The 59192-nt window shown below is 47.6% G+C and overlaps 7 protein-coding genes across 7 annotated transcripts; 4 read left to right on the top strand and 3 right to left on the bottom strand.

The window, feature by feature from the left end:
• Positions 1–15407: 15407 nt before the first annotated feature.
• Positions 15408–17351, top strand: EI90DRAFT_3067848 (uncharacterized protein). Its single transcript, XM_039061056.1, has 6 exons — positions 15408–15901; positions 16017–16099; positions 16182–16272; positions 16331–16432; positions 16489–16536; positions 16584–17351. Exons 1-6 carry the CDS (start codon positions 15761–15763, stop codon positions 17127–17129), a joined length of 1011 nt encoding a protein of 336 aa, XP_038913560.1. The 5' UTR covers positions 15408–15760; the 3' UTR covers positions 17130–17351.
• A 6597-nt stretch (positions 17352–23948) lies between these two features.
• On the top strand, positions 23949–24375 carry EI90DRAFT_3127126 (uncharacterized protein; the record flags this gene model as incomplete). Its single annotated transcript, XM_039063985.1, has 3 exons — positions 23949–24026; positions 24081–24205; positions 24276–24375. The coding sequence occupies 3 exons, from the start codon at positions 23949–23951 to the stop codon at positions 24373–24375; spliced, it is 303 nt and encodes a 100-aa protein (XP_038913559.1).
• A 22947-nt stretch (positions 24376–47322) lies between these two features.
• Positions 47323–48179, top strand: EI90DRAFT_3067832 (uncharacterized protein). The gene is made up of 6 exons (XM_039061055.1): positions 47323–47627; positions 47712–47767; positions 47792–47863; positions 47884–48102; positions 48134–48137; positions 48159–48179. The coding sequence occupies exons 1-4, from the start codon at positions 47533–47535 to the stop codon at positions 48003–48005; spliced, it is 345 nt and encodes a 114-aa protein (XP_038913558.1). The 5' UTR covers positions 47323–47532; the 3' UTR covers positions 48006–48102; positions 48134–48137; positions 48159–48179.
• A 2115-nt stretch (positions 48180–50294) lies between these two features.
• Positions 50295–50674, bottom strand: EI90DRAFT_3067829 (uncharacterized protein). Its single transcript, XM_039061054.1, has one exon. The coding sequence runs from the start codon at positions 50638–50640 to the stop codon at positions 50341–50343; it is 300 nt and encodes a 99-aa protein (XP_038913557.1). The 5' UTR covers positions 50641–50674; the 3' UTR covers positions 50295–50340.
• Positions 50675–53758: 3084 nt separating this feature from the next.
• EI90DRAFT_3067826 (uncharacterized protein) lies at positions 53759–54188 on the bottom strand. Its single transcript, XM_039061053.1, has one exon. The coding sequence runs from the start codon at positions 53995–53997 to the stop codon at positions 53788–53790; it is 210 nt and encodes a 69-aa protein (XP_038913556.1). The 5' UTR covers positions 53998–54188; the 3' UTR covers positions 53759–53787.
• A 2764-nt stretch (positions 54189–56952) lies between these two features.
• On the top strand, positions 56953–57989 carry EI90DRAFT_3067823 (uncharacterized protein). The gene is made up of 3 exons (XM_039061052.1): positions 56953–57651; positions 57707–57839; positions 57921–57989. The coding sequence occupies exon 1, from the start codon at positions 56985–56987 to the stop codon at positions 57540–57542; it is 558 nt and encodes a 185-aa protein (XP_038913555.1). The 5' UTR covers positions 56953–56984; the 3' UTR covers positions 57543–57651; positions 57707–57839; positions 57921–57989.
• EI90DRAFT_1794069 (uncharacterized protein) lies at positions 57668–58698 on the bottom strand. Its single transcript, XM_039052206.1, has 3 exons — positions 58308–58698; positions 57921–58161; positions 57668–57839 (listed from the first exon to the last, which is right to left on the bottom strand). Exons 1-2 carry the CDS (start codon positions 58485–58487, stop codon positions 57937–57939), a joined length of 405 nt encoding a protein of 134 aa, XP_038913554.1. The 5' UTR covers positions 58488–58698; the 3' UTR covers positions 57668–57839; positions 57921–57936.
• Between the last annotated feature and the right edge of the window lie 494 nt (positions 58699–59192).

Genomic DNA, 59192 nt, shown 5'->3' with positions numbered 1-59192 from the left:
AGATATCACTTATTTCTTATATTTTCATATTTTTGCCATCATTTCAGATATTGATTGACATTCTTTTATTGTTACTGTTACCCTTTTTATTATTTCGCCTAATAAAGTATGCAGGTGCCATATGGCACCAATATTCCCCATCTATTATTTCTAAAAAATAATTATTTCTTATAATCCTGTACATACCAGATTTTTAAAAAGAAGTTCTCCCCTCCCCCAAATTCTCTAAGGTGCTAGGATGCGCTAGAGTTGGAGTGAATGTGTGGAATTCCAACAGTAGGAATAAGGGCAACAATCTAGCCTGCAACGAGTGGGTAGTGGATTTGTTGAGCCCGGACCTTGCAGAAATCCTGGAGAACTCACCATGAAGTTAAGGATTGAGAGTCAAGTAAAGTCTAGAGAGAAAGTAGGAGTTTTGGAGAGTTTGGCCCCACAAGCTTAGTCAGCATAGAGAGCCGCTAGCCCTCTTGCACCGCCTCTGGCAGTGGTCCCCATTTTGGGGTCTGCTGTTGGTTGCCCACCACTCTCCCTCTTCCCCTTGACATGGGTTTGCCCTTCTGAGGGCAGGCCCTTATGCAACCCAGACAGGGTTGCCTGCCCACAGGGTGGTGGGATAGTCAATGCCCCGGCACCATATCCCCTCCCCCTGACCTGGGAGGCCCCCATCATGGTGGGTTTGGCAGCAAGGTCTGCCAGTGCATGTGCCTCTTTGAGCTTGCATTTTAGTAATTCGATCTCCCTCTTTTGGAGATTGACTTCTCTCTCTGTGTCTCTCAGAGAGGTGAAGATGCCCTCAGCATCTCTTTGTGCTCTATTGTACTCGCACCTCCAATGGGTGCAATTATCACAGGCATCACCTGACACCCCTGAGTCACCAGACCATGCCCGTTTGGACGGCCTGGACGAGGAGCCACTTTTGCTCCCTTGTCTCCCTCCTACGAGGGACTTCATCTCTTTCAGCTCCTGATGGAGTTGACCTGTCTGAGCAGCTACCACTGATGCAATGGCTGATTCCCAGCCTGCATTTGGCTGGGGTGTTGTTGGACCTGGGCCAAATTGGCCGATCCAGGGGGTGATTTGGCCAGGGAAGTTCCCTGGGGAGTATGCCTGGGGCTGCAGCAGCAAATGCTGCCCCTGGAATGGCGCTTGTTGTGCCATCGGTGCAGTTTGCACTGCATATGGTTGGAAGCCCCTTTGAGGGGGCTGGGGGTATGCAGTGCCTGTTGGCATTGTGGATGGTTGTTGGTTTGTAGCACTCATTTGTGCCACATGCGTTGTATAGTCCATGGCACTTATCTGCACCTGGTGTTGTTGTTGTTCTGGGGAGCCTTGCTCCCTGGGTTGTCGTATCTTGATGTCTGGCAGCTTGTTCGGATGAAATCAAGGGTTGCCTCCCCCAGAGAATGACATTTTCATCATTTTGTTTCTTGTGGTGGTGGGAGGGGTTTAGGTTCTTGCATGTGTGGGATTTGCCACAAGTGTGTGGTTTTACATGTGAGCCTGTGGTTCACGTGATCTAGGTAGGTTACTCCTAGCCCATGTGATGTCTAGCACATGGTGTGGCTGTCTGGGTGAGTTGCTTGCCCAGAATCTTCCCACGCTCTTGGCTGTGGGCAATCGCCCTTCGGCTTCACTTCTTCTGCCTCTGTTTTTGGGGGCATAGTGATGCTGAGAGTTCCCTATCTTCTTTGATAGGGAGATTTTCTGGTTCCCTCACATTTTGTAATGTGAGGTATTTGTCCAGGTGGACGAGGTCGTTGCAATTTCCTAGGGGTTCCCATGTGGTGTCCCCTAGCCCCCATTTGACCTTAAACCAGAGTTCGTCATGAACCCACGCATGGTTTAAGATTTCGCAAACTACTGCTTTGTGATCGGGGTCTTCTCTGAAATCGTAGAATATGTTTACTTCCCTATTTAGGAAGATTTCTTGGTTGTTCAGCTCATGAGGTGCAAGCTGGGATACGTGGAATCTTGGGTGGATTCCATGTTGTTCAAGTTGTGGTGGAAACTTGAGGATGTAGTTTGACATCTCTGGAAATGTTTCCAGAATTTCATAAGGCCCTATATACAGGGGCTTTAGTTTGCCTGCCCTCCCTTTGGGTAGGTTCAACTTATCCATGGATAAGTATGCAAGCTTGCCTTTTCTCAAAGGCAGGTCTGGGTGTCTTTTCTTATTTGCCTGGATTGTTTGAGCAGCGTGATTGTGTATTATCGTGTCGTGTGCTGCCATGAGGTTTCCCTTCGCCTTTTGGGCAAAGTTGTTCACTCCTGGGTAGTCCGAGGGTGGTGCTGTTAGGCACATCTTTGGCATGTGGCCATAGATTAATTCGAATGGGGCAAATCCTGTCGATGTGTTTGAGCTCGCATTGATTGCAAATTCTGCCATTGACAGCTTCGCTGCCCAGTCACATTGATCTGGTCTGACCATCGTGCATAGTATCTGTACTACTTTTTGTATCATTCTTTCCACTTGGCTGTCGCCTTGCAGATGGAATGCAGTTGTGAATTTCAACTGCACACCAAGTATTTGGTGTAGTTCATGCCAAAATTTTGATGTGAATTTTGAGTCTCGATCTGATATTCGAGTGTGGTAGACCATGGAGTCTTACAACTTCATGAAGGAATATGAACGCTAGTTCTAATGCGTTTGTTGGTTTTTATTGGAATCAGGTGGATGTTGGACATCAACCTGCAGATGATTACCCAGAGGTAATCATATCCCAAGCTTGTTGGGAATGGACCTGTGAAGTCCATGGCTATTGATGACCATGGTGTTTCCAGGGTCAGGAGTGGGTGAAGCAGTCCAGGATTTCTCCTGGTGCTTTTCTTTGTTGTCTGACAAGTTCTGCAAGACCTGCAGAACTTGTGGGTGTCCTTCCTCATCGACTTCCACCAGAAGTATTGACAGAGGGTTTCCACTGTTTTCTTGGATCCTAGGTGTCCAAGTGTTTTGTGGATGTTTTCGAGGATTATTCCTCAAATGGACTTCCTTTCATAGTTCCCTTTCAGGACTACTATTTGGGTTGTCCCTCCTTCTCCAAGTTGGGTTATCAGCCCATCTTTTATGGAGAAGTTTTTGAAATTCCCAGGGTTCTCTAGGACTTCCTGGTGGATCTGGCTTTGCATGTATCCAGATTTTATTGCCTCAATGAGGTCTTTTCCTTCGAATTGTTTTCAAAGGTTCTCTTCTGGAATTATGATTTCTTCCAGGTTTTGGGTGCTCCCCCCCTAGAGCTTCCTCTAGGGTATTCCTTGCACATATTGCTGTGAGTCTCTTTTCCTCTGAGTTTTTACTCAGAGTACTGCTTAGCAGCAGTTCTTCATATTCCTTGACTCTGTCGGGGATGATGTCTTCTGCATTTTTATCCAGATGGATATCCGCCAACATGTAGTCATCGAAATGCAGGTCCTCGTCAGTTGACGAGTCATAGTACCATGAAAGTGCATCTGCCACTTTGTTCTTGTGGCCTTCCACGTATTTTATTTCGCAATTAAAGCTTGCAAAGAAGGCTTGCCATCTCAGGTGTCTACCTGAGTTGTGGTTTTTTGCTTTGAAATATTTCAAAGCTTTGTGATCTGTGATTACTGTGAATTCACAGCCTCCCATGAGATCATCTTGCCATCTCATGAGTGCCTCGAGGATGCCCAGTGCCTTGAGTTCGTAGGCGAAGTACCTACATTGTGTGTTGGTAAACTTCTTGGACATGAATGCGGCCAGGCGGCAGGTCTGCCACTTTTCGCCTTGTCCAATTAGTGTGCCCATGCCTGCTGGGCATGCATCTGTTATGACCCAGATGTGGAGTTTACTCCTCTCTTCTTCCGAGAGGTTTTCCAGTGGATTCCACTGGATGGGCTTCAGAATCGGAGCCCTGCATGCAAGACGTTTAATCTTGTCAAAGCATTTCTGGTGGAGTGGTGTCCACCTGAATGTCTGCTTGTTGGAGCAGATTGTTTGCAGTGGCCCTGTGTAGCCACTGACATTCAGCATGAATATTGATAGATATTCTACCATTCCCAGGAATTGTAGGACTCCTGTGTGGTCTACTGGCTCTCGCCAGTTGCGGATTTTCTCCATTTTGTCCACTTGAGTGTGGATGCCTTGTTCATCCATGTGGCTTCCTAGAACGTCTAGGATTGGAGCAAATGGCTGGAATTTCTTCCAGCTTATATAGAACTTCGCCCCCTTGAGGCAAGTGAACAACCACAATAATGCTTTATTGTGGTTCTCCACCAAGCTTGTGCTGGTGAAGATGTCATCGAACCAGACATGTAGGTGTCTGCCTACTTCTCTCCTCGTAGTTCCCAGGTCAATGCACGCTGGAAAGTACAGGGAGCATTGCAGTCTCCTTGCTGCATCGTGTTTGAGTTGTACATCCCATGGGGTGTAGAGAACGTCATCCTATGGACGTCGTCTGGATCCATGCATATTTGTTCATATGCATCCAACATATCGATCTTGGATCAGTATGTTGCTCTGGCGACTGATTCTTGGATCAGTTGCATGTCTGGCATTGGTGTGACATCGAGAATCGTGTTCAAATTACGATTTCTCGCATTGATTACTGTGCGCAAAGATCCATCTGCTTTGCAGATGCACAGTAGCAGGCATGCTTGCTTGCTGCTCATAGGATACCACCATCCTGCTTTCACATAGCAATCTATTTTGGTTGCTAGTGCTTCCTGCAGTGCTGCAGGACATCTTGGGGTGTTTTCCCAAAATTTCTTGTTTGGATCCTTTAACGGGATTCGATGGTTCACCTCCCTCAAGGGAGGCATTTCTAATGGCACTGGTGCCATTACAGTTTCGAATTTCTCTCTCCACCACTCCCTGAGTATTTCAAACTCAGGGCTGTTCATGGAGAGACCTTCCAGATGTGGTACGTTGGGAAGTTCTAGTCCTTCTGGACTAGGATTGGGCCAACCTTCAGGGTACTTTCTTTTGATTACCCTGAGATGTGTTTTTGTCTTGCCTCCCTGTCAGGGGGGCTTCTTTTTTGGCTGTTCTCAAGCCCTTGCTCAAGTTTTCCACCCATGTGATCTTGTCGCATGGTCTTCACTGACTCCAAGGGTGTGTCAGGGGACAAACCCAGGTCCCCATGACCCCTCTCTCTATAACCCAGAGCCTGACCTGTAACAGCCCATCTCAGGGCACAATGCTACTGTGGGTAAGAAAGTGAGAAGAAGGTTAACTTCTCACTTTCCCACAGTGGCCCAATATGGTGAAAACTTCCGGGGATACCCGGAAGTCACATGAGAAGTGGGAACTGGGCCCAGAGCATGCGGGGCGGAGCATGCATGCGGGTCCAGGTCTGGGCTAGTCAGGGTGTCTATGTTACCCTTGTTCACCGTTCTCACTTTGTGAGACCGGAAGTCTAAACTTACCTGGTTTTTGTTTAACCAGGGGGTGCCAAATATGGCATTGTATCTATTGATGTTAATTACATCGAAGTAGTGTTTTTCTGCATGGCTGTTGATCTCAACGTCCACATTTGTTCCGAACAAGATCTGTGATCTTGTTCCTTTCATCCCCATTTGGAGGATGACTGGGTTCTCCAATTGGAGAATTGGGATGTGGACCATGTGGACCACATGGACAAAGTCTGGTGATATTGCATCCATTTCAGCTCCACTGTCAAATAGTGCATAGGCTTTTATGCCTGCTATTTTTATGTGAGCCGTCAGCGTTCTCTTTGTTGAGAGCAGTCTGTTTGCAGGGTATTTTCCTGTGTCTTTTGAGATGCAGAATTTCGCATCAAACAAGGGGGTCTGGGTTTCGATGGACTTTTGGTCCTTCTTCCCTTTCTCCTTGTTTTCCTTGGATACTTTGGTGTATTTCCCCAAGGCGTCTTTCTTGGTGCTTCCACCAAGGCTTCAGCGACTTTCTTGTCTGCCAAGTTTTCTAACTGGCACGCTACAGCCAGTTTGATTTTGTAATTTATGTCATCATGGTCAATGACTGACATTGGGCCCATCCTTATGGTCCCGATGTTAACTTCCTCACCCTCTGAATCGGGTGAGTATTGAGGTCCCTTGTATGGGTCCTCTACTTCGAAGCTTGATGCTCTGGAGTCACCAGAGTTGTTCTCTGGTTTTTCGTCTGACTCTTCTTCTGACTCTTCTTCTGATGTGTTTGCAATTTCCATGGCAGCTATGCACCTTGGTTTTTCATCGCTCATTGCATTATGTTTTGGGCAATCTTTCATTTGCCCTATTTTGCCACATTTGCCACAAATTGGGACTGACTTTTGGTCAGTTTTCCTCGAATTTTTCGAGGATATATCCTCTTTCCATCTGGGTTTTGGCTCTTCAGCCTTCTTTCCTGATGGGAGAGCTCTACTGTGGCCCATGGTTGCCATGGTGGTTGTTCAGGTATAATATCCTGATTTGTAGGCTGAAGACATCTTCAGCCTGTCGATTATCTCGTCTACACGAGATATTGCTTTTAACATCTCCTCATTTGAGGAGAAGTCCACTCTGATTCTGTCATGAGCGATCATTTTCCTCTTCCATTCGAGGGGAATGTTGTTTAAAAACCTGGCATTGAAGGACGCCTGGTCTGGCGGCATCACCATCTGGGATGCTGCTTTAGACAGTTCTAAGTAGAACTGTTTTAGGCCTTTTTCCGCTTCATATTTAATGTTGTGGTACTTCTTTGTCATGTTCAACATGGCAGAGGCTTTGATGAAAGTTCTCATCAGTATGTTGAGAACTTTGAGGAACATGCCCTCGTCTCCTCTGAGGAGGGTTTCGTCTCGGAGTCTTATTCCGAGGTCAAATGTGGGTCCCCCTAATCCACGAATCAAGCAGTCCAGATGGGCTTCATCAAATTGGGGACCTTTGCATCCTCGCAAGGCAAGGAATCCCAGTAGTTCTGTGAACCACTGCCAGAACAACTCCATGTCGTTCTCCCCTGACCATTTCTTGTCAGGGAAAGCCGGCCCATTCTTTAGAGCTTCAGGCTTCACTCCCTCTGGGTAGGGAGTGAGTATTCTCACTTCGGCCATTCTTATGGCCTTTTTGTACCATTTCTCCAGGTACTCCTCTTGCTCCCCCACCTTTGCAGGGTCGCTATCCAATGGAGATTTCTCCTTTGGGGGGGTTTTCGCTGGAGGGAGTTTTCCTTGCAGTGTTTCTTTTGTTTCGGGCGATCTCACCTGAAGTTGTATCTGGATTCTCTCATTGTTTTGGGAGAGTGTGGTTGTGTTACCTCTCTGTTTGAGAGGTTTGTCAAAGGTGGATGTTTGGCCGAACCTTTGGTATGTGCCGATTCTCCTCCTGATTTCTGAACAGTGCCTTCTTTCAGCATCGTCTTCTCCTATCCTTGGGAGAAGGATCTCCTTTGCATCTCTATCAAGTCGCTGATGATACTCCAGTGTACTTTCACTGGTTGTTCTTTTTGTGAATTTTTCACGAGTTCTGGTTTTGTCCTGGCCCATGGCCCAGGGATATTTTTTTGTTTCCTCACTGTTTTGTGAGAAGTTTATTTCCTTCAGCAAGTCCATTTGCTTGCTGATTTTGTCAGTCAATGCATCAATTGTGTTGGCCATTCTTTCTAGAGTTATCTCTAGACAAGCTGTGCTCTTATGGCTCGTTTCCTTGATTTTTTTTTGGATCGAGTTTATCGCGTTTATTATGCACAATTCCTGGTTTTCCAGGAGGAAATTTGGCTGGGCGAGTAGTGACTCTCCCCAGTTAACATTGCCGCTTCTGGGGGTTCCAGAAGGGGTTCTTGGAGTGAAAACTCCACACTCACTTTGTTTAGGCAAGGCCGTCATGGAGGGCGCTTCCCTTTCATAGAGGGGTCATATCCATCCATGGCCATCGACTTCCACTACCTCCAAACTCTCCAGACTCCCTCTGTTCCTTCTTCACTAACCTCAGAGCTCCTGGATTCCGCAATCACCTCCGCTTCCCTCGATGGTCACCACCCCCTCTTTTCAATATATTACCTACACCTCCCTAAGTACAGAGCCCTGAAGGCTTCTGGACAGCTCCGACATCTGCTAGCGCACTCCCACCTCCACTGGGCAATTCACTCGCTTGCCCTGCAAATTCCACCTTCGGGCCTATCCCTCCTTTCCGTTTCTGGGTTATCGCCTACCATTCCACTAACCCCATAACCTGACTTGTCGGTAATATTCAATCGGCTAATAATTAACTCCATTAGCTCCACTCTGCTCAGCCCCGCCATTTACGGGCCCGCCCTCATTGTAACTATATATACTCAACTTGTACATAGGTTACACCTCAGTAATAAAATCGACTAGAGTTTACCCCCTGTTAGTTCTGGTTGCCAGTTAGTAAGTTAGGGCACGGATGTGTTACTTGGCACAGCGCTCCTGGCATAAGTCGCTGAGGCTGAAGCCCTCCGCCATGGAGACCTTCCTTTGTCTCAATCTGGTCTCTGACATGTTCGCTGGTTTTTCCTTACTTTTATGTAAGGCTTCCTCAGCGAACTCCTTCATTTCAGTTCGCCTCCTCTTCATTATCTCGGAGACCTCCTCCGAGGTTGGCGACCTTGCCTTGTCTGGCATGGTGTGGGGTAGTGTAAACAGTGGAAGTTCTTTTGGAGCTTCCGCGCTCTGAGAGATCCTGCTCTCAGGTGTTTCTTTGCACCTTCTCGGGCCTTTAGCCTGAGAAGAAGTTAATCTTTGTTTTCCGTCCTCCATTCAGATGGAACCTGGAACAAGTCCAGTAGTTTTTCGGATAGCTGATGCAGAGGTTCTTCCCTCTGTTTCCCTTCGTCTGCCTTTGGGACTTGACTTGGGGAAATGGGGGAGGACTCCAGGGGATAGTGGGGCCCTGGAGTTTCCTGCAACTGTCATATCTGTCATATCCGTACAATCCCGACCTCCACTCCGGGCTCCTGGAACTCCGAATCTGACTTCCAGAGTCCTACCCTACCGCTGTCCATTCCGATATTCACCTTCGGACCTGACACCACACCTCCCCTCACCCCTCATACCACCTCCACCCTCCTGTTCTTCTCCTACCCTATCTCCATCCACTCCGATACTCATCTCAGACCGAACATCACCCCTTCCGTCACCTCCTCCTTGCTGACTTCCAAGAGGTTACCCCACCTCCGGCTCCAACACCACCTTCAGTCCGACTCTGGAACATTCCAGGTCTGACCTCAACCTCGACACCTCCCAGACAAGCACGCAACACCTATGCTCCCGACTCTGGACCTCCGCTCCGGAATCCCGTTTGCGTCTCCATCTCCAGAACCTCCAGTCTTAGCTCCAACCTCGGACTTTGACCCCACCTCCGCTTATACCCATTGTATTGGTTAGCTCATTCCATTTAATTATGTTTGCCAATATTCCGGAGTTTAACTTCCGAGTTCGGACTTTCCGGACTTACTCCGGACCTTGCGACTATTGCATTGTCCATTTCAATTCCGCTATTCTCCCTCATTCCTATTTGGGCTGCTGCTTCCTTTCTATTCAGTCAGCTGGCCATTCCCCACTCCCATCCTCCTTCCTTCCTCCTTGGGCCTTGGCCCTTCACTCCTCCTTTGGGAAACACCATTGAGTCAAACCCTTGACCCTCAGTGTTGTTCCTCCTTCCAGCTCCCTTTGTCTCCTTTCATCCTACCCTTGTCCCTTTTGATTCCAGACCCCTCCTTATATACAATGTACCTAGTAAATTGTAACCTCAGTCCGAAATCGACTTGAATTCCCCAAAGAGACTTCCCCTCTGCTAGATCCGAAATTAGGGACCCCTAGGACAACCAGCAATGGCACAGCACTCCGCATGAGTCGCTGAGGCCAAGGTCCTTCCACGCTAAGTCTCCGATTCCACTCCGGAGTCATCCGAATCCACCCATTCTAACAATATCCATCCATGGCCATCGTCTTCTGCTACCTCCGATCCTTCCAGATTACCTCCACTCCTCCACCACTAACCTCGGAGCCTCCAGTTTCCACAATCACCTCCAACCCCCCCAATGGTCACCACATCTCCAATTCAATATATTACCTATGCCTCCCTAAGTATGGAGCCCCGAAGCTCTCCAGACAGCTCTGACGTTCGCTAGCGCATTCCTGCCTCTGCTGGGCAATTCACTTGCTTGCCCTGCAAGTCTACCTTCGGGCCTATCCCTCCTTTCCACTGAAGGAGTGGAGCTGGATCACCTTATGTAACCAGTTTCCTACGTCCAATAATGATATTAGAGTTTGTGCTGATTTGCGTACTGACCGTGTTTTGGTTGCCAAATATATAATTGTTCACTGTCTAAACAACAATAAACACCCCCCAACGATCTCACCTGACGTATAGATCGTCTATGGATAAAATTCTATATTGACTTTACTATGATTTCTAGTCAATATTACACCTAGATATACCACTTTTCAGTAGGACGTGATTTTCCTGATAATTTACTGAAGGAAAACTACTAATAAAATAATTCTGCAATAAATGTTACTCAATACAGGAGTGACCAAACTGCTCTTTCTATCGCTTAGAGTGCATGCTAGTTATCTAGCAGGTTCAGGATCGCTCACTTTTCTCCTGTGGTGTGATAACCAAATATTACTGAGAGATTATTCAATTAAGAAGTCCCTCCACCAAATTCTCACTAATTCTCACTGTAACACTTTTTTTCAGCCGTGTCTAACTGACTCTAACTCACGCTTAGAGTGACGTGTTAGTTTTATATTAGCTAACAACTCATATTTGCTTTTATCTTTTGGAGCAAACGAACCAACCACTGGTGAGGAGAATTAAACTTTTATTTCTACCTGAGGTTTGAGAGGGGGCAGAAGCGGCGGCCTTTTATGCTTTTCAGAGGCCTCTATACTCCCACGCCTCGCACTAGTTACATGTGCTACATTTGTATTATAGATAGTTCTAGAATGATATAGGGGCTTGGGCTGTGTAAGCTTAATAATGGACTTAGGACATGACTCAGCAATAAGTAATTCAGTTCTTTGTCTTTTGGGCCGATATTAGCGGGGTCTTGTAGCGCTAAAGCTATGCTCTACACCGCCTTAATTACGAACGGTTATCTTTAGAAATGACTCGGCTATAAAGGAACTTTCTAGACTGTTCTCTAATTCACCCCTTTTTGTGAAGCCGCATCATTACTAATGTTCTAGAGCTTTCCCAATTAATTAACTGATCCGCGGACTTCTGAATCATTTTATGCTTATGATCTGAGATCCAGATCATCAATCATTCCTTTGTTCCGATTTATTTGAGCTTAAAATCAAAAAGTTTTGATGAATCATGGGAAAATATACAAGATCCGGTTTTTTAGCATTTTCTCCTCTTCTGATGCGATCAAAAACTGTCTGCCTGCGTCGGGGAATACTCTGTTATATGGTATTTGGTCCGCCAGACTTTCGGGCGCCAATATATTTCCCTTGAGTCACATTACTTTTTATAAGAATTAGCAAATAAATATATATGAATTATAAGGTGTTTCGCCGTTTGAGCGATATCTCCGTCAGTTTTGAAGCTTTTAGAATGAAACAAAACCGTGGATAAAGTTTAGAAACAGTCCTTTCAGATGGTAAAAGGATTACAGTCAAAAGTTTACTGGTTCCTGAGATATTCACATTTCTTTCCCAATGTTCCTTCTTATTCTGCCGTCTATGTGCTATTTTCTTGTTGTAGGGATATATTCTTTGAATATTACACCTATGCCAGGTTCTAGGCATGCTTGTAGTAGATTAAATCTCATGCTACATGGGTGTAGATAATTTATAATGATCTTCTAATGTCTGTCCAGTCTCATAAAGATCATGAGATCTGTTAAACGTCTGAACTTGTCACCTTTTTGTTGACTATTCTGATAGATCATTGTTTTATTCTTTGAATATTATTTCTCCTACACTGCTTGTGGGTCTTAACCCATCATTCTGCTAAACCCACAACCTGACTTGTTGGTAATATTCAGTCGGCTAACATCTATCCCCATTAGCTCTGCTCCACTTGGTCCTGCTATTCACAGGCCCACCCTCACTGTAACTATATATACATAACTTGTAGATAGGTTACACCCTAGTGATAAAATCGACTAGAGTTGATCCCCCTTTTTAGTTCTCATTGCCAGTAAGTAAATTAGGGCATGGACATGTAACTTGGCACAGTGCTCCTGGCCTGAGTCGCTGAGGCCGAAGCCCTTCGCCATGGAGACAACTTGTTAGACACTGGTCCAGGGTCGGCACTGAAGGTCACTGTTGCAGGCCGCTATAGGCCACGATGGCCATGATGCCGCAAACAAGGCCCAAGGGTAGGGCATTTGGCCTCAGCGACTCTAAAGGAGCGCTGTGCCCCCTAGCTGTCTCTTGGCCCTCATTTCAGACTTACTGGGGTTGCCTTGCTGGGGTCAGGACTTGGGGAGTCATGGTCAAATTGATATTAGAGCTAAGGTACAATAAAGTATCATACAGGATATATATAGGAGGAAAGAATGAATGGAAGCGGACCCGGGCCGAAGGCCAATGTCATATCCATACAATCCCGACCTCTGCTCCGGGCTCCTGGAACTCCGAACTCTGACTTCCGGAGCCCTACTTCCCTTCCATCACTTTCTCCTTGCTGACTCCCAAGAGGTTATCCCACCTCCGGCTCGGACACCACCTTCAGTCCGACTCCGGAACATTCCGGGTCCGACCCCAACCTCGACACCTTCCAGACGAGTACGCAAACCTATGCTCCCAACCCCCGGACCTCCGCTCCGGTATCCCGTTCACGTCTCGTCTCTGGAACCTCCGGTCTTAGCTCCGACCTCGGACTTTGACCCCACCTCTGCTTATACCCATTGTATTGGTTAGCTCATTCCATTTAATTACCTTTGCCAATATTCCGGAGTTTAACCTCCGAGTTCGGACTTTCCGGACTTACTCCAGACCTTGCAACTATTGTATTGTCCATTTCAATTCCGCTATTCTCCCTCATTCCTATTTGGGCTGCTGCTTCCTTTCTATTCAGTCAGCTAGCCATTCCCGACTCCCATCCTCCTTCCTTCCTCCTTGGGCCTTGGCCCTTCATTCCTCCTTTGGGAAACACCATTGAGTCAAACACTTGACCCTTGGTGTTGTTCCTCTTTCCATCTCCCTTTGTCTCCTTTCGTCTTACCCTTGTTCCTTTTGATTCCGGACCCCTCCTTATATACAATGTACCTAGTAACTTGTAACCTCAGTCCGAAATCGACTGGAATTCCCCCCAAGAGACTTTCCCTCTGCTAGATCCGAAATTAGGGACCCCCAGGACAACCAGCAATGGCACAGCGCTCCGCCTGAGTCGCTGAGGCCGAGGTCCTTCCATGATAAGTCTCTGATTCCATTCCGGAGTCGTCCAAGTCCGCCTCATTCTAACAGCCGAAGGGTCTGGAAGCAAACAAGAATAAGGAGCGGGGTTGGCCGCATAGTGGCCAGTAATGACCGAGGGTCAAAACAAACAATAACAGATAAATAAAGGAAGGAGCGTAGGGCTGCGATAGCGGTGATGGTATCATAGCGGCGCTGGACTCGGAGTTGGGCCAGAGTCGTGCGTGGGAATGGTAGTGGCCCTGTAGGGGCCAAGTGGGCAGGGTAGAGGAGTCGGCAATGGGCATGGTGCCGGAGGCAGACTCAGGGTGGGAAGGTTGGTGTGGCTGTGGGGGAGTCGGCCAGGTGCAGGGGGGCCTAGGGGCAAGCAGGGGAGTGAGCAGGGAGTCCTCATGGAGGATAGGGCTGAGGTCAGGGCTCGCACTTGCGCTTGCATAGTGGGAATGGGCTTGGGTGGCATCGGGACAGGCAGCTATTGGGCTGGAATGCACAGCTGTGACACAACTCCTTCATCTCACTCCAGTCTCTAACAGCAACTCTATCCAATCAGCTTTTCAGGCTGATTGTTCAGTGCTTACGTGTTTATCGTGCAAGTCGATCACCTCCTGAGGAGGTGGGAGATCTTCCCCAGCCTGGAGGAGTCTCCTTCATTCAGTTTGACAATCCCCGCTTATTTCCACGCCAGACCGCGCCAGACTGACCGGCCCTTCTGTGTTTCCCTCCTGCCTATTTATATCCTGTAAATACTTTCGGGGACCTCAGTCTGAAATCAACTAGAGTACCCCCCTGTCTGGTCTGAGTCCCTCCTTCTGCAAAGGGGGCTTCCCCCCCTCTGAGTCCGTGCTCGTGGAGTCCGCGCTCCTCCTACAGGTCCGCTCTGCCTGCAAGTCTTGTTTGAAGTCCGCTGTAAGTGTCAGTCTGTAAATACGGGATCTCCCCCAAACGTCAAGCTCAGGGCACAGCACTCCACCTGAGTCACTGAGGCCACAATCCCACTCTGCTAACCTTGAACAGCGCTTCCGGATGCGCCGCACATTTCTGCCCGCATATCTGCATGTGCGTGCTCCAACAGACCTCTGCCACAATCTCCGACCCCAACTCAGACAGAAACCCAATCTGTCTTCAGTCCATCTTCTGACAGTCTGCCCGACTCTGACAATATTCCAGACTCTGACAGAAAGCTGCAGTGCTTGCTGCAATTAACATGAGTGAGACACTCAAAAGCCTTGGGAATGATGGGGAAGAAGAGGGCTCGATTGTTCATGAAGCTACAATTAGCCACTATGTTCGCAACCAGCCGAAGGCAGTTAAACTAGTTATGACAATGACAATATAATTCAGTCCCTCATAACTCCGTACCCAGTCGGCTCCGACTCTGCATGGAAAACACGGTTGTGAAAAATGTACTGAAGATAGTAGGGGAGGGGTGTTCTGGAATGGTGGTAATGCAAAGAGTGAAGATATGACCATAAATCCAAAACCAAACGTCGAAAGGCAGTTGTGAAGAGAGTAGCGGGCCCTTGCCGCGGCAGGCGGCGTCCACCAGTTATTTAAATACTATAGAGGTTGGTCACCTGGTGCCCAGCCTGATGGCATTGGACCCCCAATAATCAAATCATTTTTGTGGTCTGATTGTGCTCTGTCCAATGTCTCAAAAGTTCCGGACCGGGGCCTCATGTGATCACCTTCCAGCGAAACTCGTTGCCCAACAGTACTAGTGCCGACATTGAACAAGCGAGGTCTGGGCTTCAGCCGACACACAACGGATGGGACAATTCAGACCATGGGAAAGACGTTGGGACCACGTCTGCCCAACACTGGCACTGCGTGCAAATTTTTGGAAGGAATAAGATTTCTTGGAACATAGACCTGCGCACGTTTGTTGATGTTGACCCTTGCGGCGTTTATGATTTCCTTCTTTGGATTACTAGCTGCTAAAGTTAGTGTTATTTAAAGAATGCAATACGTAATTACGGGAGTAATAACATTAACGCTTGGCAAACTTTGAGGAACTTGCACCAGCACGCGCTGTGGCTTGGGCCTGTGTGCGCAATTACATAAGTAATGGACTCGATACTCTATTCAACATTAGAGGATGGTCACCTGCTTACTCGCGGCTCCGGCCTTCCAGTTGCTATAATAAGTGAAGGCGGCATCCTTGCAGGAAAACACAATTCAGTGGCATTCAGTGGCGTTATGCTGTCATACCGCAAAGCACCCCTCGCACTGAAGACTCGGCGAGGCCCCGCCGATCGCAAGAGCGCACTCGCACGAACTTGTCATGTGTGGCCGATTTAGCATCTTGGACGCATGGCGCTGCAGCACCCGATGCAGCTTTTTTTGGGATTGAACGCTTTTTTTCAAATCACCGCCTCCTTCATATCACTGTAAGGCTTGAGGGATCCCTCTTACCCATCTTCGCGACAACCCCCCCCCCACGGTCGTCTCCTCACGTCTCCTCACGAATTAACTCACATATGACGATCAACACTCTCCGGGCGCTTGCGCTGTCCCTCCTTTTTGTTCTCCATGTTAGCGCTTGCGATGTACTTTTCCCAGCCTTTCAATCAATTTACGATGAAGTTCCCTTTACTGTGTACTGGGACCGGAACTGTACTGTGAGTTCGTGGGCTGCCCCCCTGTTGCGCATTTCTAGATTTGTGGGCTTCCTGAACTTATCATCTTATCGACCCCCCCGGTATGAGCATTATTCTCTAAAATATTGTCCCCTAGGGCCCTTTCGCTTTGCAACTTCGGGATCGCGACCTTAACGTCCTCCAATATTCGTACACTGGTAATGACACGAGCGTCCAATTGTGCGTCACGGTTTTCGTTTAATTCTATCGAATCGAGTGATCAGATCTCCTGACATGTCTCCGATCACCTTCTGACCAACAGGGAACTTCACAACTTTACCGGAACGACGATATATTTCTCCTTTCGAGATGACTACGGCATTCATCTCACAAGCCCTGATTATATCGTTCTGGTGAGGATGAGGCTATGCTCCTAGAAGTGCTGCAAGCTAATTATTGGACGTGATTTAGCCTGGCTCATCGAACGGAACCCACTTTTCGCTCTCCGTACAGTCTGAGCAGTCCGAGCGATCCTCACTCTCTGAAGCATTGACCTCCTCACTAATATCCGAGGTAGGTATCTGACCAACCTTGCGTCAACGTCTCGAATATAACTAGCTCTGATTTAGTCGCCGGCCTTCTCCATTTCGTTCCAATCCGTCTCGACGTTTACTTCGGTAAGGGCCTCCCACTAAGAACGCGAAGGAAGTACTAAAATTACCAGGCCCCTAGCCTGACCAGTACGATCACTTCCATTCGTCCTCAGGATTCCAACCCAACGACTCGGAAGTCAACGAATGCAGGAGCCACCATAGGGGGTGCGGCTGGCGGTGCAGTTATTTTCGTGTTTCTTTTGCTTCTGCTCCTTTACTGGCTACGTTCCCGTATGAGTGGAGGTCAAAAAGACACAAATATCGGAGATCCAGTTGCGCCGGTTCCCTTGGGGAAACCTATCAGCTCCGCCGGAACCAGTACGGTAGGGAGCAACGTTCACAAGCTGGCATATTCGTCACCTGGGTCCATGCCCAGTCATCATACCTTACATTCAAACAGACGTCATTCCGGACATGACAATCTTCTGGCAGGGGCGGCTATCCCTGGGAGTGCCAGTCTGCGGATCAGTCCCAATGTGGTGCCTGGTCCTCCGCGGGTTGTGAACCCCGGCATCAGGGATGTTGCGCTGGGATGGGAGCCTGGTGAAGGTCCTACCGTCCAAATGTCCATTGTGCGGTCAGTGCCGCATCCGGCGCCAGATGATGCGCAGGAATGACCCTTCGGTCCATTCCCCTTGGGTTAGGTTTCCATCCGTGATGTCATCTTATCGTTTTCTCACCTTGAGATGTATCTTTGATTTTTTGGGTATCCCTTGTACTTTTAGTGTTTGATATTTCTCTTGAGAATTGTATGTAGTCCGTCACCAGCCTCTTTATTCCTCCGGAATACGCTATGCATGCGGTTCATAGTGAGGTAGATTGTGTTGACGATGTATGGTAGCCTCAAATCTCTTTCTGATTGACTGACTGATGGGACTGCTTGGCAGCATCTTCACGTCATCTGGCGGTTACCGTCCCATCTACACTGCAGGGAAGAATTATCCTTACTTTGATCTATACCCATCAACAGCAGTGCATCACGGCAGTTGCGCATGACGACACATGCCCCATCGATGCCAAGGGAATATATGGGTTATCCTCATTTTTCACCTCTGCCCCGCTTGTGACATTCATGCTCTTCGTTTTGTTTTCCACAAAAGCGGCTCAGCAAAGCCTGAAAGAGAGATTCGTTCGCTTCCGCGGGGGACTCAGTAGGAAGACATTGTCTAGATTCTAATTGTACAATGCAGCTTGCTTTTCCAATATCTTGACCCATCTCAAATGATGTAACCCAGTATGTCTGCTGGGCATAAGAACTGTTCTTACCAGAGCGGCAAGCACAGAGTCATCGTCAGAGGACTTGCTCTCTGGAGGCTCCTTGAGAGGGGAAGAGCCTATGAGAGAGTCTGGGATGGTTCCAGACTCAAGAGAGAGAGGGAGAGCCTTTCAGGTTCAGAACTTGTTGAAGTGGGTGGTGTTTCGGTGAACTGATGACCAGCAGCTGAGCTGCCATCAATCTGACCCATGTTGGAGGAACCGTGTGCTATGGGAGGCCGGACGAGTTTCCGTACAGCCACATTCCCACATCCGAGCGAGGAACTCGCCCGGACAGCCACATTCCCGCGGTAGCGTGACTACTTGGTCACAACACCTTTTCTTCTTACTTATTTTGGTCACTTCGGACTTATCCGCGAAGTCCACAAACTATATTCAATCTTTTGAATTAGTTTCCCTTTTCCTCAGTTCTCGCGCATATAGTGAGACTGAGGTTAGTTATCTTTCTTTCTTTCTTATATCTTATAACTCATTGTATATTACCTTATAGCTTTACTACTAGGTAATATAACAGTTCTCGCGCATATAGTGAGACTGAGCTTTACTACTAGAGCAAGCGGTTATTCCGTTGACCCAAACCCAGCAACAAGATGGGCATAGACACCGAAGGACCTTGGCCTCAGCAACTCATGCAGAGTGCTGTGCCATTGCTGGTTGTCCTGGGGGTCCCTAATTTTAGATCTAGTGGAGGGGAAGTCTCTTAGGGGGGAATCAAGTTGATTTCAGACTTAGGTTACAAGTTACTGAGTACATTGTATATAAAGGAGGGGTCCAGAATCAAAAGGAGCAAGGGTAGTCTGGAAGTGGACAAAGGGAGCTGGAAGGAGGAACAACACCAAGGGTCAAGGGGTTGACTCAATGGTGTTTCCCAAAGGGGGAGTGAAGGGCCAAGGCCCAAGGAGGAAGGAAGGAGGAAGGGAGTTGGGAATGGCTAGCTGACTGAATAAAAAGGAAGCAGCATCCCAAACAGGAATGAGGGAGAATAGTGGAATTGAAATGGGACAATGCAATAGTTGCAAGGTCCAAAGTAAGTCCAAACTTGGAAGTAAAACTCTGGAATATTGGTGTTATAGAAACGGATCTAGAATCTTATGGTCCGTGACTATAGGCAAGCAGACTTTGGGATTCCATCACCTTATTTCGCTGTCAAACCCCATGCCAAGCTTTCCCACTGGGTTTTGGTGCTGGCTGGGGGATTTGTTGATTTTCAAGGGATTTCCCTTGACCATTATAATATTTATATTAGATAGTTATGAGTCATATGACATGTAAGGCAGTTGCCGGAATTGTTCCTACACTATCGAATACATAACCCACAAACCTTGTACCGCGATTGTAACATCCTCACCATTGTGCCACCACTGTAAACTCAACCTGTAACCCTGGAACCATGTCCACCTCCCTATTCATCCTCTCCATGACAAAACCACAATGAGGAGGGCATTCCCATGCCCAACCTCCTGCAGCCCGCTCCCACCAGTCCACCAAGTGGTTGAGTGGTCACTCCCATCCAACCAGAAGTTCCCTTTCAGGAACTGTAGCCTATCCCACCTCCTTATGAGAGGGATATGGACCAGGCAGCTCCAGGATGCCTGGCCACGCACCTGCGGGTCCCACTTCCCACGGTCACCCACTACTGTGCTCTGGTCCACCAGCCCGCTTTCCTCAACAACTCCTGCTACCAGTACGCTCCTGTGAGCGCCAAGTCACCGATAGCCACCAACTGGGTGACTCCCTTTGGGAGTCCCAGTATCCTGCACTACCGGTACGCTCCATTGAGCGCCAAGTCACCGCTAGCCAACCACTCCCAGCACACCCACTACCGGCACGCTCCCAGGAGCGCCAAGTCCCCATTAGCAGACAGCCAGGAGGCTCCCTCAAGGAGCCCACATCACATTCGCTACCAGTATGCTCCCAGGAGTGCCAAGTTACCATTAGTACACCCAGTCTCAGATCTCCTCCTGCTCTCCCTTCATCGGCTACGCAGCCACTCCTGTCCGTGAGCAGAACGGCTCAGGTTGGGTTCCCCGGAACCCATTCCTGTAACAATTGGCAAAGGTAAATAAATGGAATCAGCTAACCAATACAATGGGTATAAGTGGAGGTGGGGTCAAAGTCCAAGGTCAGAGCTAAGACTGGAGTTCCAAGATGGAGATGCAAACAGGATTCCGGAGTTGGGAGCATAGTTGCATACTCATCTGGAAGGTGTCGAGGTTGAGGTCAGACTGTGTCAGGGCACACACCACCTGACCCCATGCTGCGCTGCCCTACTCTGCTCCCCCTGCTATCACTCCCTGTTTCCTCTTTGCCCTTTTCTTCTTTCTATTTCTGTTCCATGGTTGACTTCCCCTTCTCTATGTATCACTACACACCTAACCCCGCTCCCCTGATCGCCATGCCCGCTGCATGCATTCCCACTCACAGAGCAGCACACCTCCAGGATCTCCTGCAGAGATACCCAGGGAAGTGCGGCTGTGTGTGGAGATGACGTGGCTCCCCCCACATGACCCCAACCACATGTATATAATAGTGCCTGGGGTGGGAACAGAAGAAGCAGCCTTCTTCTCAACTTCCCACTTCAGGTAAGTACTGTAGCTTCTCCCCTTTTAATGATAATTCAACTTCCCACTTCAGACTAAGTGGTCGGGGATGCTCACCCCGCAACGGGACCACCGCTACACATAGCCAACACCTGTCCCATCGAGTCCCTTGCACTGGGACCTTGCCGCTTTCGGAGCTGTCCCTGACAGACTGAAGGTGGTGTCGGAGCTGGAGGCAGGATAACCTCTTGGGAGTCAGCAAGGAGAAGGTGATGGAAGTGGGGCTCTGGAGTTGGTTTTGGAGTTCCAGGAGCCTGGAGTGGAGGTTGGGATTGTATGGATATGACAGGCTGACACTGTTGCAGGGATAAACCCTTGCACTACAAAACAGTGCTCTTTCATTCTTTCATGTACATACATTGGCAAGTGTAGTTGGGGTAGTCCTGTGACTGCACAGCCACAACCACAGCTGCAACACCTACTGCACCATACTCTAAGGACCCATTCTTTAGTGACAGTCAGTTGTTGTAAGACAGCAACGGTTGGTTTGATGCTTTAGTGCAAGGATACCTGACCTACATTATCTCGGTGAGATGCCTGATGATTGATGTTAGGTTTATTTCTAGTCAGTCTCTACTGTCTTATCACTATATGTTTAACATTTATCTTCCTTTTTCCAACCTGTTGGTCACTTCACTTTCCTTTATTTGTAATAACTTTCACTCCTGTTACATTCAACATCAGCAAACTTGGTAGGGAGCTCTGTGAGCTCTGTGAGCAAATTGAGTCTTTTTGCTGTGCACCCTCTACACATTGGGTGGAGAAAATTGAATGTTTGAATGATTTTGTTCTCCTAAGGATGCAGAAGTGCAAAGATAATATGTATATACATTTTTGGAAATGCATATTAAATGGCCAGCATCATTACTTGAAAACCTCTATGAGCTCATAGAGCTTTTTGTTTGTAAATAATGGATGGTCATCATATCTCTGTTAGAACGGGTGGATTCGGATGACTCCGGAGTGGAATCGGAGACTTAGTGTGGAAGGACCTTGGCCTCAGCGACTCAGGTGGAGCGCTGTGCCATTGCTGGTTGTCCTAGGGGTCCCTAATTTCAGATCTAGCAGAGGGAAAGTCTCTTGGGGGGAATTCAAGTCGATTTCGGACTGAGGTTACAAGTTACTAGGTACATTGTATATAAGGAGGGGTCCGGAATCAAAAGGAACAAGGGTAGGACAAAAGGAGACAAAGGGAGATGGAAAGAGGAACAACACCGAGGGTCAAGTGTTTGACTCAATGGTGTTTCCCAAAGGAGGAATGAAGGGCCAAGGCCCAAGAAGGAAGGAAGGAGGATGGGAGTCGGGAATGGCTAGCTGACTGAATGGAAAGGAAGCAGCAGCCCAAATAGGAATGAGGGAGAATAGCGGAATTGAAATGGACAATGCAATAGTTGCAAGGTCCGGAGTAAGTCCGGAAAGTCCGAACTCGGAGGTTAAACTCCGGAATATTGGCAAAGGTAATTAAATGGAATGAGCTAACCAATACAATGGGTATAAGCGGAGGTGGGGTCAAAGTCCAAGGTCGGAGCTAAGACCGGAGGTTCCGGAGACGAGACGTGAACGGGATACCGGAGCAGAGGTCCGGAGTTGGGAGCATAGGTTTTGCGTACTCGTCTGGAAGGTGTCGAGGTTGGGGTCGGACCCGGAATGTTCCGGAGTCGGACCGAAGGTGGTGTCCGAGCCGGAGGTGGGATAACCTCTTGGGAGTCAGCAAGGAGAAGGTGACGGAAGGGAAGTAGGGCTCCGGAAGTCGGAGTTCGGAGTTCCGGGAGCCCGGAGCGGAGGTCGGGATTGTATGGATATGACAATCTCCATGAAATCTGCTTAGTTATTTTGGCACCAGTAGTGCAAAGATAATATGGATATATGTGTGTGTAAAATGGCCATTGTCATTGCTCTGAAAGCTCATATACCTTTTGTGTTTACTAAAATCAGCACCTTATTTGTTTATTGCTATTTACAAAATATGAGGAAAACTCTGAAATTCAAAAATTTGCACTTTATCTTTCATCTCATTTCTTGCTCAAAACTCAACCAATTTTGATGATTCTATGTGAATTGGAAAGCACCAAAGTGTGGCAATGTAACCATGCATGTTATGTAGGGTATAAATCAGTTTTAAAAAAGTGTTCCAAATGAAGTAAATTAAAAATACCACCCAATAAAGCAAACAAAAAGCTGATGTATTCTTCAGATATCATCCAAGCCTTTGACACCAAATTTCCCATGGTCAAAAAGCCATGGTTATTTGGCTCACCAAAACATGGTGGGAGACTTTTCTAACACTGAAACATACATTGCTACATTGCCCCACTTTGGCACTTTCCAATACACATTGAATTATCAAAAAAGTGATTTAATTTCTTTTCCAATTATTCCTAATTTCCTGAAATATCTCTCCCTAACTTATCCCAAATTTTCTGATTTTCCCCCTTTTTTTGGACATTCTCCATTTTTAGAAAGTCCCCCATTTTCTGAATTTTCCTTAATTTTCCCTGACTTTTTAGAAACCCCCCAGTTCCCCCTCATTTTCCTCCCATTTTCCCCTTCATCCCCCCCCTTAATTCCCCCCCCAATTCCCTCCACAATTTCCCCCCCATCCCCCCCTTCGATTTTCCCCTCATTCCCCCCCCCCATTTCCCTCCTTCAATTTGTTAAGGAATATCGACGTCCCATATTTTGGGCGCACGGACCTGCAGCCGCCAGAGATTTTCCTTTATTCCTTTCTTGTCTTTCTTGTAGATCGACGTCGCTGTAGGCTTAAAAGCCACTGGACGCAACCTTTTCTTGCTTCCCTCAGTTCTACTCTCGTGAACTGAGGTGAGGTCTACCTTCTTCTTACGCGACTACTCATTACTGAGAGATCGTGTACTTTACTTAGCGCTTATTGTCCGCTAGGTACATTAATTACATCTAGTTCTACTCTCGTGAACTGAGCACTTATTGTCCGCTAGTTCTCTCACACAATTTTCCCCTCATTTCCCCCCCATTCCCCCTTCAATCTTCCCCTCATTTCCCCCCCCATTCCCCCTCCAAATTTCCCCCCATTCCCCCCTTCAAATTTCCCTTCATTCCCCCCCTCATTCCCCTCCTCATTCCCTCCTCATTCCCCTCCTCATTCCCCCCCTCATTCCCCCCTCATTCCCCCCCCCCCCAATTCCCTCCTCAATTTCCCCTCAATTTCCCCCCCATTTCTCCACTCATTTTCCCGCATTTTCCTTAATTAACTGTATATGTATATCCCTAAATTTGGTCTATATATTAATTTGGCTATATACCCTTGGTGTGTAGTGCCGCATTGGGGGCTGAAAGTTAAGCTCAGTTTGTTCAGTTTCCTGCATGGTGGGGACTTGGCTGTGACTCATCACATGATGCCAGAGTCAATGCTCTTAAAATTTTAATTTTGATATCGGATAAATTAAACACTCAGGGAGCTCATATAGATAATAGTCCCCTGTGTGCAAATATAGCTCTATGAGCTTTGACTACTTTGGGGAGCTCTGAGAGACTGCAATTTCAAAGTACTGAAACTCTGAGAGCTCTGAGAGCTCTGAGCACTCTATGAGCTCTATGAGCTCTCAGGCCTCCGCATCCAGGTTTGCTGATGTGACATCCATCCTTGACCATCACAATGCACAGGTAAGTAACTGAGTGAACAACAGGATGGATGAAATATAACTTCCCTGTGATAAGGCAGCACTGACACAAACAGTGACAATGGCCGCTACACTTGTGGCAACACTGGTAACAGCATCAGTCCAAGTTGCAATGATGCTGCCTGTGTTAGATTATGGGTACCCAGGAGGCAGATGCATAATGTGAGTATATAATACAAGGTCACATGATGTCCTTGGCTTACATATTGCTAACACCCCCCTTTAAGCCCAGGACAAATGCCCAACTCTCTGTGGAAGTGACTAAACCTGGGTGCCAGAAGCGCCTTGGTAAGCATATCTGCCATCATCTTATTAGTGGGGCACCAGAATAGCTGGACTTTACCATCTTAAATACAGGTTCATATGAAGTGGTGGCGTATATTGATGTGCTTGGATCTGGCGTGGAATTGGGGATTTGTCAGGGTTCAGCACCCTGCCTTAGGGTGCCCCAGACTCCCCACCTACTTTACCCCCTTTTATTCTTTGACTGTTGCCTTGTTGTTGCCTTTGTGTGTTGTGTACACACACGCACGGGATAGCATGGGAACTTTCTGAGCAGCTCGCCCAGAATGTTCCCACGGGTCACAGCCACAGTTCTGGGCAAGCAACTCGCCCAGAACGTTCCCACGCTTACTGGGCACTGCCACCTGGATGTTCCCTCCGGGTCACACTACACAACTCTAGGAGCTGTATAGTTGTGGGCATGTGACCCATTCCTTTATATAGCAACCATGCGGGGAGATGAGACCTTTACCCTTCTTCTCATCTCATGCCCCGCATAGGCAAGTGTATATATTCCCTTTCTTTTACTATACATCTCATGCCCTGCATAGTGTGAGGACAGGCCAGATGGGGGTTGAGGTCAGGGAGCCTCCGAGTCCGAGGCCGGGCCCTGACAGGATTGGAGGCTAGTGCGATGGCTGACTGATTATCGAGATTGAGCTTGGCAGGGAATGGTTGGATGAAGTTGAGTTTGTTCAATAAATTTCTTAACCATATCACTTGTGTGGTGGCATTTGAACTTGCCATGTACTCTGCTTCTGTAGATGACAGTGCAACAGTTGGTTGTTCCTTCAATGACCAAGCCACAGTGCCACCACCCAACAGGAAGACATACCCTGACACTGATCTTCGATCAATTGGTGATGATCCCTAGTCTGCATCAGAGAAGCCTGACACATATATGTCAGCATACCTGCTCAGATCGTCATACATTATTCCCAAGTCTTCTGTGCCATGTAGATATCTGAAGATTCTCTTAACAGCCCTCCAGTGTTCATTGGAAGGTCATGAGCAAAACTGGCTGAGTGTTTGGACCGCATAGCTGATATCTGGTCTCATAGCCATAGATGCATATAGGGGTGCCCCAATCACTTCTCGGTATAGGGTTGAGTGCTCAAAAAGGTCATTGTCAGTTGCCCACTGTAGGAGAAATAATATTCGAAGAATAAAACAATGATGTATCAGAATAGTCAACAATCAGCTGACAAGTTCAAATGTTTAACAGATCTCTGTCAGGGCATGCCCTGACATGCCCCGCCTGACCCCACTCCGCTTCCCCACTCTGCACCATGTCTTCCTTCCTTCCTCTTTCTTTCTCCTTCCTTTCTTCTTTCTTCCTTTCTCTCTCTTACATGGACCACCTTTCCCGCTGTTCAATGTATCACTGGGGCAGACACCCACTTCCCCTCCTGTATCTTACCATCCCTATATCACCGTCATCGCTGCCACACTCACCCTGTGCCTGCTACGGACCCTCTTGGGATCTCCTATGGAGACACCTGGAGAGCCATGGCTGTGTGCAAGGGTGACATGGCACACCCCACATGTATATAATAACAGCTGGAGTGGGAACTGAAGAAGTAGCCTTCTTCTCACATTCCCACTTCAGACCAAGTGGTCGGGGATGCTCACCCCATGATGGGATCGCCGCTATGCATAGCCACTATTCATCCCACCAAGTCCTGCACACCGGGACCTCACCGCTTTTGGAGCTGTCCCTGACAATCTCATGATCTTTGTGAGACTGGACACATATTAGAAGCTCATTGTAATTATCCACACCCATGTAGCATGAGGTTTAAGCTACTACAAGAATGCCTAGAACCTGGCATAGGTGTAGGGAAATATAATATTCAAAGAATATATCCCTACAACAAGAAAATAGCATGTAGATGGCAGAATAAGAGGGAACATTGGGAAAGAAAAGTGAATATCTCGGGAACCAGAACATTTTTGACTGTAATCTTTTTACCATCTAAAAGTACTGTTTCTTAACTTTATCCACGGTTTTTTTTATTCTGAAAGCTTCAAAACTGACAGAGATATAGCTCAAACAGCAAAACATCTTATAATTCACATATATTTATTCACTAATTCTTACAAAAAGTAATGTGACTCAAGGGAAATATATTGATGCCCAGAAGTCTGGCGGACCAAATACCATATGGCAGAGTACTCCCCGGCGCAGATGGACACTTTTTGATCACATCAGAAGAGGAGAAAATGCTAAAAAAACTGGATCTTGTGTACTTTCCCATGATTCATCAAAACTTTTTGATTTTAAGCCCAAATAAATTGGAACAAAGGAATGATTGATGATCTGGATCTCAGATCATAAGCATAAAGTGATTCAAAAGTCCACAGAGCTTTTAATTAATTGGGAAGGCTCTAGAATATTGGTAATGATGTGGCTTCACAAAAAGGGGTGAATTAGAGAACAGTCTAGAAAGTTCCTTTATAGCTGAGTCATTTCTAAAGATAAGCATTCGTAATTAAGGCAGTGTAGAGCATAGCTTTAGCACTGCAAGGCCTCGCTAAGATCAGCCTGAAAGACAAAGAACTGAATTACCTATTGCTGAGTCATGTCCTAAGTCCATTATTAAGCTTACACAGCCCAAGCCCCTATATCATTCTAGAACTATCTATAATACAAATGTAGCACATGTAACTAGTGCGAGGCATGAGAGTAGAGAGGTCTCTGAAAAGCATAAAAGGCCACCACTTCTGCCCCCTCTCAAACCTCAGGTAGAAATATATGTTTAATTCTCCTCACCAGTGGTTGGTTTGTTTGCTCCAAAAGATAAAAGCAAATATTAGTTGTTAGCTAATATAAAACTAACATGTCACTCTAAGTGTGAGTTAGGGTCAGTTAGACACAGCTGAAAAAAGTGTCATAGTGAGAATTAGTGAGAATTTGGTGGAGGGACTTCTTAATTGAATAATCTCTCAGTAATATTTGGTTATCACACCACAGGAGAAAGTGAGCAATCCTGAACCTGCTAGATAACTAGCACACACTCTAAGCAATAGAAAGAGCAGTTTGGTCACTCCTGTATTGAGTAACATTTATTGTGGAATTATTTTATTAGAAGTTTTTCTTCAGTAAATTATCAGGAAAATCACGTCCTATTGAAAAGTGGTATACATATCTAGGTGTAATATTGACTAGAAATTATAGTAAAGTCAATATAGAATTTTATCTGTAGACGATCTATGCATCAGGTGAGATTGTTGGGGGTGTTTATTGTTGTTTAGACAGTGAACAATTATACATTTGGCAACCAAAACATGGTCAGTAAGCAAATCAGCACAAACTTTAATATCGTTATTGGATGTAGGAAACTGGTTACATAAGGTGATCCAGCTCTGCTCCTTCACCACCCCAGTTTACTTGAGGGGTCCATTGGGGTCACCACTGTGTCCACGTTTGCCATCCCAAATTGTTCAAGGATCTGGCAGATATATGATTCCTGGTGGATTGTGATGCATCTCCGCTCCCTTTCTGTTATGGGGATGGGGAGAAATCCCCTTTCCTCAATCCGTTCTTATAGAGGGATGACGAACGTTGTATCTAGTCTGTACCATAATGGGATATGTAATCAATGAGTGATCCCAGTCTTGCATGGGAGTGGACAATCGAATTCCCATCGATTGTGGTTGGTGATGTAGTGAGCTATTAAGGAATTGATGGTAGGTAGTCGGAGACGTCAGGATGGACGGGTCAGCCACGGGTACTTGGCGCTCCTCGATGGAGCGTACTGTGTGCATGGTCGCAACTCGTGAGGTGGGTGAGAACTTCATATAACTGCCATCAGTTACTTGGCGTTCGCAGCGCAAACATACCGGTAGCAGGTTGACATCATGAGTGTGCAATGAGGATTGACTAGCAGGGCCTTCGGTGACTTGGTGTTCCCAAAGGGAATGTGCCATTGGCAGGGGGATATGATGACTGACGAGGGAGGGAACAGACGATGGATGGACGGCTACTTGGTGCTCGCATAGCGAGCATGCTGGCATCATGGGAATGTGGGCCTCAGAGTATTCATGATCTCCAAGATCATGATATGACGTCGTCTGTCAAGCACTGGGGGGAGAGCTGAGTGATGAAGTCCCGTAGGGTACAGATTCCATAGGATGATATACATGCTGAGAGTCTTTGACTCGTGACCTCGAGTTCTCATGGTGAGGACCGCTAGAGGACTCGACATAACCAGACTTATAAGACATGTTGGGAGTTGTACAGTCACACAGGTTCAGTTGAGTCACAAGAGAAGGGTTGTTACAGGGGACGACACACAAGACAGTTGTAGAGAGTAGTAGTAGTTAGCAGGAACCGCCTTCGGTGGTTTCCATACAAGATGCATGACTATCTACAAATGGAAAGGTCACAGGAAATCCCATGAAACACAAGTAACCTCGGCCAGCACCAAAACCCCAATGGGGAAAGCTTTGCATGAGGGGGGGGAAAGGGGTAGAACGAGTAAGGAGGATAGGGTATTGGGATAGAGGGCGAAAGGGAGAGAGAGGGGGTGTCATATCCGTGCATACCTGACCCTGACCCAACTTCCGGACCTCCACCCTCTTCACCTCCGGAGTCATAACCTACCGCTGCCGTTCCGATACTCACCTTCGGTCCTGGCAACACACCTCCTCCTTACCTCCCCGACCCTATCTCCGTCCACTCCGATACTCATCTCGGACCGAACACCGCTCCTCTCGCCACCCTCCTACTACTCCGCTCCCCCTTCACAACACCTCCACCCTCCCGTTATCCTCCTACGCTTCCCTTGTCCGCTCCGATACTCACCTTCGGACCTGACTACTCTTCTTTCCGCCACTCCTTCTTCCTTACCTTTCCCCTCTCTCCTCCCTCTGCTACTCCTCCGCCACCCTTCCGCCAAGTTACGACCTTCCACCGTTGTTCCGTACTTCGCACTCGGACACCGCTCATACCTTACTCCGAGCCTCCGTCATAGTCCCTACCTCGGACTTTGACTCCACCTCGGTCTTAGTCCATTGCATTGGTGACCTCATACTACGTAAACACCATTGCCAATATTCCTCGGACTTCCAACCCCGCCTCCGTAAGCTCCGCAACCCCCGAGCTTCGTGGACCGCCTTCGGCACTCTCGCCGCCTGTAATGTATTTCTCGCGTTTTCCCCTCATCCCTATTTGGACTACTGCTTCTTTCTATTCTAGCCAGTTAGTCATCATCCCCACTTCCCCTCATCCTCCTGCCCCTCTGGGCCTCGCCCTCCCTACCTCCTTTCGGATGTATCACAGGTCCTGCCTTATGACCTTTGGTACCTCTCCGCTTCTTCTACCCTTTGTTCCCGTTCGGACGTCTTCGTTCCGATTCGGTCACCCTTTGTTCTCTTTGTGCTTTTGCCCCTTCCATTATATATATCGGCGTTTGTACATACTCGTTTTGGTTTAGTCCGAAATCGACCTGAAATGCCCCCAAGAGACTTCCTGCTCACCTACTGTGAAATTAAGGACCAAATGGACAAACGGCAATGGCACAGCGCTCCGCTTGAGTCGCTGAGGCCAAGGTCCCTCCACGCTAAGTCTCCGATTCCACTCCGGAGTCGTCCGTTTCCACCCGTTCTAACAGGGGGAGCGATAGAGAGGAGAAGTCTTTGACTATGTGACAGATATGGTCGTTGGAGACTCCATATCCATAACACTTTCCCTATATATTTGGATTCCTATGATGATGTGGGGCTTGTCTCCTTGGTCAGTGATTTCCCATTTCTCTGCAATTTCTCATTTGTTTGTTTTGGTTCTTCTGTCATATCCATACAACTCCGGACCTCTGCTCCTGTTTCTGGACCTCCATCTCCTCCTCCAGAACTCCACATCCTCCACCTCCTCCTCCCCCTGTTGGTTGTTGAGAGCCCACTCTACCTCTGGCTCCAACACAATGTCCAACACTACCTCCGGTCCAACTCCAGTTTACTCCGGGTCTGATCCCAACCTCATACCTTCCAGACCAGAGCTTGTGATTGTCAGAGACCAGATCGAGATGAAGGAATGTCTCCGTGGTGGAGGGCTTCGGCCTCAGCGACTTATGCCAGGAGCACTGTGCCAAGTAACATGTCCATGCCCTAACTTACTAACTGGCAACCAGAACTAAAGGGGGCAAACTCTAGTCGATTTTATTACTGAGGTGTAACCTATTTACAAGTCAAGTATATATAGTTACAGCGGGGGCAGGCCCGTAAACAACAGGGCCGAGCGGAGTGGAGCTAACGGGGTTAAACATTAGCCAATTGAATATTACCGACAAGTCAGGTTATGGGGTTAGCGGAATGGTAGGCGATAACCCAGAAATGGAAAGGAGGGATAGGCCCAAAGGTGGGCTTGCAGGGCAAGCGAATGTATTGCCCAGTGGAGGTGGGGGTGCACTAGCAGACGTTGGAGCTGTCCAGAAGCCTTCAGGGCTCCATACTTAGGGAGGCATTGAAAGAGGGCTAGTGGCTCTCTATGCCGACTAAGCTCGTGGGGGCCAAACTCTTCGGACAAACTGTCAGAAGGCGGATAGAAGACAGATTGGGTTCTGTCCGAGTTGAGGTCGGAGGTGATGCAGAGGTCTGTTGGAGCACACATGTGGATATGCGGGCAGAAATATGCAGCGTGTCTGGAAGCACTGTTCAAGGTTAGCAGAGTGGGATCGCGGCCTCAGCGACTCAGGTGGAGCGCTGTGCCCTGAGCTTGATGTTTGGGGGAGATCCCATATTTACAGACTGACACTCACAGCGGACTTCAAACAAGACTTGCAGGTGGAGCGGACCTGTAGGAGGAGCGCAGACTCCGCAAGCACAGACTCAGAGGGGGGAAGCCCCCTTTGCAGAAGGAGAGACTCAGACCAGACAGGGGGGGTACTCTAGTTGATTTCAGACTAAGGTCCCCAAAAGTATTTACAGGATATAAATAGGCAGGAGGGAAACACAGAAGGACCGGTCAGTCCGGTGCGGTCTGGCACGGAAATAAGCGGAGATTGTCAAACTGAATGAAGGACAAGAGCCCGGGAAATGGGAGGCAATGAACTAAACAAAAGCAGATCAAGTGCCAATATTGACAGGTAATAAGAAGTGCATCAGCACATGGATCAAGTGCCAATATTGGCAAGTTAAGCGAATGAATGGATGAACAATATAGGCACTTGGCAAGGAATGAATGGTATGCTGCCAAGTGACAAGATGGCCAGAGAAAAGCGGAGGTCAGTGCATGGTGCCGATACAAGTCCGCAAATAAGTGGGGTTGGTGCGGTGCCGACACAAGTCCGCAACAGAGGGTGGTCCATCAGTGCTGTCACAAACAAGGGCAGCATGATGGCCAGCAAGGTCGGAGGGGAGTGTTGGCCTGACCACAGGGTGTGGAGGGCAACCAGGAGTGGCAGAGGTCCAGAGGGTGTGGAGGTGGGCAGAGGTACAGATGTGGGTGGAGGTCCGGATGTGGGCAGAAGTCCGGATGCAGGTGGAGGTCTGGATGCAGTGCATGGTTGATAGGGCAGGGGGCCAGACATCGGATTGGGGGCTGGTTAGATTGGGTTTCGGGTCGGCAGATTCGCCTATCGGCATCGATTCGCCGCTGACGGAGCCCCAGGATTTGTCAGTCGTGACATGGTTTTACATTCCTTAAGGATTTCCCATATGCGATGATCACCTACCAATGCCAATGGTGCATAAGAACATTTTATTTCATTTTATTACAGAGTACAATTGTGCATAATGTGCTGGTACTGAATTGGTCCAGCCCAAAAACTATGCTTGGTGCTACTGGCTGCCAAAAGATGATCAAGGGCTCAAAAAAATAGAGAAAAATCATAAATATGGATTCCCCAAATTTCATCCAGATCGACCCAGCTGTTGTGGAACAATGGTGGTGGCGATTTCTCATCTTACCGCGAGGTTCCACACAATGTCGAAAGGCATGTGAGGGTGGCGGTGTCGAAAGTCCCATGTGGCAGAGCTGAGATCCGTACTTCAGGAGATTGCGAAACTGGTTTTCGGCCCAAAATGGAAATCACAAGCCATACCAAAGTAAACAAACAACCAAAATGCACCCTGGAGTGCTCAGAAATTTTCAGAAAAATCACAAAGGATGTGTATGAAGATCCAATTGACACGGGAACTCTTGCTAACACTTTCCAGGACGTCTAACCCTGTGCATGGGCCAATTTTACGATTCTCATGCCTGCCACTTGGTCAAATCTCAACCATTTGGGACAAATTTGGTATCGGGAGAAAGCTATGAACCTGGGGAATCGAATGGAGAGATCGGGAAAGGATGCTATGGGTAGGAAGAGACAGATGAGTGTAGTGTGATGGTGTAAATTGGTGGAGGATGGCAATTATTAGTGGATATGGCCTGCTTATCACTCCTGTCTTTTTTTATTGAACTTCCATGTCGGCTGTTGGACTTATCAGCCATACTTAATGGTCCACATGGTGTCCGTAACAACAATCTTTCGTTTTATATTTTTCATTTCATTTGTTTTTCCACATTATTGCTGTTCCATGTGTTTAAAAGCTCTGTACACATAGGAATGGAAAAGTGACCTCCCTTTTGACTACAAAGAGACTGTAGTGCTGAGAGATCCAAGTAAGAGAGAGAAATTCTAAGCTTGACTCCTTGAGTATTATAAGGAATTCCTGATGATTGTCCAAGATGGACCAGGGGTACGTAATTCTTAACAAGTTTTTGTGATTATTTTTGGTTTGTTAGCACCTGGACTGAACCTAGGACGAGCTTAGGACATCCCAGACTCCCTCCCCACAAATTTGCTTGCATTTAGGGGGTTAGATCTCTAGCCCACTTGCAATGCCCAGATTGTTTTAGACTGTAGAGAGCATGGAGAAGCTGGCATGTCTGTGGTGTACTGTCAGGGCACACCCGCTTGACCCACCCCCACCCGGGCCCACCTCACCCGGTACCCCTCCTCCCACCCTGCACCCCCCCTTCATACCCCTTCCCCCTCTATCCCTCTCCCACTTCTATTTCTATCTCTATTTCTATTTCTATTTCACATGGACAACCTTTCCCTTATATCCATGTATTATTGACCCGCCTGCGACGCGCACACGACATGCCTAGCCCCGGACGACCCCAGACAGCTCTAGGGCGCAACCTAGTGCGCGCGCATGCAGCATACACCCTCGGGATCCCCCACAGGGACACCCAGGTGACTGCAGCTGTATGCGGGGTGACATGGCGGACCTCATGTGACCCAAGCCGCATGTATATAAACACACCTGGGGTGGGAACCGAAGAAGTAACCTTCTTCTCAACATTCCCACTTCAGGTAAGTAGCATAGTTCCCCTTTTAATAATAACTCAACATTCCCACTTCAGTCTAAGTGGCCAGGGATCGCTGTCCCACGTCGGGCCTGCCAGTACGCATGCCCGATCCACTCCCCGTGAGGTCCTTAGCACCAGACGCTACGCCCGGACCGCCTCGACCCCAGACACAACCCTGACATGTACCATCTTTGAACCCTTCTGGTTGTTCCATGTAGATGGGTTCCTCCAGTTCTCCATACTGGTAAGCACTTTTGATGTCCAGAACACTCATCTCTAAATCACATATGGCAGTAATGGTGATCAGGTTCCAGAGCGAGTCTAGGTGCATGATGGGGGCAAAGGTCTGGTCAAAATCCTGGCCTGGGATTTGAGAATAGCCCTTAGCAACAAGACATGCTTTCTATTGAATGGGGTTGCCATCAGCATCAAACTTCATGGAGTATACCCACCAGCACCCCATCAGTTTCCTCCCCAGTGGTAAACTCACCAGTTTCCATGTCCCCATCTTCTTCAGCTGGTCCATCTCTTCCACCATTGCCTCCTTCCATAATGTCCACTCCAGTGATCTTTGCACTTCAGCCAGGGTCTGCAGTACCTGTCATGGTCCCACAATGTCCCCATCTTTTCACCACTTCTGTCACCTACACCCCACCACCATTTTTGCACCTGTTATTCACACCTGTTGTCCATCACTCAGTGGTGCCGATAGTGGTTCCCATCCATGGCCCCATAGCAGCACTGTAAGCAGGCCAGGTGTTAGAACTGGGCAAGGGTGGACAATTCCAGAGGGGATCCGGAGACTTAGCAAGGAGGGACCTTGGCCTCAGCGACTCAAGTGGAGTGCTGTGCCATTGCTGTTTGTCCATTTGGTCCTTAATTTCATAGGCAGCGAGCAGGAAGTCTCTAGGGGGCATTTCAGGTCGATTTTAGACTAAGAGACTAAAATGAGTATGTACAAGTGCTGGTATATAATGGAGAGGGTGAAAGCACAAGGGAAACAAAGGGGGTCCAAATCGGAACAAAGGCATCCAAACAGGAACAAAGGGATGGTGGAAGCAGAGTGGTACTGAAGGTCATAGGGCAGAACCTGTGGTATGTACATCCGAAAGGAGATAGGGAGGGTGAAGCCCAGAGGGGCAGGAGGGTGAGGTGAAGTGGGGATGATGACTAACTGGCTAGAATGGGAAGAAGCAGCAGTCCAAATAGGGATGAGGGGAAAACGCGAAAGATACATTACAAGTGGCAAAAGTGCCGAAGATGATCCATGGAGCTCAGGGGTTACGGAGCTTATGGAGGTTACAGAGGCGGGGTTGAAAGTCCAAGGAATATTGGCAATGGTGTTTATGTTGAAGGAGAGAACGAAGGAAGGTCAGTTGGGAGGTTCAAACGAGACCACCACCAAGCTGTTCCCTGGTTCTTTAGTTAGGATGGGGAAGTGTACTAGTGTTATTTATTGTAAATATAGTACCAATCCGAGTGTTTTGGCTAATTCTATTTTTATGGGTTAGTTTTAAAGTTCCTGGGAATTGACTTACAGATAAACCGAGCCCTGCGGAGCTGTTTCTTATTGAAATTTATTAATTTGTCTAGGTGTAATTCTGTGTAGCGTTGTTTAATTTGGATTTAAACTTGAATTTAATCTTCTACTTGGTGAAGTTTCAAAGATTCTGTTCAGTTAATGAATTTGGATTGTGTCTGGAGTGTCCCTTGGGTTTATTTTATTTTTGTCTTATTTTATTGCTTGTTTTAACAGTAGCAAGATAACTGTTTTGTGTTTACACTTTGAAATCTGGAGTGTTAACCAGCTCTCCTGTTGAAATATCTACTTAATATTTCTCTCCTTAATTGCTGCCTTTTACTACAGTGGCAATCTTAACTGTATATCACTTTTTCGCACTGGAGTGACAACCAGAAATGCTTGAGAAAAATAATACTCTATTTTCTTACTTCTCTAAGGGGGGCGAAAAGTCGCAGAAAGGGTCTCCCTTTTATACTCCTTGGGTCGCCTTCCTTTTTCACGCTCTACCTTGTATTTACAGGATTTATTTACAGTGTATTTTTCTCAAACTGAATAAAAAATGAAATTTTCACGCTATAGTTCTACTGTGCTTTTGCTGCACTGAACTGCGGTTCTACTGCAGTCAGACTGCGCCTAGAATCCTTATTGCCCTCCCTCGCCTAAGCTATTTTAATGGTTAATTAGAACTTGGCTGCGCTGCATTTGCCGCAGTTACCTATTTCAAATTCCCTATATATACCATTAAATTTGCTATGACTCGATGATTCTGAATTCAAACTTCGCATTACTATGCGTACGGCTGTGCTGAGACCTTCAGCTGATTTATTCCATTTTTATTTAGTGACATTTAGTTAAAATGAGACTGAAATGGTAAATGAGTGAATTATTCAGGTTTAAAACTGAAAGTAAAAGTTGCTAGTAGTCAAGAATTACTCAAACGAATGTGTTATAGCTCTCCACCTCATTAGAATATCGTTCCCTAAAATTCCCGCCATGGTCCGTCGTAGTTTAGTGGTTTTCGTGAATTTCGTTCATATTCCCTGATTCCCCTTTGTATTATCACATCCTAATCCTCCATATGTATTGTTCGTTGTTATAGTAAGTCGTCCTTGAAGATATCATATTTTTATGTATTTTATTTAGGACTCTGGACCTCTTGAAGCTGTTTTCCCGCGTGTTTTCTGGTTTCTAACTTCATGTCCCTATATCTCATTCATTTATGGATGTTTTCTCACGTTCTTGGTATCATAAATTTTCATTTATTCCCACCTTTCCAATGGTACTAAGATTGTGTCCTATTTCCTGGTATTCGTTGAGTTAGCAAAAGTTCGCGTGCACATTCGGTAATCACGTGCGTCATTCCCATAGTCGTTGATATGCGGGCGCCGTTTCCGTTTAATTGTTCGGGATTTATGATATGCACGGGTTTTTATTTCTTTCATATGGGCTTCTGTGATTTATTTCAGATTTTTCCCTCATGATCTAAGGTTGTTTTGCACTTTCCATGCTTTGTTTTGACCAGGCTCTTCCTTATTTGGACGGAAATTGGTCTTCGCGATCTGCCGAAGTGCGGATCTCGGTTCCGACGGCCGGTTCCCTGCGCATCGCCACCCTCACATGTCATTACACATGATGCGGATTTCTATATTCCCGTCATGGGTATAACTTCACAATGGCTGGACCGTTTGGGCTGAAAATTTGCATAACTATAGTTCCCCATTTTTAATAATTTCCGTGTAAATTTCGTTGTATGTTTTAATTATGGATCCTACGCAAACATCGTCTTTTCCCTGAGCTCGGACTTTTGATGTCGCTATTCCCGTTATTGGATATCTTATTAACGCATGATCCTTTTATTATGAAAATTTGGGAGGATTAAGATTAGATCTCTTCCTTTCTAATGGGCTATCAAGCTTGTCTCGGTCATTACTAGTTAATCTTCGCACTTGCCTTTTAGACATTGTCCTCGTTTTGCAGGAGTTTTAGTCATATCTCCATCATTTATAGGTAGTTTCCCCTGTAATTACTCTCATTGGTTCCGTTTGGAGGACATCTACATTTCCTATTGTAAACACGACTCTGACTTTTGCATTAGTTCCTGAGGAATCTTCGTTCCGTGGTACTTCCATCCTTGGCTACGTGTTCGGATGTGGGAAAGTAGTTTCCGTGGAGGTTCTCTGATTATTTTTATAGTCAAATCTTGGTCGATTGTCCTAATTCTTGGTTTAATATTTGCTATAAATTCCCCCGAGAATTCCGTCTCGTTGATAGTAAGCTTGAAGTATTTTTGCTATTTTTCTTTCTTTCGATTTATCGTGTATAGTCATAATAATTCGTAAAAATTCGTAAAATTCGTTAAAATTCAGGTCCTTCTATTTTCTCATATCTACTTGTCATATGAGGTTTTTGTGATTTATCTGGCATATTTCCATAATGGGTTTCCATAGTGTGGCCGTTATTTCTCCTACAACGTAGTATGAGGTCACCAATGCAATGGACTAAAGCCGAGGTGGAGTCAAAGTCCGAGGTAGGAACTATGATGGAGTCTCGGAGCGAAGGTATGAGTGGTGTCCAAGTACAGGGTATGGGACAGTGGCAGGAGGTCGTAACTTGGTGGAAGGTCGGCAGAAGAGGGGAAGAGGGAAGAGAGAGGAGAGAAGAAAGGGGAGAGGTGTTGAGGAGAGGGAAGGTGTCAGGTCTGAAGGTGAGTATCAGAGCAGATGGGAGAAGGGTAGGAGGGTGACAGAAGGGTGGAGGTGTCATGAGGAGGAGTAGGAGGAGGAGTGAGAGGAGAGATGTTCAGTCCGAGATGAGTATCAGAGCAAACAGAGATAGGGTAGGAGAAGGACGGAAGGGTTGGAGGTCTGGGAGTTGGTTCGGGATCGAGTATGTACAGATATGACACCAGGGATCTAACCCAGCAGGCAAACAGGAAAGGATGGGGACCAGATTGGTATCCAGCAGGTCAGGAAAAAGGGGTAATGGTATTGGTGAATATAGTCCGGTGCGGTGCATGGTGCATCAGCAAAAAATTGTTATGCTCCTGAGTGCTCCAGAGTATGGAGAGCACTGGGAGAATCAAGAGGAAATTGGCTGGTCCAGGAACAGCTCATTTCCTCCAGAGTTGGCCAGGTACTCCAGGGCACTCCCAGGAGGGCATGGAGCATTGCTTTGTGCACAAACATATCCAGTAGATACAATTTAAATGCTTCAAAGTGTATAGGGGTGAGAAGCTTCTGGGAGCTCCTGGAGCATTTGAAAATGAAAAAGGAAAAGGAGGGAAGATTCCCCATGAATACCTCCTACCACAAGACTAACACAACAAGACACTGCTTAACATTTAGATCAAACACTATACTATATATCAAGGACACTGAGACTCACCAATACACAATCAAAAATTTATGGCCTGATATATGATTAATCTGGCAACTTAATCACTTTCAGGCTTGCAGAATATGGGGGGAAATGGGGAGAATGAGGGGGGAATATAAAGGGAAATGAGGAAAATTTGAAAAATAGGGACTTCTAAAAAGTTGAAAAAAAGAATTAGGGAAATTTTCAAAAAAATTCAGGAACTGTAGTGCCTTTGAAGTGCTTTCAGGATATATGATTATTTGCAAAATTGAGGAAGAAATGATGGAGAAAAATGGAAAATACTTTCAGAGACCTGAGAAATAATGAGAACTGAATTGATGGGGAAGTCTGAAAATTGAATAGGAAAGTGAGGGGAAGCCTTGTAGCATTGTTATTTTCTGCTGTTCTAATTTTTCCTGATTGTTCTTGGTCTCACTCCCAGCTGCTCTTGGATACTCCCAGATACTCCTGGAAGCTCCTGGGAGGGTCCAGGAGCAGCTAATGGAAAATACTTTCAGAGACCCAAGAAATATTGAGAACTGAATTGATGGGAAAGTCTGAAAATTGAATAGGAAAGTGAGGGGAAGCCTTGTAGCATTGTTATTTTCTGCTGTTCTGATTTTTCCCAATTCTTCTTGGTCTCTGTAAGGTCAGTGTGGGTTCCGACCTGGGTGACTCCTCAGTTCTCTGGCTGTCAAGATCGTAGGCTGTATCAAGCTTAGATTTGACAGGGGTGAGGGTAAAGAGTAAAGAACCCTTTACCTGAGCCTGAGCCATACAAATGTAAATACAGTTGTTTTACATTGTATGCAACAAGAATAAAGATGAATAAAGACACAGCTGCTCCACCATCCATTCCTTACAGTCTCATTCCCAGCTGCTCCTCAATACTCCTGGAAGCTCCTGAAAGCTCCTGGGAGGGTCCAGGAGCAGCTGGGAGTGAGACCAAGAACAATCAGGAAAAATCAGAACAGCAGAAAATAACAATGCTACAAGGCTTCCCCTCACTTTCCTATTCAATTTTCAGACTTCCCCATCAATTCAGTTCTCATATTTCTTGGGTCTCTGAAAGTATTTTCCATTTTTCTCCATCATTTCTTCCTCAATTTTGCAAATAATTAAATGTCCTGAAAGCACTTTAAAGGCACTATAGTTCCTGAATTTTTTTTTTGATTTTTTCCCTAAATTTTTTTTTTCAACTTTTTAGAGACCAAAATTTTCCTCCCACTGCTCCTGGCACATTGCATACTCCTCACCACTCCCAGCTGCTCCTGAACCCCCTCCCAGGAGAACACTATTGGCTCCAGGAGTGCCCAATCTGCTGTTTTATCTCCCACATGCTCCAGCCACTCTTGATGCTCCGGAGCATAATGGACTTTTGCTGATGTCTCTTGAACTTAACAGAATAACCGCTTGCTCTAGTAGATAGTAGCTATAAGGTAATATACAATGAGTATAAGATACAAGAAATGAAAAGAAGGCAACTAACCTCAGTCTCACTATATGTGTGAGAACTGAGGGAAAAAGAAACTAATTTAAAAGATTGAATATAGTTTGTGGCCTTTGTGGATAAGTCTGAAGTGACCAAAATAAGTAAGAAGAAAAGGTGTTGTGACCAAGTAGTCATGCTACTGCAGGAATGTGGCTGTCCAGGTGAGTTCTTCGCTTGGATGTGGGAATCTGGCTGTACAAAAACTTGTCCGGCCTCCCATAGCACATGGTTCCTCCAACAGAACTTGTTTGTGTGAAAACAGCTTTCATCATGCCAGAGTGGAATGATCTGCTTATCAGTCTCACCCAGAATTGGCACTTTTTGCTCTAGAGAGGTGCCATTGAAGACATGCTGAATCATTTTGGCTTCATACTCCTTCATTCTTGTCAGGGCACACCCTGACATGCCCTGCCTGACCCCCACTCTGCTTCCCCGCTCTGCACTGCATCTTTCTCCCTTCCTCTTTCTTTCTTCTTCCTTTCTTCTTTCTTTCTTTCTCTCTCTTACATGGACCACCTTTCCCACTGCTCAATGTATCACAGGGGTGCACACCCATTTCCCCTCCTGTATCTTACCATCCCTATATCGCCATCATTGCCGCCATGCTCACCCTGCACCTGCAACGGACCCTCTCGGGATCTCCTGCAGAGACACCCAGAGAGCCATGGCTGTGTGCGAGGGTGATGTGGCACACCCCATGTGATCAACCCTGCATGTATATAATAACAGCTGGAGTGGGAACCGAAGAAGTAGCCTTCTTCTCACATTCCCACTTCAGACTAAGTGGTTGGGGATGCTCACCCCATGACAGGATCGCCACTATGCATAGCCGCTATTTGTCCCACTGAGTCCCACACCCTGGGACCTCACCACTTTCGGAGCTGTCCCTGACAATTCTTGGCAAAAACACCTCATTTCGGTACTTGACAACATCCTCCCACTTGTGCCCATCCATATACACTCCCTTTTTCAACACACTCCTACGATAGCCAAGTTTGATCAGCCAATGACATGTTGTCTGGTGTCCCAAAGGTTTCTGCAATGTGATACCAAGTTCAGGCAGGATTGCTGTGTTGAGTGCATGACAGAACAACTCTGGTGTCAAATCCTTTGCTGACTGCAATGCTAGCCATGTACAGATAGCTTTTTTGACATCAGGATCATCAAGGTGACATGTCCCTTTCTGTTTCCCTCTCCAGTGCTCAACAGGAAGTGACTCATGCTTCTCATAATAGTGCACTAATGCTCGGATGCGAGCTGCAAAATATCTTCCATTTCCGTCATGCCAATCAATCGCAATGTGAATACTCACTGGGATCCACTTATAACCTTTCATGCAAAGGGTAAACCAGCTCTGTGTCAGGGTTCAGCACCCTGCCTTAGGGTGCCCCGGACTCCCCACCTACTTTACCCCCTTTATTCTTTGACTGTTGCCTTGTTGTTGCCTTTGTGTGTTGTGTACACATGTGCATGGGATAGCGTGGGAACTTTCTGAGCAAGCAGCTCACCCAGAATGTTCCCACAGGTCACAGCCACAGTTCTGGGCAAGCAACTCACCCAGAACGTTCCCATGCTTACTGGGCACTGCCACCTGGATGTTCCCTCCGGGTCACACTACACAACTCTAGGAGCTGTATAGTTGTGGGCATGTGACCCATTCCTTTATATAGCAACCATGCAGGGAGATGAGACTTTTACCCTTCTTCTCATCTTATGCCCCACATAGGCAAGTGTATATATTTCCCTTTCTTTTACTATCCATCTTATGCCCTGCATAGTGTGAGGACAGGCCAGATGGGGGTTGAGGTCAGGGAGCCTCCGAGTCCAAGGCCGGGCTCTGACACTCTGTAGGAGGCTATATTGGGTGATCTGGAACATGATTGATTAGTGGTGTGCCCATTCAGTCATGATTAAAGAACTCACCTGAGTAAGTGGCATACTGACTACTTTCGTATTTTTGTGATTGTCAGGGACGGCTTGAGGAAGGCAGAGGCAGTGGCGTAGCACTCAGCGCTAGTGGCCCAGACGGCAGCAGGGCGGTGAGACCGTATAGTGGGCAGCCCTCACTCAGGCTTACATACGTCCCTGTGTGGCTTCTCAGGCTGAAGTGGGAAATGTATTGTTATTAGGGTGGGAAGCTAGACTAAACTAGGGTACTTGCCTGAAGTGGGAAATGAGAAGAAGGTTACTTCTTCGGTCCTGCTTCGGCTTAGTTTATATACATGTGTGAATGGGTCACGTGGAGGTGCCACGTCACCCTCAGACGAAGCCAGGTTACTGCGGGTGGCTCTGCAGTCGATCCTGAGTGTTGGAGGGGAAATACAAGTAGGAGTGCATGGCGCGTCCGGCATTGCAGTGCCCCTATGGGGTGCTCAGCATCAGATGTGTCTGTGCTACAAGTGTAGGAAGGAAAGAGAGGTCATCTGTATAAAGATAGAAAAAGAGAAGAAGGAAAGAAGAATGGAATGAGAGGATGAGACGAAAGGAAAGGAGGTGGTGGCGGCGGCGGTGGCAGCGTGCCCTGACAGTGATCCATTAGAACACTATCAACCTTCTTTCAAAGCTCATCCCATGTTTTTGGCCTGCTTAATGGAGCAATGGACCTCACATCATCTATAAGGTCCTCGATTTCCTCATCCCTGATATCTCCACCGCTAATTTCATTCTCCTCTTCACCCACCACTTCATTATAATCATTTCCAAATGCATAATTGGCAGCTCTGCACTGTTGTTTGCCCTCAACTGTCTGGGGGTTCTCATTGGTTGGTAAGGGAAGGCCCAACATGTGTGCTGCACACTTCCACTTAACTTGGCCATTGATGATGGGTGAGAGGGTTTGTACATCTTCATTACAGGTTGTAATGCTGTTAGAATGGGGCGGATACAGATGACTCCGGAGTGGAATCGGAGACTTAGCATGGAGGGACCTTGGCCTCAGCGACTCAAGCGGAGTGCTGTGCCATTGCTGTTTGTCCATTTGGTCCTTAATTTCACAGTAGGTGAGCAGGAAGTCTCTAGGGGGCATTTCAGGTCGATTTCAGACTGAACCAAAACGAGTATGTACAAGCGCCGATATATATAATGGAGGGGGCAAAAGCACAAGGAAAACAAAGGGTACCGAATCGGAACGAAGACGTCCGAACGGGAACAAAGGGTAGAAGAAGCGGAGCGGTACCAAAGGTCATAAGGCAGGACCTGTGATACATCCGAAAGGAGGTAGGGAGGGCGAGGCCCAGAGGGGCAGGAGGATGAGGAGAAGTGGGGATGATGACTAACTGGCTAGAATAGGAAGAAGCAGTAGTCCAAATAGGGATGAGGGGAAAACGCGAGAGATACATTACAAGCGGCGAAAGTGCTGAAGGCGATCCGCGAAGCTTGGGGGTTGCGGAGCTTACAGAGGTTACGGAGGCTGGGTGGAAAGTCCGAGGGATATTGGCAATGGTTTTTACGTAGTATGAGGTCACCAATGCAATGGACTAAGACCGAGGTGGAGTCAAAGTCTGAGGTAGGGACTATGACGGAGGCTCGGAGCAAAGGTATGAGCAGTGTCCGAGTACGAAGTACGGGACAGTGGTGGAAGGTCGTAACTTGGCGGGAGGGTGGCGGAAGAGTACCAGAGGGAGGAGAGAGGGGAAAGGTAAGGGAGGAGGAGTGGCAGAGAGGAGAGTTGTCAGGTCCGAAGGTGAATATCGGAGCGGATGGTGGAAGCATAGGAGGGTGACAGGAGGGTGGAGGTGTTGTGAAGGAGGAGCGGAGTAGGAGGAGGAGGAGTAGTAGGAGGGTGGTGAGAGGGGCGGCGTTCGGTCCGAGGTGAGTATCGGAGCAGACGGAGATAGGGAAGGAGAGGGAAGGAGGAGCAGAGGTGGCATGGGGGGTGAGAGGAGGTGTGTTGCCAGGACCAGAGGTGAGTATCGGAACGGCAGCGGTAGGGTATGACTCCGGAGGTGAAGAGGGTGGAGGTCTGGAAGTCGGGTAGGGGTCGGGTATGCACAGATATGACAAATGCTAACATTGGGTGAGCCATTGGGGGGTGGGGAACTAGGAGTCAATGGATTGCTGGAAAATGGGGTGCCAGACAATGTGTTGCTGGATGGCACATCATTGCATGATGTTGTGGTGGCAGGTCCAATAGTGGTGCTGGATTTCTTCAGAGAGAATGCACTTAGCACTGTCTGCTTCAGACCTGCCTGACAGTCTCTCTGTGCATACAGTCTTTGTGTCCATGGCGCTTTGTTGGTGTTATGGAAATGGGAATTTCCCATTTCTAGCCTCTTATGGGCTCTGTACAGTACACAGTCACGTGATATGTAAATAATAACAACTTAACCAATGATTATCACCCAAAACACCCAATGTCCATGTTATTGTAAACACCACTGTTACAACATCTGTTACATTAATTGTAACATCTTCTCAATGTCACAGCCCCCTCCTGCACCCGAACACTATAGAAATGGGCCAATTAGGCCCCATTTTTATAACAGTTGGCAATAACCGGCCCCTTTCCATATGGGCCCCGAGTCTGTGAGTGAGATATCACTAAAAATTGAAGGGTAAGTGGTTTGTTATTGTCATCGAAGTCACAATGGGAGCCGGGCACACCATCTCCCCTCTCTTTAGACTGCTGTGCGAGGTCCAACTTCATTTGTGTTGAATAATTAAAGCCATTTTTCGGATGGTATGGCATCTCTGGCTCTCTTAGCCAGATTCTCTACTGCCTCATCCTCTCCACTTTCATACACATTGTCGCTGTCGGAATCTTCGTCACTGCATGCCAAAAAAGGAATTCCAGGGCTCCATTCACTCCTGCGGCAGTAGGGGTCCCATTCGTCCTCATCACTCGAGTCTAAGATATACTCTGTGACTTTTTCAATAGGTCCCAAGTACCTCAGAATTGACATAGGCCCTAACTCTATTTGAGTTTAGGTTGGCAGTGTTCGGGTCGGGAGCAATCTGGTCTCGTGATTCAATCATCAAACTAAGACAACCCTTTTGCTGCCACATTGCCGCATATATCATCAGCACTTGTTCAAAATCATGTCCCTTTCAATAAACCTTTCAAATAGTACTAGAGTTGGGCCCCAGTGCCCATTTTTTGGCTGCTGGCAAAATTTTGCGGTTCAATGGAAATAAAATTTTCAATTTGGGCTATTGTGACACACGGAAAGAACACCGACATGTAAAAGAAAGCGTTTTGTGCATATTTAGGGAGTTCCTTTCCATTGGCAAATTTTTTTCAAGTGTTTGCTTGGGCTCAACTGTACTAACAATGGCATTCCATTAGTGCTATTATAGTAGATCCAATAGCCGGATTTCAACATCACATCGCGCAGTGGAACCTATATATCTTCTTATCATCTTTAAGCAGAATCCGATGATTGATACCACGTAAAGGAGGTAGTGGGGTTTCATCGAATGGTTTCGGTGGTCCTTATCACCATTCCGGAGTTTAAGATAGCTTGAGCCTCCCGGAGTCTGCAAAGCGTGACTTTCAATGGCACTTATAATGACGTTTATGAGCCCATTGATCTCCACCCAGTCTTGCCAGTACTTTGGCTCGGGGCCGGGCTCGCTGTTGCCAGCTTCTATCAAGGCTAAAATAGCGACAGACCACAGCATATTCCTTTGCAGTTATACTCGGAACGAGTTTGAATCTTGGTTTGATACCTCCATCATTATTGGAGTCAATGGGGGGGGGGGGGGGGGGGAACAACGAAGTGCGAATATGGCATGTACATCGGTGAGAAGTCCTGAGTAAGAAAGCTCGATGGTGTGGAGCGTTTGGAGGGTGGACAAGCGGTTAGCGAGTCCTGAGGATATCGTCGCAAGTAATAATCCTTTTATACTTTCAATGATGATTTGGAAAAGTTGCAGGAGATGCTGAGAAAACGAAGCAGCACAACCTCTGTAAACCATTCGATGAAACCCCACTACCTCCTTTTCGTGATATCAATCATCGAATCCCGCTTAAAGATGATAAGAATAGATTCCGCTGCGCCGTCCGCGACGCTCGTAAGGGCTTGTTGGGCCACGGGGAGGTCTACTTCGGACCCCAGCGACCAGCCGAAGTACTGGAAAGACTGGGTAGAGATCAACAGGCTCACAAATGCCATTCTAAGTGCCATCGAAAGTCATACTTTTCACTCCCCATTCCTGGAGGCCCAAGATATCTTAAACAACTCCGGAACGGTGATAAGGCCCACCGAAAAGATACACGCGCCCACCAGCCTCTCCTTCGGCTGGTTGTTGGGTCCGAGGTAGACCTCTCCGTGGCCCAACAAGCCCTTACGGCCCTTACGAGCGTCGCGGACGAGGACGCGGACACGTTATGCGAACTATGGAGCAAGATTCAATATGGAGATATCCAACCTGACCCAACCCAAACCCGATAGTAGCACCATGCCCTGCCTTCGAGCGCGATAGAGCACTTGAGCAAGTTGTCGATGGTCAACTTGCGGAACGAAGATGCCGAGGCGTTACAAAGGAACCGAGGGATCGTCGAACCCGCAAGTTAATCATTGAACACTTCATAAGTCAGAAACCGAATTTCTCTATGCGATCTTAGGTCATCATTTGACTAACACCAGTTCTTAGATGCGAGTTATCCTGTCCTCGCAGGAGGCTGGATATGTATACCCGTCCAAGTTTACTGGTTAGCCATCGGCAACAGCCGATCTTGAGGTGCACCTGTTCCCACGTTGCCGAAACTTGTTCTCGAGTTATCACGAAGACCAGCTAGCGTATTCGCACCACCAAAATGCTCGTAGGAATATCTGAGGGAAAGCTACCACTTCTTTTATGCAAAGAGATTGCTCCTTCCCGGAATGAACACGTAAGCGCGACACTACAGGATAAATAACTCAGAACCCCTACGATTTGAAAGTTGTACATGTAGTACAGACGCAGTGCGTTACCGCAAGGGTTTTGGATTTGACTCCTTAGGCCACATGCCACCTTCAATTAGAATGGAACGTTATCTGGGATGTTTGTCCAGGGAGTTGCCCAACGTACCTGCACTCAGACGTTTTCTCCTTTCAAAACTCCGGCCACCAACCCCAACCCCCGACGTAGTGAGAGTTATCCATCCCCGCTGGTTCCAAATATCTCACCGATCATCCGCGAGCTACGAGAGACACAATCCCACAGTCATAATACCCTATATATATATGTCCCGACAACCCGAACGTGGTAACGAGGCGAGGGAATAAGGAAAACCGAATTCTATTTCGCTCCTTGATTCAACTGTGCAACCATAGGCAGGACCTAGCTTTCTATTGGAATATAGGGTTCAACCAACTCCTCCATAAACATCGTTGGTATGTGGATGCCTCGACTAAGCGCAACGCAGCTTCAAAACGTACGGGAGAGACAGGCAATTGCGAAAGGCCAAAAAAAAAAAAAAAAAAGTGCCGGCGCATTGAGCGCGATTTAGGAAGTGAGGGGCCGACAAATAGCAATGGGGGAAACGCTCCTCAAGAGGGACGCGTCCGAGAACTGCTCACCCTCAGTCGAGGCCGAAGCGATAATGCTCAATGACAGGAGAGGGAATGCGACGAAATCTAAGAATCGCTCTGGCTATTTTCTTGTGCTCCAGCCTCTGCCACTCCAACGATCTCATAATGAATTTGTCAGTGTACCTCGCTCATGCAATTTACACGATTTATCCTCTGTCCCCCCCCACGTCGGCTTGTGTCCCATGCGCCGATTCGAGTCCGACGCATATCCGCGTTATCATCATCATCATCATCATCATCACCTGTCTTTTGGGTCCCTTGGACACCCTCTAGCTAGCTCATGCGCTTGAAATGGCTCCCTGCAGCATTTGCTTCGAACGTTTCCACTTGCTCACCTCCGGTAATTTGTGTTTGTCACATTCCGTCTAGCTTTCATTACGGATCCTTCCATATCGTTTGGTACCACTTCGATGGTTATGCTATTAACGATTCCTCGAGTTGTGCATCGCACCCGACTCGTTTATCATGCCGAATCCCGAGCCATCCTGTAACGTGTCGAAGTTCGGGAGGAGTGGCTTACCGCTACTTGGAGCAGTCAACTACATTTTTACACTTGCCGCCAAGGACACTGCGAAGCTTGTTCTCAAAGCGAGATCCTCCTTCAAGTTGTTGGCCATCTCTCATTATCTGTCATCGTTTAGCTCTTCACCTCTTGAGCGGTGCGACCGCTCCCGTCTCCTGCCCACTGGATAATGCTCCCTCCTTGTGCCGTAGCCAAATCGCTCCTCGTTATGCCTATCACATTCTATTCCGGGATGTTCCAAGGGAAAAAAAAAAAAACAAAGCCGTGTGGACTCCATTCCCAGCTTTCCGGTCACCATTTGAGTCATCTTGAGCCCGAACCAGCGATTCATCTATCACACTCCTTGAGTGGAGTTTCGTGCATATATACCATCATGGGATATGAAAGATATTCACATCCCTTGACGCGACTCTGAATGACCATGATAGCCAGATATGGATGTCTACTTCGGCCACCGACTCCGGTGGCGCAATGATCAACAACTTTTCTGTCTAAATTCGGAATCAAAGAAGACCAAAATGACGTCATGCATAAGATCCGGAGGCCCCACAGAGGCGAATATCATGATAATGAGGGTTGCCCTAGGGAGCCGTGTAATAGGCGCGCCAATAAGGGAAATTTGATGGAACTCGGCAGCGCATGAGGTTTGTTATCGGACCCCGAGAGTGTGACGCAGTTGCGGTAGCCAAGCGGGTCCGTGCCCATTTGAACCTATCGAGAACTAGAACTGCTACCACAAAGATGTATTTACGCACAGTGGCCTCATGCTCCTTGCGGGACTCGCGCTGGCCTCGGGGGTCAGTTTACTAAGACCGCTCTAAGATACTCGTGCGTCGGAGTTAAACCTCGAGGCTAGCTAGCTAGCCGGCCCTGCAAGATATCTCGATCTGAATCTGTTTCCGCACAACCACATCAACTATTTGTTATGCCTCAGTTAAGCTACCGTCGCTTCCCTATTCTCAACTTCGTACGGAGGCGGCTGGCCCAACTTACCAACAAGCCCAAGCAGGTGAAGTTTTCCAAACAATGAAGGCTACCACCACAACAATTGCAACAGTCCCGCCAACAGCGGTGCCTGCTATAAGTCTTACGGGAGGGGAGTTGGTGAAAAGGATTTGTAGATGCAGGCGGTGAGCTTGTGGTAGCGGTTGTTGTGCCACATCGTGCAACCAACCCCTTCGAGATCATATTAATATTATTGGTATTATTGGTGTGTCTGGTCTGACCCTCCAGCACCGGCACCGTGCATGACGGAGTTGATCCCTTCTCACGTCAGACTGATACGGAATACTTGCACGGTGAAGGACTCGAAACCATCACCGGGTTAGCCTGGGAATTAGGTGGCTGATTCTTGTGAAGAGATGTTGCCTAACTGGGTGGAGTCTTAATGTTTAGGCCATTTCCTCAGTTATCAACACGGAGCTAATGGGAAGCTATATGTATGGCCGATTGGAGAAGGCAGATACCTCCGAGTCACCCCACAATCTTGTCTATCTACAGCGTGATACAATGTTGTCGTTGAGAATATCAGGCACTTATACAACAGGCAAGATTGACGTTCTTAAACTGTGTATCAGGTCTGAGGAGCTTAACGATAAGAGCTATCACCGCGACTAGTCCAGTAACCCCTCCAACAGTTCCCCCTACAATAGCTCCTACATAAGTAGAACTGCGACCTGAGGATGACGGGGAAGAGGTGCTTGTAGAAGTACTGGACGATGGGGTTGTCGATTGAGACGTGTTGTTACTCGTAGAGGAAGCGGTTGAGAAGCCTGTGCTGGAAGGAGAAGTATTTGTAGATGTAGGCGATGAGCTTCTGGTCGTGGTTGTTGTGCCACCGGTTAGAGACTATTTAGAGCGTGGGTGCCCAACGGTGTAAACTTTATCAAACCCTTCGCCGAAAAGGAGGTCGAGAGCTACTGACCACAGACGAGACTGAAGCGATGCTGCTCAATGACAGGAGAGATTGAAGCGAACGCGAAGAAATCTAAGGGTCAGATGGTTAGAATGCCGCTTCAACCCCCCTGCGTCTGGAGAATGTAATACGCACCACGGAAACGCTCTAACAGGTAAAGGATCGATACGTCAATCAAGGTATTGGTCAGGTAAAATGCTAACCGAGAGTGAAGCTAGTGATGAACTCCCAGTACCCGGGTTCGGCTATCGTACCGAGAAAAAAAGGTTCGTAAGACAGTGGCGTGAACACGGGACCAAGAAGCAGAGGTGAAGCTAACGCACGTCGATCACATAGGAGTTACTTGTCGTTGTCGACCCAGTAGCGTCTATCAGTACGAAGTACACGGTTACCCTTGTGCCAGTATTGATGGTACTACCGGGCAGCACGAAGCGACGTAAGAGAGGCATGCGACTGTGAGCATCAACCAGAAAGATAACAGGACCGACCAACGTACAGGCCGAAAGGGGGCGCTGGGACTATAAAACTCTGCAATATCGTATTGGCATCCTGATTCCAAACGTGGAGCGTAGCGGGGGCCTGCCAAGAACATGACCATGTTGCGTGTTACCAGATCGGGAGGTAGAAAATGCCCCCATACAAGGTGCAGTGGTTTGGAAAGTTGGCATCGATTGTGGAGCCAATGCATAGAACTCACCGAACAGGCCGTCCAGGACACTTGGAACTGGACACCATTCGTAATCGCGTCCGGGAGGATTAGCGTGCACGCCAAGCCAATCCGAGCACAGAGCGCGAAAAGAAGGACATGAAGGGCCCAGGGGAAGGATAAGAGCCTTGCCATCGTTGTATCCACTTGCTTTGTTCTCTCCCCTTCGTCAGAAGAAAAGCGCAGCGGATACACGCTGCGAAAGAAAGGTTGTAGAGGTGGGTGGGGAAGGGGGGAGAAGCAGAGAGCAAGCAGTAACTTGTAGGGGTACAGGTCTCACCAAACACGCGGTTTCCACCGTCCTCATTGAGGAAAGACGTTCTGAAGGATTCCAAAACCAAATTTGGCTCATTCTCGGCCACTGCAAGCAGACTAGTTGGTTGAAGCAGCCTCATTGCAAGGAGTCTCTTGCTGGCATAATGTCCCGGCCGCTGGTCGCGGGATCAGCAAGTTCAATAGACGAAAACATTTGAGCGAGGAAACGGAGCTGCCAGTGGCTTTCCATGTGGGAAATGTCAGTCGTCCCTTGCAGCGAGCGGATGAGAGGAACAAAGAAATCTGCGTCCCGATTTGGATGAATGATCTCGGCAGATCCACAAACGGCAGTCAAATTGAGTGATCGGTGCGTGTTATCGCTATTTTTACCCTTTGAAACAATATGTAATCGAGGCCAACAGTGTGGTCATGGGTATGGAATGAGCCACCGAAAAATAATATACTTGTCACGGGTTCATGAATTATATGTCTGACTTGTCTTGGGGGTGGGCAAGCGAAGCTTGCCCACGGGACTGCTTATGTAAGCTAGACTGGCCGCAGAGCAGCCTGTGGTATAGTTTTATAACTCATCACAAATGTCTCATGCAACAAAAAGTTGAATCAAAAGTTACTTGGAATTGTAAAAGCTGATAATTGGACTGAGGAATTGTAAAAAAAATGAGTTCTCATGGCTCTACAACCGTTCTCGACAACCAGCACGTTTTATAAAAATCCAACAGTCCGAATTATAGAAAAAGACCCTCTACACATCCAGGAGAATTTCTACATGCTTAGCTGCTGTGTGACGAGCCTGAAATTGTTGGGTGATCATTTGTTTATTCGTGTGTACGTCATCGCACTCAATAGCGCATTCTGGAGATGCCTGGGGCACACTCAGCTCAATTGATGCTCTTCTGACTTTAGAACAACTTCCTACCATGCTCCTTATACCCTTTTACATTTTCAGCGATTGGTATTAGTATTACGGAAAATTCGTTGCATACAAAACAATCAAAATCAACTGCCCATTTAATTCATTGGCGATGTATAGCTGTAACAACACTGAGGGCTTCATAAGGGCAAATTTCAGTGAAGCCCATCATCCATTCCTCAGGAAGGAAGCTCGGCATCGAGGACACACAGAATCTTGAGAGGAAACTATGGACAAAGTTGAGGCAGCAAAAGCTGCTGCCAGCCGTGAAGCCCAGAAGGCACGAGATGAGAAGAAGAGAGTGGAGGAGGAGAAACTAGAGTGTACTATACTCCAGTTGGGTGCTACAGTGATTGCTGCAATGATGGGGGAAAAGCTAATTGAACAGATCAACAAGCTCGTTGGCTGGCCCCTAAGGACACCTTTATTCCTAATTGAACAGCAGTCAATAAGGTACGAGTTGGGCCCCAGAAGGCACTACTCCAAGATATTGTAAAACGCTATAATGCACGATCTGTAGAGTCGCCAGGATCTGCTATCTGAGGTACCATAACTGGTCTGTTTACATGCTCATTTTATAATGCGTGGATTTTTCTGATTGAGCGCTCAGTACATACTTTACATTGTATATTCACACTCTCTAGGTTTTTGTTGGGACTTGGAATACAGTTTCACGAGTTATCGATGGAACATTTGCAAGGCCATGTTTTGCCCAAATCTGATTACATAAGCGGTACACGGACACAACCTGAGTTGCCCAGTCCCACTTGTCTGACTTGATCGACATACTTGGGTCCGGATTCAAATTTTGTATTATAAATGTAGAAGTCACGCTCTGCTTTCAATACAAAAAATCACATGTTACACGGGGATAAACCCAAGTCCGATCATTTAGTCCATTCCGGGAGTGGCAACACGCTTAGGCATTTGCCGAAGTCTGAGAAGTCTGGGGCATGCGAGGTTCCCATGGGAAAATCTAGACCGCCCAGTTACTTTGCTATGAAGTCGACACCCAAGCCGGTGTTGGGTGTAACTGCTTATATATTACTTTGCATGCAATAAAGATGTTAGGTGTTGTGGCCCAGATGGCAGAGTGTTAGTTTGTGGCTTTCATTTTGAAGGCATAGGTTCGATTCCCACCGTGTATATCTTTTTTTTGTATTCCATGCTTGGCCTGAATACTTATATGAAGGCATGGATTCAGTTCTATTTTTTTCCGGTGTTCCTAATTTACTGGCATTGTGCATAAAACATTCCCACTGCAACCAGATGGGAATGCAAAAAACAAAAAACCAAAAAAAAAAAAAAGATTTACCCCAAGTGGGAATTGAACCCATGGCTTCAAAATAAAAACCACTACCTAACACTCCACCATCTGGACCGCAACACCCAATACTTTTACAGCGTGCGAAGTAATATATAAGCAGTAGAGCCCAACACAGGCTTGGGTGCCGACTTCATAGCAAAGTAACTGGGCATGTGTCTAGATTCTCCTTCTCTCTGCATGGGAACCTCGCATGCTCTCAGACTTCGGCAAATGCCTGAGCCCACTCCCAGAATGGACTAAATGATCGGACTTGGGTTTATCCCCGTGTAACGTGTGATCTTTTGTATTGAAAGCAGAGCGTGACTTCTACATTTGTAATATAAAATTTGAACCCGGACCTGAGCATGTCGATCAAGTCAGACAAGTCAGACATATAATTCATGAACCCGTGACAAGTATATTATTTTTCGGTGGCTCATTCCATACATGGGTGCGGCTGGATTGCCATGTTTGGTCTGAGTGCCAGCACTCACCTTCTTAAACACATACATGATTCAGAGCGGTGAATTCGCTTCGCGAGCCCAACGAAATGTGTAACATGCGGCAACGTTCAAGTTCCCAAGAACTGTCAGAGAAAAACTCAAGCCACGGTGTTGCTACTAATGTTATGCTACCCTCAAGAAACCCTTATGAGAATGCACGATAGAGGTATCAGGTCTTGCGAATATATAGTTGAGGCCAGCACACCCTTGCATGCATGCCCAATCACTGTGAAGTGCCCGTGTCGTACCTCATTACGAATCTTGGCTGCAAGGTAATGTCGATGGCTCACGAGTGGACCGGTAAATTGGCGCACACGATCGCATGGTATCGGTTGTAAGTCCATCCATCTAGTTGAGTTGACACATGGTTATGCCAGCATCTTGTTCCCACGTTGCCAGAACGAGGACGCTGACGCCTGCTTGTCCTCCAGCATCTGAAGACCAGACAGCACATTGAAAAGTGGATGATGGAATATGAATGTAGCTACCACTTCTTTCGCATAATGTTTCGTTGAGATCGCTGTCCCCAATCCCTGCATGAAATCCCCAGAACATGCATGGCGCCGGTAGACCATCGTTTCATTCTGTAAACATCTTAGGCAGGTGCTTTACAACACACTTTCGTGCTGTTGGGGAACGCGGATTCGAACGGGTGCTAGTATACTCAGATCAAAACTTTGCGACAATCCCGCCGGAGTGAAACAGGGTGCGGTAGTTAATACTTGTATTAGACACGGCAGGACCCAGGCCAGGCACAGCTGTGATCGTATATTGACCGCAACCCGCTCATTTCCCTTGCGCTCCAGAGAGTACTCAGACTCACGCTAGGAGACAGAGAAGACGGTCAAGCAGAATAAGTATTCGGCCAACCCTTACAGTACTGTAATTGTGGCTATTCACCACGAGATCTTAGAGAGAGGCTCCTACCGTAGATTCGGAGTCGACACAGGGGCGGACGGTCGCCAATCCGCTGGTGAACTGGATCGACCGTGTCTGCTTACGGAAGGCGAAGGAAGTTTACAATGGTTAGGCCCCCGGTTTTGTACATGGTGAGTCTGTAAGTTATGTGTGCTCACTCTAGCTTATGCTCCCTCTACCACTTCACGATCCCATAATGAATCAGTCTGTTGTTCTGACTAGCCTGATATGGGCGTAGTGCCTGGCGGTTACACTCGCAACATGGCAAAGGACATGCCGGATAATGGCCATCAAATCGACAACTATCCACATGGTACTTATAGTATGACAAGGCTATGCTACAGATCAAGCGATGCACAGACGTGTCAGGGAGGCTGTGTTGGAACGGATGTGGGATGCTGCGCATCCGTGCCGCCTGTGGGACATGTTGCCAAAGCGACATCATGACTACAGTCTGACACTGACAGCATCGCACTCAGCCCAGGTCATGCAATTTACGATTTATCCTCCCTTGTGTCTCATGCGCCGATTCGAGTCCGACGCATATTCATTACCACCTATCATTTGGATTCCTTGAACACCCTCTAGCTCATGCGCTTGCAATGCCTCCCCTGCCCGCTACAGCGTTGTATTGCGCTTTCCCCTCCCTCACTTCCGGTAATCTGTGTCACATTCCGTCCTTCATTACGGATCCCTCCTTGACGCGCTCGTTCGTTTCAGGCCAGAAAGTAAAGGTGCCGCTTTGATGGTATGCTGTTCACCCGCCACGATTCCTCGAGTCGTGCGGAGCACCCGACCCATTTGCCATGGCGAACCCCAACCCACCCGGGCCATCCTGTAACGTGTGCACTAAGGGCTCTTCTTCCCATTAAAGAGATGCGGGTCATCTGCCTAACTTAAAGCAGTCAACAAAAGTTAATCCGTGATGGGCGAATGGGCTCGCATTCACTCAACCGCTGGGGATTCGAGGTGATGAATCGAACTTCCGTTACAAGCCCTTGGCCCACCTCTGTTTGAGCATAGATTATTCATTGCACCTGCACTCTGGTGACCGACTGCACCTTTGGGGCTAGGGGGACATCCCGTGATAGCTGACTAGGCCTAACGCTGTGATGACGGCCATTGACTACATTCTTACACTTGCTCCGAGGGCCACTGCGAAGCTTGCTCTTAAAGTGAGATCCTTTGTTGTCGGCCATCTCCCATTGTCTAGCTCTTCACCTCTTGGGCGGTGGGACTTTAGCCTCTACCCGCTCTCGTCTCTTGTCTACTGGATAATGCTCCTGCCTCGTGCTGTACTAGTCAAAGCGAGGTCTCGGTTGTCGCACCGCTTGGCTATGCCTATCATATTCTATTTCCAGATGCCGCGTTCCAAGGAAAAAGCTGCCGGTGGACTCCATTCCGAGCTTGCCGGCCGGTCACCATTTGACTCAACTCAACCCCGAATCAGCGATTCATCTGTCACACCCCTTGAGTGAAGTTTCCTGCATGCCAGCATGAAGCATATCCGTGACCCTGGATGACCATGACAGCCAGATATGATGTCTACTCACGATATTTAGGTCACCGACCCCAGTGAAGTATATATATGAATACGCTGGCGCAATGCACAACAGCTTCCCTATCTAAATACGGAATCAAAGAAGACCACGGTGAGGTCCTGAATGGATCCGGAGGCGAATATGATAATGAGGGTAGCCCGAGGGAGCCGTGTAAATAGGAGGCCAGATTAAATTTGGTGGAACCTCGGCTATGTGTGTCAGCACATGAAGGTTTGTCACGGTAGCCCCATTTGAACCTATCCAGAACTGCCACCACAGGGATGTATTTACGCACAGCGGCCTCATGCTCCTTGCGCTGGCCTCCGGGGTCAGTTTTCGGGTAGGCTAAATTCGTCATCGAGGGCGCTGCTCTAGGTACTCAGGGCTAGTTCTTCTAGTCCGTTGATTTCTGAATCTGTTTCCGCACACCTCAACTATTTGTTATACCTCAGTTACCATCGCTCCCCTATTTTTAAATTCAGACGGAGGCGGCTGGTCCAACTTGTCCCAACAAGCCCAGGTGAAGTCTTCCAAGCAATGAAGGCTACCACCACAATAATTGCAACAGTCCCGACTAAGCGCAAGAAGCGCCAGGGATGTATTTTCAAATACTGATTGCATCGTAAGTATTGTTTGTTGTGCGAATGGTCACAAATTCTTGCAACCAACAGAAGTGCGTCATGACCCAGATCATGCAACGCGGCTTCCAAAAAAAGGGTAGATTTGCAAAAAAGAGAAGGAAAATTGTCAACATATTGGGGATAGATCGTGTTGAAAATGGGTCGACGAGTTATCAATCAGGGCAAAATGGCACCACCCCCAAAAAATAACGGGCGAGAAAAAAAAATAAAGGATTGGAAGAGAAACACAATATGGCTCAATTCCCTCCAATCATCAATCTTTATACCGAAAACCTACGGTTGCTCCCCTGTGCGGCATCATCGATGGAAACGGAACCAGACCTTCTGTGTTGCTCCTCTTCATATCCAGCTGGCTGGTCCGTGCCATCGGCAGCGGCGGCACTCCCCCCTTTCTCATATGGCGGGGGGGTCGGCTCCGACTCGGGACTAGGTTGGGGATTCGGGCGAAACTTTCTAACAAGCCAAAAAATGAAAGCTGTCACCACAACTAGTGCAACGATCCCTCCAATAGCAGCACCTGCTACAAGTCCTGCGGAAGGGGAGCTGCCGCCCGGTGGTGGCGGGGTTGAACTGGAAGAGGCACTTGTAAAAGTGCTAGACCCTGGAGCGGTGGGCTGTGACGTTATCGATCGAGTTATGTTGCTACTAGTAAAGGAGGAAGCAGAGGTGCTGGAAGGAACAAGGTGTGTGCTTGTGGTAGTGGTTGTTGTGACACCCGATGTCGTCGTCGTCCGACTGTTCACAGACTATTTAAAACGAAAGGAAAGTGGGGAAACCAAATGGTTGTAAACTCCATCAAACACTTTCGCCAAAGACGAGTCCGAGAACTACTGACCACAGACGAGACTGAAGCGATGCTACTCAATGACAGGAGGGATTGAAGCGAAAGCGAAGAAATCTAAGGACCGGATCATTAAAAATGTTGCCATAGGACCGCGGAACTTGGTACGCACGCTGTACACGGAAGTGGTCGAGGTCACGGGAGTACTCTAATGGGAGGAGGATCAATACGTGGACCAAGTTCTATGGTCACATAAGAGGGCGTACAGAGGGCGAACCTGGCAATGAACTCCCACCCGGACTTGGCTACAGTGTCAAGGAACAGATCGTTTGAAATAACAGCATGAGTACGGGGGCAAATCAAAGTAAAGGTGCGGGCTTACGAACGTTAAGTGTATATGATTTACTTGTTGCTTGTGACCCAGAAGCGTCTATCAGAACGAAGTACACCGTTGTAGAACTGGTCTCGATGGTACTGCCGCGCAACATGAAAACAACATAAGTAAGTACTCGACTGTGATAACCTGAGGGCCGATCCAACGTACACGGAGAAGGGGGACCCGATGACTAGATCGCTCACCAACAACGTATTGGTATCCTGATCCCAAAGTTGGAACGTGCCAGGGTCCTGCACCAAAAGAAGAAGATAGTGATGTTCGCGGGGGGGAGGGGGGGGCAACCACCAGTTCGGGAGGGCAGCAATGCGCCCCGTTTGAAAAGGTTGATGTCAATCATCGAACTCGACCCTGTTGTAGCCAATAGGTAGAAACTCACCGTAGGACCCACCGTACAGGCCGTGAAGGACACTTGGAACGGGACGCCATTCGTGATCTGATCTGGGGTGTTCAACGTACACGCCCAACTAATCTGAGCACAGAGCGCGAAAAGAAGAGCACGAAGGATGCAGGAGAAGAGCCTTGGCGGTGCTATGTTTACTTGCTTTGTCCTTTTCATGGTTCCGACAGGGAAAGTGATGCGACAAATAGACCCCAGCGAAAGAAAGGTTGTAGAGGTTGAGGGGGGGAAAGAGTAAGAAACTTGTAGGATTTACCGTGTTCATCAAACACGCGGCTTCCAGCGTCCGCATCACAGGCAGACAAACTACCAGGCTCCCAAAAAAAGAAAAACCAAACTCAGCGGACACCGCGAGCAAAGCAACTGGTCGAAGCAGCCTCATTGCAAGAAGAAGTTTCGTCGATAGGAAAGGAACTCCCAAATCGAACCACCTCTGTCGATCAACTGGAAGCATGCAATCAGCAAATACAATAGGCCAGAACTTTTGAGCGAGGGGACTGAGCTCGTTCCTTCATATATGGACATTTTGGGAATCCCCCTCCAACGAGCGAGCGAATAGGATATCAAGTGGGGAGATCATGTCATGGGAGGTGCCTTTAGAACAGGTAATAAGAATGAATTCACATTTGCGCGGGCGCGCGCATTGGCGCAAATGAAAAGCCGTGATTTCATTCATTCGGCTGTGTGTTTAACATGCGGCAGATCGAATAATTGAAGTTAAGAACTGCTTGTGGCAAGAGGGGGGGGAAAGCAGCTCGTCGGGGAGGTACCCATGCTACTGGGTAAATCGGATGATACAGCATGCAACAGGCATCACGAAGCGCCGAGGCCCAGTTGCACCTTTCCCCAATCCCAGAGTTGGTA

This window comes from Cantharellus anzutake, assembly GCF_015039405.1.
Source record: "Cantharellus anzutake strain C23 chromosome Unknown EI90scaffold_41, whole genome shotgun sequence".
Classification (NCBI taxonomy): domain Eukaryota; kingdom Fungi; phylum Basidiomycota; class Agaricomycetes; order Cantharellales; family Hydnaceae; genus Cantharellus; species Cantharellus anzutake.
Note: the sequence above shows the minus strand (reverse complement) of the source record. Positions and strands in the feature narration are given on the sequence as shown.

What these genes read in the sequence shown, in the direction of transcription:
- EI90DRAFT_3067832 (XM_039061055.1), top strand. Translation starts at nt 47,533, where the DNA reads ATGACAGGAGAGGGAATGCGACGAAATCTAAGAATCGCTCTGGCTATT. An exon ending in AACGATCTCATAATGAATTT is followed by an intron (nt 47,628 to 47,711) that starts GTCAGTGTACCT and finishes CGCCGATTCGAG; the next exon opens with TCCGACGCATATCCGCGTTA. An exon ending in CATCATCACCTGTCTTTTGG is followed by an intron (nt 47,768 to 47,791) that starts GTCCCTTGGACA and finishes CCCTCTAGCTAG; the next exon opens with CTCATGCGCTTGAAATGGCT.
- EI90DRAFT_3067826 (XM_039061053.1), bottom strand. Translation starts at nt 53,997, where the DNA reads ATGGACTTACAACCGATACCATGCGATCGTGTGCGCCAATTTACCGGT.
- EI90DRAFT_1794069 (XM_039052206.1), bottom strand. Translation starts at nt 58,487, where the DNA reads ATGAAAAGGACAAAGCAAGTAAACATAGCACCGCCAAGGCTCTTCTCC. An exon ending in CCTGTACGGTGGGTCCTACG is followed by an intron (nt 58,162 to 58,307) that starts GTGAGTTTCTAC and finishes CTTTTGGTGCAG; the next exon opens with GACCCTGGCACGTTCCAACT.
- EI90DRAFT_3067823 (XM_039061052.1), top strand. Translation starts at nt 56,985, where the DNA reads ATGGCTCAATTCCCTCCAATCATCAATCTTTATACCGAAAACCTACGG.
- EI90DRAFT_3067848 (XM_039061056.1), top strand. Translation starts at nt 15,761, where the DNA reads ATGACGATCAACACTCTCCGGGCGCTTGCGCTGTCCCTCCTTTTTGTT. An exon ending in GCCCTGATTATATCGTTCTG is followed by an intron (nt 16,273 to 16,330) that starts GTGAGGATGAGG and finishes GACGTGATTTAG; the next exon opens with CCTGGCTCATCGAACGGAAC. An exon ending in CCGTCTCGACGTTTACTTCG is followed by an intron (nt 16,537 to 16,583) that starts GTAAGGGCCTCC and finishes TAAAATTACCAG; the next exon opens with GCCCCTAGCCTGACCAGTAC.
- EI90DRAFT_3067829 (XM_039061054.1), bottom strand. Translation starts at nt 50,640, where the DNA reads ATGCATTGGCTCCACAATCGATGCCAACTTTCCAAACCACTGCACCTT.